The sequence below is a fragment of the Schistocerca cancellata genome, chromosome 9 (genome assembly GCF_023864275.1).
Source record: "Schistocerca cancellata isolate TAMUIC-IGC-003103 chromosome 9, iqSchCanc2.1, whole genome shotgun sequence".
NCBI classification, from domain to species: Eukaryota; Metazoa; Arthropoda; class Insecta; order Orthoptera; family Acrididae; genus Schistocerca; species Schistocerca cancellata.
This window is the reverse complement of record NC_064634.1, coordinates 134,935,532-135,007,620: the sequence shown is the minus strand read 5'-3', so window position 1 is coordinate 135,007,620 and position 72,089 is coordinate 134,935,532. Positions and strand designations below refer to the sequence as shown.

General features: G+C 40.5%; 1 protein-coding gene across 1 annotated transcript; it reads left to right on the top strand.

Moving 5' to 3' along the window:
• Positions 1-20,759: 20,759 nt before the first annotated feature.
• LOC126100638 (uncharacterized) lies at positions 20,760-64,255 on the top strand. Its single transcript, XM_049911267.1, has 4 exons — positions 20,760-21,161; positions 21,250-21,474; positions 63,209-63,311; positions 63,409-64,255. The coding sequence occupies exons 1-4, from the start codon at positions 21,006-21,008 to the stop codon at positions 63,678-63,680; spliced, it is 756 nt and encodes a 251-aa protein (XP_049767224.1). The 5' UTR covers positions 20,760-21,005; the 3' UTR covers positions 63,681-64,255.
• The last annotated feature ends 7,834 nt before the right edge of the window (positions 64,256-72,089 follow it).

Below are 72,089 nucleotides of genomic sequence, written 5' to 3'. Positions count from 1 at the left end.
CTCGGCCACACCGGCCGGCTGCTGCTATCAAAATGCCCAGATTCGTCGGAATGCACAGTTCACATGAATGGATGCAGGTGTTCAGATGGATGCTTAGGTACGTGTCATCTGACAGAGTCGTATCTAAACATATCGGGGACCCCTTTTCACCCCAACTGCAACTCCACCAGGATGAACAGTCCTCTGCTGACATGCAGGGTCCATAATTATTGAGGTTGTCCCCATCCCTTTACATCCCATCCGCTGAATAACATTTTGAAACGAGATTCGTCCGACCAGGCACCGTGGTTCCAGTCATCAACAGTTAAATATCAATATTGATGGGCCCATGCGAGGCGTAAAACTTTGTGCCGTGCGATCCCTGCAGTCATCAAGGGCACACCAGTGGGCTCCGGAATCTCATATTGATGATGTTTCGATGAATGGTTCGCTTGCTGACACTTGTGATAGCTCAGCATTAAAATCTGCAGCAATTTGCGGAAGGGTTGCACTTCTGTCACATTGAAAGATTCTCTTCAGTAATCTGTAGTCCCGTTCTTGCAGGACTTTTTTCCGACCGCAGCGATGTCGGAGATTTGATGTTTTACCGGATTCCTGATATTCACAGTACACTCGCGAAATGGTTGTACGGGAAAATCTCGGAGATGCTGTGTCCCATCGCTCGTCCGCCGACTACACCACGTTCAAATTCACTTAAATCTTGATAACTGCCATTGTAGCAGCAGTAACCGATCTAACAACTGAAAGAGACACTTGTCTTATATAGGCGTTGCCGACCGCAGCGTGTATTCTGCCTCTATACACATCTCTGTTTCTGAATACGCATGTGTATACCTGTTTCTTTGGCGCTTTAGTGTATTATTATTAGCAGGTAGAAAGGACGTGGCTACTACTTTTAGGTCAAAGTATTTCAATTATACTCCATCTGGATCATATTTTTATTGTTCTATTGCCGTCAGATGCATTTATGAGGTAGATTTGAGCTTAAAGGAGTTATTTAAAAGTTCATTGTCTCCTACTTTTCGTGTTTACTATCCATGGTTACTTAAAATCCGCTGCGATCCAAATGGTTCAAATGGCTCTGAGCACTATGGGACTTAACATCTGAGGTCGTCAGTTCCCTAGATCTTAGAACTACTTAAACCTAACTAACCCAAGGACATCACACACATCCATGCCCGAGGCAGGATTCGAACCTGCGACCGTAGCAGTCGCGCGGTTCCGGACTGAAGCGCCTAGGACTTTGGTTTTTAAAAATAGCTTTAGAATCATATTAAAAATTCAAAACTCAGAAACCAATGATGTCCTGGACATCAAAGTTAGGTTATTCTCTACATATTTATGTGAGGTGTATGATTTTAAAATTCAATTGAAATCAGCAAAGTAAAAGAAAAGTTAAGTTTGTGGGTGGTGTCTCCCCTTAAAGACGTTTCATGAAGTGTTTGACGATGTGTTGGGATAATTTTATAGTCTATCTTCCGCACAAATATAGAGTCCCCTGACGTGTTTTTCTGCCTGTATATGAAGGCTTATCTCACGAATTGAGAATTTGATACGGTTTTCAATAAAGAGGGAGGTTAGTGGGCATAGTACACAGGTCTTAGGTCGCCAACTGCAGTGCAAGTCTGACTGGAAGCTACCAGCAACTTCCTAGAAGACCTGCAATGCAGGAGATTTCAGACATTAAGCAGATAAGAAAACATTTTTTGGTATAGAGTTAATGCTTAAGGCGTGTGAAGGGAAATGCGCTAAAAAGGTTCACACAGAAAACGTAGCTCGTGCCATACTGGCGCTGGAGTCAGGTGATCACAAATGCTTACTGCAGTTAGTATATTACATAAAAGTCAATCTGTGGTCCTAGTTTTTATGAAAAAAAACCGTCAAAGAACTTTGATAGTGTAATCTGGGCTCAGTGACTTATGGGACTGTCGACAGACCGTTAAGTCCTGACATTTTTATCGTGGTTCGTCTGCAGTTTCTTGTCGCTGATATCTTTATGATAGAAACCACTATTACTATTGTAGCGGCAATTCATCAGATACCGCATTCCATTACAACAGTTGGCAACAGCATTCAAAACATGAAACCAAGGAAATGAGTGTTGATAACCTAATGTTCTGCAAATGAAATTTCGTTTGGCAGTAAATAGGACACGTGTAGGGCAGCATATACGAAATTTGTCAGTAGCATTTAAACCATACGTGTCATAAAAAGCCAAAAGTGTGTATGGTCCAATATGTAAAAGATATAATATGAATACATGGGCACCTCAACGCTAGATATCGTAGCCAAACAAGCAAATTTTACAGTAGACACACACGAAGGTTCAAAATAATTCCATGAATCACATGATAGACGTAGGAGGTATGTTTATTGCACTATAAGGTTCTAAATACATTAAGGTAATCTTCTCAAGTGAAATAAAACATTTCAGCTACTGCAGATAGTGATAAACAATATGAAGTATGAGGAATACATGTGGCTTATTACTGTATATCACTCAAGTATCAGTGGCAACATCTGGCTCCACTGATTACAATTAAGAGTCATTGCCTTTAAGTATTTCACATTTCCTTCATTTCTGATTGAAAAATAAAATGTAATATATTCGGAACAATGTGTCGCAGTTTTATCTTTTTTCTTTTGTATCAACGTTGAGAACCTATAACCTTTCATATACGGTACATAGCTAGAAATTTCACATACTTTCCAATAATTGTACTTCATTACAGCACGTTTTACGAACTATGACTTATTTGTTACGGTGGTACTACAGTTGTCTTTGCCGGCCGGTGTGACCGAGCGGTTCTAGGCGCTACAGTCTGGAACCGCGCGACCGCTACGTCGCAGATTCGAATCCTGCCTCGGACATGGATGTGTGTGATGTCCTTAGGTTAGGTTTAAGTAGTTCTAAGTTCTAGGGGACTGATGACCTCAGATGTTAAGTCCCATAGTGCTCAGAGCCATTTTTTTTGCAAACTAAATAGCAAAATATGTACGTATTACAGGCCACTGAAGATGCCTTGCAGAGAATAAAGGCGAAACGCGTACCGCACGATAATTGTGTTTCACTCCACTCAGTTGTAGTCAGACGGTCCATAAGGTAAAAATTATCAATATACCGTAATATTAACCGCAACTGAGCAAGACATGACTACAAAAGTTGAAGATGAATATTCAGGTTTTTTATTAACCTAAACAGCTCACACTAGAGTCAACTGAAGCTCATAGGAATTGTTCAGTACGATGGACAGCAGTAACAATGCTTGACCGCATAAACAAATGTACTGAGACCCCAAAAACTCCAAAACTGCCTCTTCTGGAAGAGAGAATGATAAAAGAACAAGCCTAGGTAGGCGACTGGGATACAAATTGTCTTCGATACTTTTTAATATCTGTGTTGCTATCCATACAAAATGTTGCTAGACTGATTTTATTGTTGGTGTATGAATGACGCCAGCGTAGTACATAAGGTTTACCTAAATTAGCAACTGTAAACAAAAGGTGTGCAATAGATTAGTCGGTCGTTGTCAGGGAGTGTTAACTGGTAGACGTCCGGCCGTAGTTACAAAGTTGTTGTGCCACAAATCGCAGAGGAGCGACACCTCTAAATCATGTTTTCAAGACATTCTCCAGAACGTTTTGAAGAGCTGAAAAGTTTGTACAAATTTTGTCCCACACTCCTTGCCTCCTTTACATAAACGCCGCCGCGTGGAAGCCTGCTGCAACTCGACTGAAACCCAAAACGCAGATAGTAGCTAAGAAAAGTACTTTTACACCCATAACTTTAACCAACGAAACTACGCGGTAACACCCGTCGCTGGTGACAAATTTCTTACAGTTGTAAGACGTGTATATTTCTATTGTCTATTGTCAAACCACAATTTATGAAAGATGTTTATAGTTTATTAATAGGATTAAGTAGGAATAATTAATATTTGTCATGTTGGAAATAATTGTGGTAGCAGGGAATGTTTGCACCAAAGTATTGTTGACAAGAGAGACCGCAAATTGATATAATTTTAAAAAGGGCGGGAGAGACCGCGTATAGACACATTTTAAGAAAAGAGCAGGAAAGACCGCGCATTGATACATTTTGTAATGGTAGCAGGGATTGTCTGCACCAGAAACCATTGCTGGCAGGAGAGACCGCACTTTAGCGTTCGTAGGAAGTCAGTAGTAAGCGAGATGTGAAGCGAGTTGGTAGCAGGTCTGAAGCGAGAGGTTGAGAGGAGTAGTGTGCCTGCCAGCCACCAGCTATGATTTACAAGAGATTATAAACGGATGTACAGAGACATCAACTAACTATTATCATAAGAGGAACTAATATTATTGAATTATTTTCTTTGCGAAACTCAAGAATACTGAAGGTATGTTTGTGCAATGCTAGTTGTAAGATTATTGTAAAAAGAAAGTCCCATTTGAACGTTTGGAAAATCATTTCATTACCAACAGTAAATATTTGAAGCGTTTTCAGAATATAATTAATTTTTGCCAGCAATGTTGCATTACTGATTATAATCCATCCCAAAAACCATCAACGTAAAACTTTGCAAAATTTTATTGTTGTCAAGAAAAAGTTTAACTATGAATTACGTAACTTCAGTCAAATTAATTAAAGAATAACGTCAGTTTTGCTATTAAAGAATACCGTCAGCTTTGGTAATAAATACAGCCACTTGTTATGAAAGCCCACCAGCAGCTAATAGAGTATAGTAAAACAGAGTAAGTATATTCATGTCGCAGTTCGATGTAGCAGTCAGATGGCCATCCAGTAACAGTAAGAAAAAGGTAAGGAACAGTTTTGGGTTATTGCAGATAACGACTGAGGGCCACGACGACGACACATTCTATGTTTCGTCGAAATAATAAAAAAATCACTTTTAATAAGTAGCAATTAAATTTGTATGCGAAGATTGAGAAAGTGAATAAATTTCAGAGGGAAGATTTCATTTGTTATTGTTAAGCAAGAGATAGAAATCCTAAGGGAAGGTTACATAGGTTATTGTAAAAGAGAAGGTTATCATTAACAAAAGAGGTATAGAGGAGACAGGAAGGTTTCACAGTCATCAGTCCGACACTATTCAAAAAGCTATTCATAAAGTATATATAACTGCCAAGAGCTACAACTTGATAATCTGTATCTAAAGAATAAGCCATAGCTTCTAAAAGTCATATCCAGTACCAAGAAAAACTGCAATAAACGACCAGAAAGTAGAGAGAATTAATTCGGCAGCTTAGGAAATGCCAGCGTCACAAAGCAGACAGGCTTAGCGAAAAACAGAAAGATTCAGTTACGTTGATGGGACAATAAAAAAGATGAAAAATCTCTCATAAAGTTCTGCAAAACGACGGCAACAACATCTATAAGTTATGGCAGTGAGTCTGACAATAACAGGTGGGTGTGAATGAAGGTACTGGACGAATTAAGCAAAAGGTTTCGAACGCTGGGCAACTTTATGATTTAACTACCGTAAGGCGTTTCGTTGTGTTGATCACAAAATATTACTATAGAAATTGGACCATCATGGAATTCGGAGAATAGCTCGCAGCTGGTTCACCTCTTACTTTAACAACAGACAGCAAGAGATCATTAGCCGCAGTGTTCAGAATGGGAATGAGTTGGGCACAGTCAAAGAGGGAAAGGGGAGGGGGGGGGGGGTACTCCAGGAATCAGTGCTGGAGCCACAAGTTTTCCTTAATTATATAAATGATATACCTTCTAGTATTACAAGTGATTCTAAAAAAATTTTTGTTTGTTGATGACACCAACTTGGTGGTAAAGGTTGTGTGCAACATTGGCACCGTTTGAAATACTGCAGTTCATGATAGAAGTTCATGGCTTGTAGAAAATAAACTAACGCCAACAGTTTTTACAGTTTCTAACACACAGTTCAACAAATCCCGACGTTATAATTTCAGAGAATGGGCATATGATTGGTGAAACTGAACAGTTCAAATTTCGAGGTGTTCTGATAAATAGTAAACCGTCGTGTGTAGTTCAAAGACTTAATGCTGCCGTTTTTACTATTTGAACGGTATATGAAGTGATTGATAGTCCGCCACGAGAAATAGTCTACTTTGCTCATTTCCATTCGCTTATGACGTTTGGTATTATATTTTGGTGTAACTCTCCCAATCCTCAAAGCGTGTTTTCGGGTCAGACGTGGGCAGTTCAGGCAATAAGTGGTGTAAGTTTGCGGACCTCTAGTCGACCCCTGTTCATCAGTCTGGATCTTGTGACATTGACCTCTCAATATACGTATTCTTTACTGTCGTTTCTTGTTAACAGTATCAGCTTATTCCCAAGAATTACCACCTTTGGCTCAGTTAATACTAGGCAGAAATCCAACCTGCATTTGGATCGCAATTCCTTGACTCTTGTGCAAAAAGGTGTGCAGTGTAATGCTGCACCCATTTTCAGTAAGCTACCACTACCAATAGTAGTAGTAATCCACGAGCTTTCAAATCGAAGCTGAGGAGTTTGCTCATGGGTCACTCCAATTCTGTCGAGAAGTTCCTTAAAAAATTGCGTTGTTGACTGCGTTTATATAAACTTACGGCTTAGCTTTTTTTGGGTTCATAAACATTTTATCCGTTATTACTTTTATGTTGTAATTTCATGTACTAACACGTTCCATGACCTTGGAGATTTGCTCATCAATTTGGTCCTACGGAACTAGACGTGTAAAATAAAAAATAACACAGGCCATGGAAATGACGTTTTTAAGAAGAACTGGCTGTAGACTGTCTGATGTGATAAGGAACACAGCAATCACACAAGAACTAGGACTTAAAAGCACAAATGAACAGATCAAGGAGTACATAAATAACTGGAGAGCTCATGTGACAAGAATGAATGAAAATAGAATGCCTAAAATGGTAATGAATAATCGATCTGTAGGGAGAAGACCAGTAGATAGACGAAAAAAAGAGATGCAGACGCCAAACCAAAATCAACCACTGGCAACAGAAGCGCTGAACAAGAAGATATAGCTAATAATGCCTGATACTTGAAGAACTGAATTCCGGAGACAAGGTCCTTAACCTCATTGCTGGCACACGTTGTTCATGACGGGAGCGTAACTGATTCTCTGTCAGCGCTCCCCACACTGTATTCCTGCAAGTCTGCACTTCACAAACAAGTTGACAGGTACCCATTGATTTATTTTCTCCTACATCACTCTCCAAATTCTTTTTCGAGTAGTTCTCTATGGCATGAACATCGTTTGAAAAGCAAACGTTTCTGACCACAGCGCAAATTTCTTTCAATAAGGATGACATCTATTGGAAAATCTGTCTCCATTTCTTTCGGTCTCCATTACTACATTTCGCTGGGCAGAGCATTAAATCCATGCCTGGAAGTTCCTTTAAAGCGCACTGCTCCAGCTTCTACATCCAGCCAGAACTGTAATCTGTATTAAACTCTTCATTTCAAGCTAGAGCCACGAACGTTGATGCGGTTGGCAGACAGTATTTTTTGTTTTCTGTTTTTGCCCTCAACACTCCGTTAAATGCATCTTCTGCCTAACCGCAACGGTCGTAGAGCCATCTCTCATATTCACTCTCGCTTTCTGCTTAGATAACATCAAATCATAAATGAAGGTAGTCTTGGTCGGAACAAATCGTATTGGTGTTGCGGTCTTCATTTCAAAGACTAGTTTGATGCAGCTCTCCACGCTGCACATCTCTCCATCTATGCATAACTATTGCAACCTAAATCCATTTGAACGTGGTTGCTGGGATCAAACATTTGTGTCCCTCTACAATTTTTACCCCCACACTTCCTACCTTTACCAAATTGGCTATTCATTGAAGCCTCACGATATGTCTTGTCTGTGGGTTCCTTCTGTTTCTCCTTTTCCCAAATTCGATTCAGTACCTCCTCATTAGTTACTCGATCTACCCGTCTAATCTTCAGAATTCTTGGGGAGCCCCGCATTTCAAAAGCTTCCATTCTGTTCTTGTCTGAACTGCTTATCGTCCACGTTTATTTTGTTTACAAGGCTACACTCCAGATAAATAACTTCAGAAGAGACTTCCCAATACTTAAATTTATTTTGGAGAAAAATGGCATTGGCTTGGAGATAAAATGATGACTAAAGGGGCCTGAAAACGTTCAGTATGTACTGACAGTAATAGTTTGTCAAACCTTCAATATAGTGGACCGACCTCAGACCATCAACAATACTGACAAAACTCGTCAGTTAACAATGCGGTCTTACAAGTTTAAAATGTCGAATTCTCAACAGAAAGTGAGTGCTGCAGCTGTATGAGCTATGACTTGTAGGCAACAACGGTGAAAAAGAAAGTGGTTGCAACAAAAAAAAGTAGCGACTGGTCACTAGTTAATTTACTAACAGATCTGAACGATGGATCCTGAAGATTTCGTAAATTGTTTTTCGACTCGTCTTGAACTGTACAGCAAGATATTAATCTTGATACGAGATACTGTGTCGACGGGAGATTAGGAGTAACTTTAAGATTTCTTTGGACACACAGGTCTTTCGAATGCTCGAAGTTCGATTCTGTGATACCAGCAAATCACTAAAATTCTATGGAAACCTGTGAAACAATTACATCTGTCTGGCAAGAACATGTTCAAGCACTTAACGTAAAACATTCTTTTTATGTTTCGTATGGTAATAATATGGTGAAACTAACATACATTTCGAAGATTTATTACTAGTAATTACAGATGTATAACGTGTTTTCCGAAGTGGAAGCAGTTTTTCCCAAACTACTACGTAATGCATCAACCTATACTATAGTTTCAGATTAATAAACTAAGCAGTGTCATAGAGAATCCTCTGTTGACCATCCTAAAATGCTACATACGATGTTTACCCTCGTATTGGTGTATTAAGATTGTTTTGTGTCGAAAAAAATCTGAGTTATGATATGCACAAACGCGAATTGAAAACATAAAACAGAGCACTATATCGCTATGTAGCTGCTTCATGAAGTTCTGTCAACATGTGAATGTAGAATATTGTCAGACCATCAGACACATCACGTGTCAGTATGTATTGTCAATATTTTAGGGACATAAACAGTGCTCATCAATAATTTTAGTGTTGCCAATACAACACGTGCCCTCAGACGGTCAATATATGGACGGTTTGACAACTTTATTGAATGTGTTAAGGCCCCTTTGCGTTCTTTTATTTGCATACTTTGTACGTAATCACATAACCATTTTACCAACCAGTGGTAATCTTCAGACAGAGAGAGAGTACAAACAATTACTGTGTTGCCTATAAAATCCACCAAGTAAATATCTGTGTATGATTTCATTTTTATCATTACTTAGATTGAAGATATGACATATTACACAATGACTATATTTTTTAATCATTGCAGCATTAAGATTCACATTGGCTTGTAGACACGGCAACAGCACTGTGATATGCTCATATAATTGTGCCGAAAAAAAAATATAAAAACAGAAGACCTCAAATTTTTATTTGATTTTAATTTTTCAGATTTTTATTTATTTATTTATTTATTTATTTTTTTTTTTTTTGCTGCTGCCAGTCTGTATTTTTACATCCTCTTTTCTTCTGCTATAATAATAATAATAATGTCTGAGAAAGGAAAGAAAGAATAGTAATAATAATAATAATAATAATGTTTGGTGTTTTGCTGCTAAAATAACAAAACTCGTCTGTTACTTTGTGTGTCATTTCCTTATCTAATTTCCTCAGCATATCCTGATTTGATTCGACTACACCCCACTGTCTTAATTTTGTTGATGTTCATCTTACAGCCTGTTTTCAAGACATAGTTTTAGTTCACCTGCTCTACCAAAAGTCCTTGGACGTCTGTGAGAGAATAATAATATTGCTGGAAAACCTTTTTAATTTCTTCTCCCTGAACTTTTATTCTCTTTTTAGAATTTCTCTATAGTTTCCATTATGCTTGTCTAAAATACTAATTGAATAATACTGAGGATATGATAATGTTTCTCACTCCTTTCTCAACTATTGCTTCCCTTCAATGCCCTTCGATTCTTATAATTGCTGTCTAGTTTATGTGCCAGTTGATTGAATTTTCTTATTTTGAGAGTGTTGAAGGAGAGATCTATTTTACTTGTTAAATAACATTCAACAACCTGGATCGCATAAAATATTTCTTTACTTAAGGCAACCGGTTTCGAAAGACTTTGCTGTCATCTTCAGACCTTAAAAATCTTTTTGTTGTGAAATGTGTTCTTCTCACGCCAAGTTTTTATCCACTTGACAACTTGGCGTGAGGTTCAACGTAAAATGAACAAGTTCCACAACAAAAGGTTTTTAAGACCTGAAGATGACAAAAGTCTGTCGAAACTGGTTGTCCTAAATAAAGAAATATTTTATGCGATCTAGGCTGCGAATATTTTTAATATGTACAATTTGTTGTTAACCCTTCGCTCCAGTATCAAAGGGTTTATTCGAGTCAAAACTGTGTAAAACGTTATCTGAATTTAGAAATGTAATAAATGTAAGTATGGCTTTCTCTAGTCTTCTAAAATAAGTCGAAGGGTCAGTAGTACCTAGCGTGTTTCTGCATTTTTTTGGAATCCATCTGATCTTACCCTAGGTCGGCGTCCATCCCAGATAATGCAACAATTACTTGATATGAGCTTCCACTAGTCTTTCCATCCAACCTCTTGCCGTGACAGTTTGACATTGATTTAATAGTTCGGTAACATTCACACCTGTCAGTACCTGCTTATTTTGGAACTGGAATTACTATATCATTCTTTAAATATGAAGGAATTAACCATGCGGTTAACTGCATCAAACTGCATTATTTCTTCTTTCTTTACAAAAGATATAGTAAAGTATAGAGAAAATGCGACTGAAAAAAAGCAGTTATGGTGTGGTTTTTGAGTACACAAGAGGTTTTGGCTGTTCATAGTGAGCAAAACAGCTGATATTCGTTATTTTACGGATTGTGCATTTTCTCTGAATCAGTCATTGATCGTCACCTTCGGTTTTCCGTATTAAAGTACCATATTGGAGACAGAGATAAGCACCACATGAATGACACTTGCATCTTTTCAGTCCATTGTTCTTTTTTCATCTAACGCTGTTTACATCTCTTCCGCGCTTTGTTATCGCTTGTGTCGATTGTCCTTTCCTCGTCAGTCTGCGGAATTTCATCAAATCTAGACGACAGTGATAAAGCAAAACCTGGACTGGAATTTCTCTGCAAGTGATTTTGAACCATTTCTTTTCTTTTGTCTCATTATATCGTTTCCGTTTTATAGTTATTGTTGTTCCGTTCAGTGCTGAAGAAAATCTAACCATTGGCCACATTTTTGCATTTTAGAGCCCGCTGAAGTCAGATAACATCTCGTACACTACAACGTCAACACCGCATTCTCTTTTATTATAGAATGTGGTTAATTCAAGTTTAATTTTAATACTTATTATTTCGCCATTCGTGCCATTAAATAGTAAGTTGGAAATCAAGACGAAATTCTTCTTCGCCTTCGAAACTTTGGAGACCACGGCTCCTTGTTTTGCGGTATGCGAAAACGAATGTGGAGCACTGTTTCTTGGCATTCTGCAGTTGGTCTGGGACGTGGCTCTTACTTTTCTTAAGCATGCCAACGGAAAATAATCTACGACTTTTTTTAGTGAATATGTGACGTGAATTTGATCGACAAGAACTACAGAAGTGTAATAAATAGAGCGGTGGACACATGGATGGTTTCAGCGAGACGTGATTTATTTTTTAAATAATGCCATAAGCTGAAATCCGTGTGTAACAAAATTCTAATGAACAGTCATAAGAAAATTTAATTTACTTTAATTTACTTAACAGTAATGAAACAAAGTTGATCGTGCTACCTCAGTTTCTAGCTGATGCAGTTCGGCTTTCACACTCGCAATAATGCTCCGTTCACAACAGCGATAAAATTGTAAAACATATCCCTAACAGAGAAAGACAGACGGTAGCTTTCCTAGGCGCGTGTTGCTTTCCAGTCCTTTTACAATACAATGTTTTTTTTAATTTGTCAGTTTCTCTCTCTCTCTCTCTCTCTCTCTGTCATAGTAGCGCTAGGCCTTCAGTTTCGAAATCAGAATCTATTCCTGAACCATAAGACATATTACTGCAGTGAATAATTCACACTAAGCGCGATTCATGGCCTCCGAACGGATGACTTCATGGGGGATGTACGATATGGGACGTGCGAATGAATGAAAAATGAATGTGGGCACCGCCAGCAGCGAAGTTAGATACAGGTCGTTAATTTTTCTTTAGCGCAGTATTTTTAGTAATTTTTTTATTGTTAATACAGATGTGTGCAAGGGAAATATGTTGGGACTCTTGTTAATTTTATCGTTCATAATGTGTATTAGTTAACTTAAAAGACAATGTTACTACTAGTTTCAGACTTTTCGCATAAAGTATAGTTATCTGTAATTACACTACTGGCCATTAAAATTGCTACACCAAGAACAAATGCAGATGATAAACATTGGACAAATATATTATAGTAGAACTGATATGTGATTACATTTTCACGCAATTTTGGTGCATAGATCCTGCGAAATCAGTACCCAGAACAACCACGTCTGGCCGTAATAACGGCCTTGATACGCCTGGGCATTGAGTCAACAGAACTTGGATGACGTGTACAGGTACAGCTGCCCATGCAGCTTCAACACGATACCATAGTTCATCAAGAGTAGTGACTGGCGTATTATGACGAGCCAGTTGCTCGGCCACCATTGACCAGAGGTTTTCAGTTGGTGAGGGATCTGGAGAATGTGCTGGCCAGGGCAGCAGTCGAACATTTTCTGTATCCAGAAAGGCCTGTACAGGACCTGCAACATGCAGTCGTGCATTATCCTGCTGAAATGTAGGGTTTCGTAGGGATCGGATGACGGGTAGAGCCATGGGTCGCAACACATCTGAAATGTAACGTCCACAGTTCAAAGTGCCGCCAATGCGTACAAGAGCTGACCGGTACGTGTAACCAATGGCACCCCATACCGTCACGCCGGGTGATACGCCAATATGGCGATGATGAATACACGCTTCCAATGTGCGTTCACCGCGATATCGCCAAACACGGATGCGACCATCACGATGCTGTAAACAGAACCTGGATTCATCCGAAAAAATGACGTTTTGCCATTCGTGCACTCACGTTCGTCGTTGAGTATAACTTCGCAGGTGGTCTTGTCTGTTTTGTAGCGTCAAAGATAACCGCAGCCATGGTCTCCGAGCTGATAGTCCATGCTGCTGCAAACGTCATCGAACTGTTCCTGTAGATGGTTGTTGTCTTGCAAAGGTCCCATCTGTTGACTCAGGGATCGAGACGTGGCTGCACGATCCGTTGCAGCCATGCGGATAAGATGCCTGTCATCTCGACTGCTAGTGATACGAGGCCGTTGGGATCCAGCACGGCGTTCCGTATTACCCTCCTGAACCCACCGATTCCATATTCTGCTAACAGTCATTGGATCTTGACCAACGCGAGCAGCAATGTCGCGATACGATAAACCGCAATCGCGATAGGTTACAATCCGACCAAGTCGGAAACGTGATGGTACGCATTTCTCCTCCTTACACGAGGCATCACAACAATGTTTCACCAGGCAACGCCGGTCAACTGCTGTTTATGTATGAGAAATCGGTTGGAAACTTTCCTCATTTCAGCACGTTGTAGGTGTCGCCACCGGCGCCAACCTTGTGTGAATGCTCTGAAAAGCTAATCATTTGCATACAAAGCATCCTCTTCCCGTCGGTTAAATTTCGCGTCTGTAGCACGTCATCATCATGGTGTAGCAATTTTAATGGCCAGTAATGTAATTGTTGTTGTTGTTGTTGTCTTCAGTCCTGAGACTGGTTTGATGCAGCTCTTACTGCCTGAAAAAAGCTGCACAGATATTCAGTTAGATCTTGGTAAGTGACAGATGGCTAACTCGCATTAAATATTCAATAATGTATAATTGTACTTTTCATAAGCGAAAAAACGTAGCATGCTATGACCGCAATGTTAATGAGTCACAGTTGAAAGCAGTCAACTCATACAAATGCCAGGGTGTAACACTTTGTAGGGATATGAAATGAAACGATCACATATAGAATGCTCTTCGTTGGTAAATGACTAGATAAATGCAATCAGTCTACAACGGAGATTGCTTACAAAATGCTCTTGTGCCCAATCTTTGAATATTGCCCAGGAGTGCGGGGCGTGTAACAAACAGCTCTAAGAACGGCTATCGAATAGATAAAAAAAGCACAGCACAAATTGCCACAAGTTCCTTTGTCCCATGGGAGAGCGTAGCGAAGATGAATTGAGCTAGCGGACCCTCGAAAATAGAAGCAAACTATCCCGTGAAAGCCTACTTACAAAGTTTCTCGAACCATCTTTGAGTGATAAATCTAGGAACGTACTACAAGCCCTTATGTATCGCTTTCGCAGTAATCCCGAAAACAAGGTCAAGCTAAGTACAGCGCACACTCAGGCGTTTAAGGATATTTTTAGAGAGCAAGCCAATGACCTTAGGCTGAAGCGAAAGGTGATATTTGCTGAGCAGATGCTAAGTCTATTTGAGGGCATTACACACTTAACACTACATTCTTTACGTACGTTTCTGCTAAGAATATGTGTGTAAATTCGCTGTAGTATTTTATATGACCCCAATATTGATAATTTCCACACTGGTGAAGCAAGAAGGAATGTTTGGACTCTTGCCTATTTAAGGAAACAGGAAGTGTTCAGCCACATGTGAAACGTCAGCCACGACCAGCAACAAATAATGATGCCCAAATAGGTGTTTTAGCTGCTGTCGCGGCTAATCCGCACATCAGTAGCAGACAAATTGCGCGAGAATCGGGAATCTCAAAAACGTCGGTGTTGAGAATGCTACATCAACATCGATTGCACCCGTACCATATTTCTATGCACCAGGAATTGCATGGTGACGACTTTGAACGTCGTGTACAGTTCTGCCACTGGGCACAAGAGAAATAACGGGACGATGACAGATTTTTTTTTGCGCGTTCTATTTAGCGACGAAGCGTCATTCACCAACAGCGGTAACGTAAACCGGCATAATATGCGCTATTGGGCAACTGAAAATCCACGATGGCTGCGACAAGTGGAACATCAGCGACCTTGGCGGGTTAATGTATGGTGCGGCATTATGGGAGGAAGGACAATTGGTCTCCGTTTTATCGGTGGCATTCTAAATGGTGCAGTCTATGCTGATTTCCTACGTAATGTTCTACCGATGTTACTACAAGATGTTTCACTGCAGGACAAAATGGCGATGTACTTCCAACATGATGGATGTCCGGCACATAGCTCGCGTGCGGTTGAAGGGGTATTGAATAGCATATTTCATGACAGGTGGATTGGTCATTGAAGCACCATACCATGGCCCGCACGTTCCCGGATTTCTTTCTGTGGGGAAAGTTGAAGGATATTTGCTATCGTGATCCACCGACAACGCCTGACAACATGCGTCAGCGCATTGTCAATGCATGTGCGAACATTACGGAAGGCGAACTACTCGCTGTTGAGAGGAATGTCGTTACACTTATTGCCAAATGCATTGAGGTTGACGGACATCATTTTGAGCAATTATTGCATTAATGTGGTATTTACAGGTAATCACGTTGTAAAAGCATGCGTTCTCAGAAATGATAAGTTCACAAAGGTTCATGTATCACATTGGAACAACCGAAATAAAACGTTCAAACGTACCTACGTTCTGTATTTTAATTTAAAAAACCTACCTGTTACCAACTGTTCGTCTAAAATTGTGAGCCGTATGTCTATTACAGCGCCTTCTATCACAAAGCGAAAAAAGTGGTCCACCTAAAACAATTATATTTCTTTACGTACACACACACACACACACACACACATATATATATATATATATATATATATATATATATATATATATATAAAGTGATTAATAATGATTCTACTTAATTTACTAACACTTCCCTCCATAACTTATATAACAATGTAAATAAATAGCGATGGAAATGGTAATGGTCTGTGAGACCAGCCGCGTCCAAATTTCAGGCGCGTGACTGCCAGGTTAACAGCAAAAAAAACATTTCACGTGTATATTTGAGAAATCGGCTTCCTGCGAGGCTCACGTTTTGTCTCCCAGTCCTGCGTTAGAGGTGAACCATATGACGCACGTTGTAGCGGAAAGGGGAGTTCACTGAACAACCTGTAATCCCGAGGCTAGTAAAAACTATTAGAACTGTAAATAGTGGAAAATCCAGGATGAATGTATTATACTGTTATAAGTGTAAATAGAATGTTTCAAACTTTATTTGTTACTATATCACCAGTCGGAAACATCACAATGAAATTATTGGAAATTCCGCAGAAATTGCGTTAATTGTGGTGCTTCGCATACAGTACTATACAGTTGGTCATTCAGATGTTAAAAATCAATGTTTGGTTTCAGTTAATAATGAGAAAAATTGTAGCTGTTAGCTGTCACGAAGCGCGTAGTGACGCAATGCTAGGGTTGCCAGACGTCTCGGTTTTCCTGGACAGTCTGGTTTCGGATTAAAAAAAAATGAGCGTCACGAAAATTGTTTTCGGGACACCAGTTTTGTGATGCCAAGGAAATACTCTCGTACCGTCTATTTCTTCCCAAATGCTGGCGTGGATTTGTGTTTTAACTATTAAGCACAACAATGACTTGTTTCATTGTTGCACCTGCCAGCATCTATCCAGGGCTTTTATTGCGCGTAACGCTTCTTTCTGTTACTAACTCTCGTGCTGGGATTCAATTCAGTCAAGACGTTGCAGCTACTCCTTTCTCTGTCCGAGGCTTATTGTGCTTAGCTCATGTTCGCGTGTGTGGGAAGTGAACTCAAAATGCCAAAGCGAAAGTGTTGCTTTCGAGACAAATGTACAGAAGAATGGTTTTTCATCAAACGAGGATGACATTTTGTTGACGTGGAATATGTAATTCATATGTTTCCATTTACGTGGAGGAGGGGCAAATATAACAGATCATTTAGGCAGCCAAAAGCATAAATCAAACATGTGCTCTGCTAGCACTTAAAAAAATTGACAGCTTTTTTATTTCAAAGTCATGAAAACAGAGCCAGTTCAGTAGCTTCAGCGGAATTAACGATGTGTTATCATACCGTTAAACATCAAATGTCTTTGAAATCTGTAGATGTACTTTTAGGCTAAGCTTCAATCGAAGAGTGTGACGTTGGGCAGAACCAAAACAACAGCAGTTTGAAAGCAGATTTTTACCACACTGTCAAATATGCGACGACTTTTCACTGCTCCGCTATTATTCAATGGCTACAGATGCGAGTAACCACAAGGCTAAAAAAATATTTCCATTAATTGTTCAATATTATACACCTCAGAATGGCATTAATGTGAAATTGCTGAAATTAGTTTCGTTGCCAAATGAAATCGCCTACTGCATCAGAAGAAAATAAAATTGATAAGAGTAAGAGTATTGCAGTGTCAGCGCTAATACTAATTTTGGAGGAGTGCGACGAGCAGATACAATGTATTTGCTAGAATGAAAAGTGAAGTAAACGAAAATCTTTTAGGAGTTGGCTACCCTGCTCAGATGCTACACACTGCTGCCAAGACAGTCGCTCACGGGATGAGTGTTGACGGAGCAATCTTTATAATTAAACTTTTCAATTACTTCTCCATATACACAGTACGAAAGGAGCGTCTAAAAGAGTTTTTTGAGTTTCCGGACATAGAGTATCATGCATTGTTGTCACATACAAAACAAGGTGGTTATCTTTGTTACTGTAGGGAGAGTACTGAAGTTGTATGATGCTCTTAAATCATTCTTCGTCGTAGAATAAAAGGGACCTAAATTTCTGACATCCCTTTTCCAGAATCGAAACGGAAGCGTATCTGCGTGGTTCCTGCATAGCCAGTTGAGCGTGTTTCAGAGACAAATACTTAAACTTGAGAAAGCAGACAGCAGTGTTATAGAAGTAGCTGCGATTTTGGAAATTACTAGCAGAATCATAGAACGTCTTAAAGAAGAAAGTTTTGTTCCACTCAAAGTGGAACAGCGAGGTTGCATTAACTATTGAAAATCAAAAATTTCATGTTGATATAGAACAGTTTTATGAAAAGTGTACAGCTTATTTAGAAAGATGGTTAAGAAATCTCACTGAGTTCTTTGTTTTTTGAAATAGATGTTGCTGGACGCAGAACGTGAGTGGAGCAATGTGACAAGGTTGATTGGTTTGTGGGGGTTGAGGGGACCAGACTACAAAGGCCATCGGTCCGTTTTTCCACGATCATGAAACAGCCACAACGTGACAAGGGCATTAACATTTGTACAAGGTAGAGGGTTGTCAATAGGTTGCAGTTATTGTTTGACCAGTTTTCTTTACTCAAGCAGTTCACTGAGTCAGAAATCAATAATTAACTGGGGTAGCAAATCATGTCAGGAGAAATGGACCTATTTCTTTCGACAGATTGGATGCGAAGAACCGTATTCTCAGTTGCTTAATCTGTGTAAATTCGCCTTCAGTATTCCAGGGCATAATGCAAACGTGGAACTAATTTTTTTCTCATGAATGCGCAATGGACTGAGGAACGAAACAAATTGCAACTACCAACGGTCGAAGCAATAATTAAATGTTTTTAATTATCAAGTGAATAGCTCTAAGTTTTATGAATACATCATGCCGCGGAAAGATCTTTCCTCCAAAGCTCAATATTCAGATAAATATGAGGCGTTGTGTTGTTGTTGTGGTCTTCAGTCCTGAGACTGGTTCGATGCAGCTCTCCATGCTAATCTATCCTCTGCAAGCTCCTTCATCTCCCAGTACCTACTGCAACCTACATCCTTCTGAATCTGCTTAGTGTATTCATCTCTTGGTCTCCCTCTACGATTTTTACCCTCCACGCTACCCTCTAATGCTAAATTTGTGATCCCTTGATGCCTCAGGACATGTCCTACCAACCGATCCCTTCTTCTAGTCAAGTTGTGCCACAAACTTCTCTTCTCCCCAATTCTATTCAATACCTCCTCATTAGTTACGTGATCTACCCACCTAATCTTCAACATTCTTCTGTATCACCACATTTTGAAAGCTTCTATTCTCTTCTTGTCCAAACTATTTATTTTCCATGTTTCACTTCCATACATGGCTACACTCCATACAAATACTTTCAGAAACTACTTCCTGACACTTAAATCTATACTCGATGTTAACAAATTTCTCTTCTTCAGAAACGCTTTCCTTGCCATTGCCAGTCTACATTTTATATCCTCTCTACTTCGACCATCATCAGTTATTTTGCTCCCCAAATAGCAAAACTCCTTTACTACTTTAAGTGTCTCATTTCCTAATCTAATTCCATCCCGACTTAATTCGACTACATTCCATTAACCTTGATTTGCTTTTGTTGATGTTCATATTATATCCTCCTTTCAAGACACTGTCCATTCCATTCAACTGCTCTTCCAAGTCCTTTGCTGTCTCTGACAAAATTACAATGTCATCGGCGAACCTCAAAGTTTTTATTTCTTCTCCCTGGATTTTAATACCTACTCCAAATTTTTCTTTTGTTTCCTTTACTGCTTGCTCAATATACAGATTGAATAACATCGGAGAGAGGCTACAACCCTGTCTCACTCCCTTCCCAACCACTGCTTCCCTTTCATGCCCCTCGACTCTTATAACTGCCATCTGATTTCTGTACAAATTGTAAATAGCCTTTCGCTCCCTGTATTTTACCCCTGCCACCTTTAGAATTTGAAAGAGAGTATTCCAGTCAACATTGTCAAAAGCTTTCTCTAAGTCTACAAATGCTAGAAACGCCGTAAGGTAATGCTAAGTCGTAAGGTCAGTATTGCCTCACGTGTTCCAACATTTCTACGGAATCGAAACTGATCATCCCCGAGGTCGGCTTCTACCAGTTTTTCCATTCGTCTGTAAAGAATTCGTGTTAGTATTTTGCAGCTGTGACTTATTAAACTGATATGAGGCGTAAGACAACAAATTATGTGAACTTTTCACTTCAACATACAGTGTTTCAGTAGATAATTTTGTATCTGGTATTAATGTTTGAAAATAAATTCTTTTGTTACCAGTACTAATATCGTTAAATGTTATTACCATCTGAATGCCCTCTCTAGGGTTTTATTAAATTACAGTATAAAGTGTTCATTTATTTATTTTACTAAATCAATTGAATACAACAGTAATTTGCACAAATATTTCACTTTTTTAACGTTAAGAAAAGTGACCCAAAATGTCCCGGTTTATGATACACAAATAATGGCCGGTGTTAGTTAATTTTAGAGAAACGTCCCGGTTTGCTAGCAACAAATTCTAGCAACCCTACGCAACGCGTCTTAGGTACTGGCTTCAAACCTCAATAAGGCCAGTGCGTTAATGTTTGTTTAATAAGCCACCTGCAGACTAATTCCAGCCGTCAGCTGACATGAATGTTGGTTTCATACAAAAGCATCACGCGGGGTCTATATTATGCATGGCCTTATCCAGGGGCCGAGTCTCCTACGAAGAATAAGACTATCTGCTTCTACTGCCAGTGTCCGTGTGTACATCCCAAGCCTGCACACTGCTGCGTTGCCTTGGACTGTAATACAGCCTCCTCGAAAAGAGTAGATTCCCGCACGTGGATGCCTGCGGCAGCTTCCTCTGCCCTTGTGTACACCCCTGCTCACGCTATATGCTGCGTTGCCTCGCGGGCCAACTTGCCTGCGCAGCAGTCTACCGCGCTTCAGTGTGCGCCGAGACACGCGTACTGCGCCGCGTGCTAGCCTGTGCAAACCGGTTTGTAACGGAAAAGCTGCGCGCGCACGGACGAGAATAGCCCAGCTGGCGCAGGTCGATAAGTGTCGCTTGTGGAACCGTCGGCCTGGTGAAGGCCTTAACTGCACAAACTCAGTTTGCGCGGTGAATCTCTCGCATGTGAAGGTGATAACGTTAGCTAAGTTGGTTCTATTACCATTGTAGTTACAGAAGACTTTTTTTGCGTATGTTTAAAAATGACGGACGTGCGTTGTTATCCTAAGGCATTTATAACAGAATTTATTGAACTGTACAAATCTCTACCTTGCCTTTGGAAGGTAAAATCGAAAGAGTACAACGACCGAAATAAGAAAAACTTGGCATATCGTAAAATGGTTGCCAAATTGAAGGAGGTTAGTAAGTGTTGGAAGTTTTGTTTCGTTGTTGGTGTTTACTGTACTTAATGTGTACTGATAAGGTTTCCCGCATAAACTATTGCAGATGGATCCTAGCGCAGACAGGGATTCAGTAATAAAGAAAATCAACTCACTCCGGAGTTCTTATCGCAAGGAAAAGAGGAAAACAAACGAGTCGATGATGTCTGGCGCAGGCGAGGATGACGTGCACATTCCCAGGCTTTGGTACTACCATCTACTTCAATTCCTAGATGGCGAAGAAACGCAGCATGGAATGACAGTATCAAATTACGAGGAATCAGTGTCACAGGTATGTAATCTAAAGGGTTTTAAGTTATAGTATTTATTCACACGACAATGTAACTTGGCAATTTTTTGTTTTGTTTCTGGGAGCAGAGGAATCGGTGGGAGTCGGTTGATTTCGGGCCGGTACGGATTACAGTATATCCGCCTTTACCAACCTAAGGTAACAACGCAGCGAGCGTCCTGTAGTAGGCAATGTCAATGGAATGTAATATACGGGTACACTAAGTTGAGGCAGCGCTACGGCTGATGGGAAAGACCATAAAGGCATTTTCCATTTACGGTCGCTCTCATCAGCCGCCGCGCCAAGTGTCAATTTTGTTGGCGCGAATAATAGAATCCACTGTGGTGCATGCCGGGCGATGGTGGGGTGAGAGAGGGGTAGGGGTGCGCTCCCCCTCCCTGCTCTGCCCCTCCCTCGTGCCCGCTGCAGTGCACGTGGTAGGCGGCGATCCCGTGCTTACACTCCCAGCAACCCCTGCGAAAAGTGCCAAGTTAAATCGTGGGTATAATACGCTGTTGTGGACATCACACAACTAATTATTTGCAAGTCGCGAACTAAATTATAGAAACGGAGCTATACATATACTACTGAGAAAGCTTTTGATTCGATTTCAACAACTCGTCAGTCAGCCCGCGAGGAAAGAGGTATTAATTATTATAATGAATGTATCTTCGTCATTGTTAGTTGCCTTTAGATTTCATCTGGATAGCGAGTGATATAAAATTGAAATATACCAAACAAGGAAAACCCATTACCGCCAAAATTATTTTGAGCAGGCCTAGCGCGAGTTTCCAGGTAGCTAAACTTCAAAGCTGCAGAAGGAATACATGTGAATGGAACATAGTGAACCATCATCATTTTGCAGATGACTTTGTACTGTTTGCCTAGCTTAGATAAATGAAGAGCTGCTTGTTGAGAATCGCTAGGACAGACAGGAAATTAACACAAAAATCATCAGCAGACTTTTTCTTCACGTGATTTAGAAACTAAAACTGTTGATCTTTTTCAATATCACTTAAATCAAAACACTTTGTTAGTAAACTTGGTGATTGTGACGATTATAACCATCTCCGTCACAGATACTTCTGCGTATTCCAGATGATTTTTTTTTTTTTTTTTTTTTTTAATATCTTGGTATTTCCGTGGCCGAGCGGTTCTAGGCGCTTCAGTCTGGAACCGCGCGACCGCTACGGTCGCAGGTTCGAATCCTGCCTCGGGCATGAATGTGTGTGATGTCCTTAGGTTAGTTAGGTTTAAATAGTTCTAAGTTCTAGAGGACTGATGGCCTCAGATGTTAAGTCCCATAGAGCTCAAAGCCATTTGAACCAGTTTGGTATTTTCGTTCTGCTGCTTATTTCTAGTTGGTACACGAGAGCCAGTTTTAGCAAGGGCTTGTATTCCATTCATTTAATGACCACATGCTCTGTAGTCACCAATTTTAGTATTCGCTGCAAATACTTTCTCGGACTGAGTCGTTTATTGTGCAGTCCAGTCCGGTACATCCGTGAACTGCTTTGAGAAATTTCATTTCAGTCGTGTGGACGCTACATTTGCTCTTGGCTTATTTTATTTTCTTCTTATCTGTTTTGTTGCATAAAAAATTCGAATACGTCATAACTTTACGAAATTTAATTTTTGTTAACTTGTCACTAGTGTTGGCCACAGAGCTCGTGTAATTGTTCTGCACATTCTTGAAACGTTGGCTGGTTTTATTTTCAAGATCTCTACAACCATGTGCAACATTGTGAGATACGTAAAATGAGATATGGTGTAACGTTATTTAAAGATATTGTTGAGCGTATAAACGTTTGCAATAGATTACCATCGCTTTAGTTTTCGTTTCTGAAATCTCAGAATTGTTGCTTGCGCTGAGCTTACTGCCCGAGCAGATAGAACCTCGTATCTTATGTTGAAAACTGCTGTGCTTAGCAAGGATGAGATCTTCAAGTAGCTGGTCTTACATTTTTCGAACAGATCAGATGACAGATACGTCGAACAAAATGAGTTTTGCCGGCCGGAGTGACCGAGCGCTTCTAGGCGCTACAGTCTGGAACTGCGCGACCGCTGGGGTTGCAGGTTCGAATCCTGCCTCGGGCATGGATGTGTGTGATGTCCTTAGGTTAGTTAGGTTTAAGTAGTTCTAAGTTCTAGGGGACTGATGACCTCAGAAGTTAAGTCCCATAATGCTCAGAGCCATTCAAAATGAGTTTTTAACAAAAAGCTGGGGGTGTGCACTGTACCATATTATTGTAAAGTGAGCATCTCCCTCTTTCGTTGTATTCAGTATTGATAGTGTGCCCCCTGAAGTTTCTTCGATATACAAATATCCATTTGACGTGTAGACAGATGAAAACTTTATTTTAGAAATTATGATACAAACATTTAATAGCAATAAAACATTCACCTTTAAGGTTCAGAAGATGTATGCTAAAATGGCAAATGTATTTTCTACAACGTGAAACCGATAATTTCAAAGTAGTTTTTTGGAAAATGGTGGGTTTCGAGTGGGCATTATGCGCGGGTGAACGCGTAAAGGAAGTGAATCACATTGTTTTACTGTCACTCCTCTGATACACGCTGCAGAAATTGAAATCTGGCTGTTTTGCATAAAAGTACATCAACATACGTACTCTGCAAACCACTCTGAAGTGTATGGCAGAGGGTATTTCCCATCGAACCAGGGCCTCTTCCCGTTCCATTCATGTGTGCAGCAAGGAAAGAAGAATTGCTTAAAAGCATCTGTGCCTGTTGTAGCTGATCTAATCTTTCCCTCACGACCCAAGCGGGGAAAATACGTGTAGGGTTATAGTATACTCGTAGTTTCTTCCCTTACGCTTGTTCTTGACACTTTGTGAGCTTTCTCTGTCTTAAAGCACGTGTCATCTTTTTTTTTCTCACATGGACCAGACAAAGCTGTGACCATTCGTGTTACCCTTCTTCGTATACGTTCAGTATCACCTGTTCATTGTAAGTCCTGTTTGGTGCAGGTCCCACACACTTGAGCAATATTCCGGAATGGGCTGCACGATTGTTATGCATGCAGTCACCTTCGTAGATTGGACTGCAGTTCCCTAGCATTCTACCAACGAAAAGATGTCTGCCGCCTGCTTTACCTACGACTGAGGCCATGTGATCGTTCCATTTCATAGCCTTACAAATTTACACCCATGTATTTGTACGAGTTTGTCGATTGGATTGTGAGTCATTGGTATTGTATCTATAAGATACTACGTGATCTCGCTTTGTGAAATGAAAACTTTTTTCATTTCTGAACATTGCAAACAAGTTGCCAATCTCCGCACCACTTTGAAATCTTAACAAGACCACAGGCTATATATTTATGTAGTTTATTATAACTGCATCATCTGCGAAAAATCTGCTAAAACTATTAATATTATCTTGCAAGATCATTAATAGACGCCATGAACGGGAAGGACCCCAACAGATATCACTGGCGGATACCTGAAACTGCATCTTTGGATGCCCTTCTCTCCAAGATAACATGCTGCTTACTCTCTACCGAGAAAACTGTTAAGCTTTCTGGGTCTCGATTCCTCAGCTACCTCAGTATCAGTTCCAGGGGGGAACTGTTTACCCCAGCATTAAAAAAGTAAAGAATATATACTGCGCTGCATGCAGGCAACGACGAATACCTCCGTAGGAGCTAATGTTGCCATATGTCCCTGTTTTCTTCGCATGTCCCGATTTTTGGATGTCTCAGCTAAGTTAACGCAGGAAGTCAAGTAACCCGACTTCAAGGCGCTTTAACAACTCAAGCTTATTTAATTGAAAAATGATAGTTCAGTAACCAAGAAAGCCAAACTACGGTGCGCTGTTAGGTAGCAATCAGTAGATGAACTATTTCTGTACTACGTTGTCACCCATTACCTAAAATTTATACACAGTCTTTATTCATTCTTGCGCAAATTCTCACTTTCAACAGAATTTTGGCTCTACTTCAGCAAGTAACGATATTTTTTCTAATTATTTATTTTATTTATTACACTGCAATCTTTTGCTTCTAAAGTCGACGAACTAAACGGACTTCCCAGTGTATTCTCGGACTGTACTGCTTGAAAACAGACGCATGACTTCCATTGTTGCTTTATTACGGCTACGCCACGGTGGCATTTAAGTGTGAACAAAACTCCCATCAACGGTCTCAATTCATTCAGTCAGTGGAAATACGACTGATAAATAATTTGTTGTTGTTGTGGTCTTCAGTCTAAAGACTGGTTTGATGCAGCTCTCCATGCTACTCAGTTCTGTGCAAACCTCTTCATCTCCGAGTAACTACTGCAACCTACATCCTACTGAATCTGCTTAGTGTATTCATCTCTTGGTCTCCCTCAACGATTTTTACCCTTCACGCTTCCCTCCAATACTAAATTGGTGATCTCTTGATTCCTCAGTATGTGTCCTACCAACCGATCCCTTCTCCTAGTTGGTTGTATCACAAATTTCTCTTCTCGCCGATTCTATTCAGTAGCTCCTCGTTCCTCACGTGATCTACGCACCTAATCTTCAGCATTCTTCCGTAGCACCACATCTCAAAAACTTCTATTCTCTTTTCGTCTAACTGTTCAAGCACACGTTTCACTTCCATACATGGCTACACTCCATGCAAATACTTTCAGAAAGGGCTTCCTGACACTTAAATCTATACTTGATGTTAACAAATTTCTCTTCTTCAGAAACACTTTTCTTGTCATTGCCAGTCTACATTTTATATCCTCCGTGCTTCGACTAGCACGAGTTATTTTGGTGCCCAAATAGCAAAACTCGTCTACTACTTTAAGTGTCTCATTTCCTAATCACGTTCCTTCAGTCTCATCTGAGTTAATTCAGCTATGTTCTGTTATTCTCGTTTTGCTTTTATTGATGTCCATCTTATATCCTCGTTTCAAGATACAGTCCATTCTGTTCAACTGCTCCTCCCAGTCCTTTACTGTCTCTGACAGAATTACGATGTCATCGCCAAACTTCAAAGCTTTTATTTCTTTTCCCTGGTATTCTATTCCGTCTTCAAATTTTTCTTTTGTTTCCGTTATTTCTTGCTCAATATACAGATTGAATAACATCGGGGAAAGGCTACACCCTGTCACACTCCCCTCCCAACTACTGCTTCCCTTTCATACCCCTCGACTCTTATAACTGCCATCTGTTTTCTGCACAAATTGTAAATAGCCTTTCGCTTCCTGCATTTTACTCCTGCGACCTTTAGAATTAAAAAGATAGTATTCCGTCAACGTTGTCAAAAGCTTTCTCTAAATCTACAAATCCAATAAACGTAGGTTTGACTTTCCTTAACCTATCTTCCATGAGAAGTCGTAGGTTCAGTATTGCTTCTCGTTTTCCTACATTTCTCCGAAATCCAAACTGATCTTCCCCGAGTTCGGCTTCTAACAGTTTTTACATACTTCTTTAAACGATTCGTGTTAGTTTGTTGCAGCCATGGCTTATTAAACTGATAGTTCGGTAATTTTCACATCTGTCAACACCTGCTTTCTTTGGGATTGGAATTATTATATTTTCTTGAAATCTGAGGGTACTTCGCCCATATCATACATCTTGCTCACCAGATGGTACAGTTTTGTCAGGGCTGGCTCTTCCAAGGCTGTCAGTAGTTCTAATGGAATGTTGTCTACTCCCAGGGCCTTGTTTCCACTTAGGTCTCTCAGTGCTCTGTCAAACTCTTCACGCAGTATCATATCTCCCATTTCATCTTCATCTACATCCTCTTCCATAATATTGCCATCAAGTACCTCGCCCTTGTATAGACCCTCTATATACTCCTTCCACCTTTATGCTTCCCTTTTTTTCTTGGAACTGGGTTTCCATCTGAGCTCTAGATATTCATACAAGTGGTTCTCTTTTCTCCAGAGGTCTCTTTAAGTTTCCTGTAGGCAGCATTTATCTTACCACAAGTGGTTTATGCTTCTGTATCCTTACATTTGTCCTCTAGCCATTTTGCATTTCCTGTCGATCTCTCTTTATATGTTTGTATTCCATTTCGCCTGCCTCACCTACGGCATTTTTATATTTTCTCCTTTCATCGATTAAATTCAATATCTCTTTTGTTACGCAAGGATTTCTACTAGCCCTCGTCTCTTTACCTGCTTGAGCCTTTTCTGTCTTCACTATTGCATCTCTCAAAGCTACCTGTTCTTCTTCTACTGTATTCCTCTGGTTCTTTCAGTTTATCTCCTTATATTCCTGCGTTTTTGCAGCTTCTTCAGTTTTAATCTACAGTTCATAACCAATAAATTGTGCTCGGAGTCCACATCTGTCCCTGGAAATGTCGTACAATTTTAAATCTGGTTCCCAAATCTTTCTTATCATTACATAGGCCTAATCAATCAGAAACCCTCCGTTGTCTCTAGGTCTTTTCCACGTATACAACCTTCTTTCATGATCCTTAAAACAACTGTTAGCTATGATTAAATTTGGCTCTGTGCAAAATATTCACCTGCAATTTTTCCTTCTCTTCCTTTTCCTACCATCAAATTCCATTCCCTGATCACAAATTAGATTTTTGTCTCTCTTAACTATATCGATAATCTATCTCATCATACATTTCCTCAATCTCCTCCATTCTTCTGATTGGTTTTATACTGCCGGCTCGAATTCCTCTCCTGTGCCGACCTCTTCATCTCTGCGTAGCACTTCCAACCTGCGTCCTCAATTATTTGCTGAATGTATTCTAATCTCTGTCTTCCTCTACAGTTTTTGCCCTCTACAGCTCCCTCTAGTACTATGGATGTCATTCCCTGATGTTTTAACAGATGTCCTCTCACGCTGTCCCTTCTTCTTGTCAATGTTTCCCACATATTCCTTTCCTTTCCGATTCTGCGCAGAACCTCCTCATTCCTTACCTTATCAATCCACCTAATTTTCAACATTCGTCTGTAGCACCACATCTCAAATGCTTCGATGCTCTTCTGTTCCGGGCCGGCCGATGTGGCCGAGCGGTTCCAGGCGCTTAAGTCTGGAACCGCGCGACCGCTACGGTCGCAGGTTCGAATCCTGCCTCGGGCATGGATGTGTGTGATGTCCTTAGGTTAGTTCGGTTTAAGTAGTTCTAAGTTCTAGGGGACTGATGACCTCAGCAGTTAAGTCCCATAGTGCTCAGAGCCATTCTGTTCCGGTTTTCCCACAGTCCATGTTTCACTAGTCCGCCACCGTAGCTGAGTGGACAGTGCGCCGGCTTGTCATGCTGGAGGGCCCGGGTTCGATTCCTGGCTGGGTTGGAGATTTTCTCCGCTCAGGGACTGGGTGTTTGTGTCGACTTCATCTTCACCGACGCGCAAGTCGCCGAAGTGGGGTCACCTCAAAAGACTTGACCTCGCGATCAGGTCTACCCGTTGGGAGGCCCTCGCCACACGATATTTCATTTCACTTCCATAAATTGCTGTGTTCCAAACGTACATTCTCAGAAGTTTATTTCTCAAATTAAGGTCTATGTTTGATACTAGTAGACTTATCTTGGCCAGGAATGCCCTTTTTGCCAGTGCTAGTCTGCTTTTCGTGTCCTTACTCCGCCCGTTAATTGGTTATTTTACTGCCCAAGTAGCAAAATTCCTTAGCTTCATCTACTTTGTGACTGTCAATCCTGATGTTAAGTTTCTCGCTCTTCTTATTTCTGCTACTACTGATTACTTTCGTCTTTCATCGATTTACTCTCAGTCCGTATTTGTACTCATTAGACCATTACATTCAGCAGATCCTGTAATTCTTCTTCACTTTCGCTCAGTATACATCATTAGCGAATTGTATCATTGATATCCTTTCACCTTGAGTTTTAATCTCACTGCAGGACCTTTCTTTTATTTCCATCATTGCTTCTTCGATATACAGATTGAACATTAGGGGTGAAAGACTACATCCCCGTCTTACACCGTTTTTAATCCGAGCACTTCGTTCTTAGTCGTCCACTCTTATTATTCCTCTTGGCTCTTGTACGTATTGTATATATCCATCTCTCCCTATAGCCAACCCTATTTTTCTCAGAATTCCGAACATCTTGCACTATCTTACATTGTCGAACGCTTTTTCCATGTCGACAAATCCTGTGAACGTGTCTTGATTTTTCTTTAGTTTTGCTTCCATTATCAACCACAATGTCAGAATCGCCTTTGCGGAGCTAGATGGCATGTAAACTTATACTACTGTGGTGGGTGTGGGCTTCGTGTCCATCTTGGCTACAATAATGCGTTCATTATTCTGTTCATAGTAGCTTACTGGTGTTCCTATTTAGTTATTCGTTGTTAAACCTACTCCTGCATTACCCGTATTTGATTTTGTACATATAACCCTGTATTCACTTGACCAGAAGTCCTGTTCCTCCTGCCACCGAACTTCACTAATTCCCACTATAACTTAAACCTATCCATTTTTATTTTTAAGTTTTCGGACGCCAATTTTGTTTCTCCTGATGACATCTTTTTGTGTAGTCTCCTCCCGTAGATCCGAATGGGTGACTATTTTACCTCCGGAATAATTGACGCAAGAGAATGCTATCATCATTTAACCATACAGTAGAGCTTCATGCTCTTGGGAAAAATTACGACTGTAGTTTCTCCTTGCTTTCAGCCGTTCGCAGTATCAGCACAGGAAGGCCGATTTCGTTGATGTTACAAGGCAAGATCAGTCAATCATCCAAACTGTTGCCCTTGCAAGTACTGAAAAGGCTGCTGCCTCTCATCAGGAACCACACATTTGTCTGGCCTCAAAACAGATACACCCCCCCACACCCCCCTCCCCCCTCACCCACCCCCGTTGTGGTTGAACCTGTGGTATGACTATATGTATCGCTGAGCGCTGAGGCATGCAAGCCTTCCCACCGAAGGCAAGGCACAGATGTACATGATGTAGGAGATGAGCCTCATGCAGATAATAATTTGTAGATATGTATGTGTTTCGGAACACAGCGAGTATAAACAGTTTGTTAATGAAGCTACATGCTAGTTTATATTACAGGGTGACAACTATTGAACTATATGAAAAAACGTAAATTAGTTAAAAATTACGGCCTGCATACGCTTTATTCAACATGTGAACGTCATTACAGATATTCAGATTTAGGTTATGACATGTACGATATGCCTACCATCATTGGCGATGATGTGGCACAGACGAATAGCGAAGTTCTGCATGATCTGCTGAGGTGTCGGAACATCGATGCTGTTGATGGCCTCCTGAATGGTTGTCTTCAGCTCAGCAATGGTTTTGGGGTTATTGTTGTACATCTTCTCTTTAATATAGCCCCAGAAAAAGGAGTCGCATGTGTTCAGATCCGGAGAATATGACGGCCAATCGAGGCCCATGCCAGTGGCTTCTGGGTACCCCAGAGCCAGAATGCGGTCCTCAAAGTGTTCCTCCAGAACATTAAACGATCTTCTGCTTCGACGGGGTGGGGCTCTTTCTTTCACGAACCACATCTTCTCGAAATTGGGGTCACTTTGGATAACTGGAATGAAATCATCTTCCAAAACCTTCACTTACCGTTCGGTAGTCACCATGCCATCAAGGAATATCGCATCGATTTTCCCTGACTGGACGTTGCACAACACACAGTCATCCGTTGAGGATGAAGAGACTTTTCGATCACGAAATGCGGTTTCTCAGTCCCCAAATGCGCCAATTTTGCTTATTGACGAACCCATCCAAACGAAAGTTTTGGAAATTTGTGTTAAGTTCTGTGAGAACAAATTCTGTGGGAAAATGTTTTTAATTTAAGTTATATGAGATTTATCTTTACAATTTTTTAATTGTTGTTTAAATACACCTGGTTGATTTTATTGCATTACATAAATGCGCTGCTGAATTTTACTTTTTATCACATAATAACATACGTTTTGGGTAATTTTTTGAAGTGTACACAAAAAGAACTGTTGGAGAACCGAATTTGACATTCTGAGGAAGTATAGTATGTCTGCAGTTAGTAAATTTTCGCATGGTTTTAAGCTTGCATGTAAAACTTACCCTCGATATGTACGAGGCTATTGTAAACTCGTCGTAGTTTTCTACTCTTTCTTGATATATAACGCTGACATCATCTTCCATTCACGGACTAAGTGTTTCATCAAACTTAGGATCGTTAAAACCGACACGTACCTTCGAGCTCATCTTATACAACACTGAAGAAAATAGATAGGTAGTTCATGAGGCGCGGTGTAGGAGACCAACACGCATCAGTAGCACGTGTCAGCAATAAAGGAAGAAAGCTGTAATGCAACGGACAGCAAAATATTGTAGGGTTGCCGATTTTTGGAAGGTAATTGGGTGGGGTGTCCGGGTTGGTGATAAAGATCATACGCAAACCATTAATTTTAAGTTCTGTATGATGTATAATCCCAAGTGAAGGATTATACGCTAAAACATGACAATTCTGAGCGAGAAAACGTTGGGAAACAAATCAGCTCTGCATACTATAGGCCAGGGCTTAACAAATGGCCGGTTTTGAGCGCGAGTACTCGCGTCTGCTCAGGCACGTGCTCGCGAGCAGGTGCAAGGTGGAGGAGTAGGGAGGGAGGGGAAATGCGCGCGCACGTTTGAATAGGGCCGCAGCGTGCCTATTGAATTCGCGCCTACTGTGTAACGTTTAAAGTACTACGATCAGCTCTAACAGTCACTTTGCTGTTTAAGAATCATGTCAAGTCGCCGTTCTGTAACCCCAACCATGCTTTCGCAGTTCAACCCCCATTGGGAGGAATTGTATCTGTTTACAGAAAAATATGGTGTTGCAAAATGTTTAGTATGTCACAGAACGCTGAATTCTTTAGGAAATTTAATTTGCAGCGACATTATATGTCGTACCACGCGAAAGACTACGGAAGTGGAAAATGTGATGGACCAGTCGTGCACAGGAAGTTATTAAACTTAAAAGGAAGCTATCCGAAGAAGATCTGGACGACGAAGAAAAATCAACTGAAGCAGCTCTCAGAGTGAGTTACAAAATTGCTTTGCTTTTAGCAAAATCCCTGCGCCCCTTCACTGATGGCGATTTAATAAAAGAATGTTTGGTGGTTGCAGCAGAACATTTGTGTCCATCTCAAGTTGAACAGTTTCGGATTGTGCCATTATCTAACATGACCATTATGCGTTGCATACAGGACATGGCAGACGACGTCCAGAGCCAGCTTGCAAATATCTGTAAAGATTTTATAGCGTATTCTCTAGCTCTGGAGAGTGTTGATATCACTGGAGCAGCGCAGCTTTCCATATTTAATAGAGGTGTCAACAGAGATCTTCAGGTGAGGGAAGAGCTCCTCGATGTAGTAGCTATGAAGAACACTACAACCGGCGGTGATATTTTAAGTAGTGTTGAAGAAAGTGTTGAAAATATAGGATTGTCGTGGAAAAATTTAGTTTCAGTGTCTACAGACGGTCCACCAGCGATGACAGGGAAAAAATCAGGTTTCGTTGCGCTGTTGAAGGAGAAAATGCAAAAAGTGACCGTGCCGAATGAAATAAGGGGCGTTCATTGTGTGATCCACCAGGAAAACTTATGTGCAAAGAGTATCACTCTAAAAATGTGATGAGTGTTGTTGTTCGTACAATCAATTATATAAGGAAGCATGGGCTACAACACAGGCAATTTAAAAGCTTTCTTGAGGATGTAGACAGCCAGTATGGTAGCCTGCCTTATTACAGCGGGTCCGCTGGCTTAGTCGTGGCGAATTATTAAATCGATTTTTTTGCCTATTAGATGAGATAAATATGTTCATGGAAATAAATAACATGTGTGTTCCTGAATTGAAGGAGCCTTCATGGAAATGTGATCTCGCGTTCTTAGCAGATTTAACTAGCCATCTGAATGCTTTGAACATTTCACTACAAAGTAAAGATCTTCTAATTACTCATTTCATAGATCGAATACGAGCTTTTAAAATGAAATTGACACTTTGGGTGAGTCATCTGCAAACAGGAAATCTAGCTCATTTTCCTGAATTATCATCCATGCAAGATGTTCACAAAGACTGTGAACGTTATTCACATAGTTTAGTTGCCCTTAAGGAAGAATTTGATCAACGCTTTCAAGATCTGACAGCACTAGACAGTGATTTTGATCTGTTCTCCTCTCCATATTCAGCGAATATTGAAGAGATTCGTCCTGAGCTGCAACTAGAAATTATTGACCTGCAGTGTGACAGAGAATACAGAGACAAATTTCAGAACAAGAAATCATTTTGGAATTCTACAGACACTTCCCTCAGGATAGATTTCCTCGTTTGCACAAACTGGCGGCTACAATAATATCAATGTTCGGTTCCACGTATGTTTGTGAACAACTGTTCTCTGCAATGAAATGTAACAAGACGCGCCTGAGAAACGCATTGTCTGATTGAAATTTAAACTGCACGCTGCGCCTACAATGCACAAGAACAATTACTCCGAACATAGACGCAATTGTAAAGGGCAAAAAGTACAAGATAACGGAGAATCCCACACTTCAGTGACACCTTTTATTGTGTAACAGTTCACAAATTAATACGAATGTAGATGCATACACTAAGCTAATAAAATTATGTGGCACGTGTACATTCTCCTTTGTTTGTTTCATTTGTCGCAGTAATAATTCGTGAGTGAAATCCCTGCAGGTGACCGCGGATTTACATTGACTGGCGGCAGCTGTTGTGTGCCCCACGTGACTCTCCCCACTCTCCGCTCTGGTCCGGTAGTGGGGGTAGCGTGCTCGCGCTGCTCCGTGCTCGCGCCTTGCTGCTCACAGCTTGCTCCGCGAGCACGTATGTTGTGAAGCCCTGCTGTAGGGGTAGGGATTACGAAGCACGTGCACAACGATCAACCACTCTGACTTTAAGAACGATATACGCACCACCGAGATACCTTGTTGTGCAGTAAAGTTAATTATACTTCTGTGTGACCATTGCAGTTCGGCTTAATACTAACAATGGATTTCGGCTCGGTGCTTCCTGTAGTGCGGGATTTCTCATTACACGTGGTTATACCGGCAGCTAAGCTGTGAACTGTTTAAACAATCATTCTCAGCTCTACGTGCGCTAGTCGGCACGGAGCACTCCTTGTCAAACAGCATCTAAGATAACATTTTGTGTTAAGTTGTGTAATTTATTAAATGTGTGTAATATTAAGTAGTGATGAACAAATGTGTGAAGTTTCTATACCAAACAAAAAGAGGATGAAAAGAGCTGTTTTGCCAAAAAGTGATAATCCTTAGCACAGGCTTGAACAGTATCGCACATCGTGGGAAGGAAATCAAGCATTTCGTTCACGGATAGCAAAGGAGGCCAATAATCGCTATAAGGCAAAATCCAAATAATGTAATGATTGTACAGTAACTGCTGTAATTGCAGTAAAGAAACACAAGTCATCGAAAAAAAACATACTAATGAAGTGAATGGTTTGTTTTTGTTGTGGTCTTCAGTCCAAAGACTGGTTTGATGCAGCTCTCCGTGCTAGTCTATCCTGTGCAAGCCTCTTCGTTTCCGAGTAACTATCGCAACCTACACCCTTCTGAATCTGCTTACTGTATTCATCTCTTGGTCTCCCTCTACGATTTTTGCCCTCCACGCTTTCCTCCCATACTAAACTGGTGATCCCTCGATGCCTTATAACGTGTCCTGCCAACCGATCCAGTACTAATTTGGTGATCCCTTAATGCCCCAAAATGTTTCTTACGAACCGATCCCTTCTACTAGCCCTTAACTCACGAGATGTCTGAGAATTTTCCAAGTCGCTCTCGTAGGTCAGTTATGGCAGAACGTTTTTATACACCTCCTACGCTCTTTTAATCACAAACCCTACAAATTAATATTGTCAGTTGCTTTATCGCCTTGTTTGGTTGTTGCTGACATGTGTTGTTGACATGTGATCGGGTCTCCTAGACCACACCTCGTGAAATACGCACCTGCTTTCGTCAGTTCAGTACAAAATGTGTTAGCAAGAGTCTGACAACTGATTATAGTGCTCAGAGCCATTTGAACCATTATATGCAAGTTTAAACACCGGAAATTAGGTTTATGCAAAAATTTGCTTTCTACAGAGATACCATAATTTTTCAGAACGTAAAACTCAGTTCTGTAACACTTCGTTTTGTGTACTATCGAAAAAGCTTCTCAGAAATATGTGATTTTTGCTTGATATAAAAATACCGTGGGCGTCATTTAGTACAACAAAATCAACTAGAAATATTTAAACAACACTTATATAGTTGTAACCATAAATGTTATATAATATAAATTAAATTTTGAAATGATTTACAGCTTAAATCTTGGATTAAAGATAGAGGTCGCAGAGACCACACCTAATAGTATACGCTACAAAAAGTCACCTCGTGAGCTAGGGGATAGTCAGGTTGTACCATAAATTTCTCTTCTCCCCAATTCTGTTCAGTACCTCCTCACTAGGTGCATGATCTATCCATCTAGTCTTCAGCATTCTTCTGTAGGACCACGATCTCAAAAGCTTCTATTCTCTTCTTATCCAAACTGTTGATCGTCCATGTTTCACTTCCGTACATGGCTACACTCCAAGCAAATACTTTCAGAAATGACTTCCTGACATGTACATCTATACTCGATGTTAACAAATTTCTCTTCTTCAGAAACGCTTTTCTTGTCATTGCCAGTCTACATTTTATATCCTCCCTAAATCGAAGATCATGAGTTTTTTGCGCTTCGCAAATAGCAATACTCATCTACTACTTTAAATGTCTCATTACCTAACCTAATTCCTTCAGCATCACCTGATTTAATTCGACTACATTCCATTATCCTCGTTTAGCTTTTGTTGATGTTCATCTTATATCCTCCTTTCGACACAGTCCATTTCGTTCAAATTCTCATCCAAGTACTTTGCTGTGTGTGGTAACAATCAAAAATCAGTACCAATCAAAAATCATAAGCAACTGCTGCGAAGTTTTTGTCTAAAGACACGAAACAACGTTCTACAAACTAACTACGGAAGCCGAGCTTAAAACTGCTGAATTCCTAGCAGCTCGCGAGGTTCGTTTTAATGCAGTTGACCATTTGACAGCGTTTCCTGATTCTAAGATAGCACAAAGTGTTGTTATGAAAAGAAACAAAAGCAAGACTGTTACCGAAAGTGCTATTGCACCTTCGGATAAAAATGATGTTGTTGTTGTTGTGGTCTTCAATCATGAGACTGGTTTGATGCAGCTCTCCATGCTGCCCTATCCTGTGCAACCTTCTTCATCTCCCAGTACCTACTGCACCCTTCATCCTTCTGAATCTGCTTAGTGTATTCATCTCTTGGTCTCCCTCTACGATTTTTACCCTCCACGCTGCCCTCCAATACTAAATTTGTGACCCCTTGATGCCTCAGAGCATGTCCTACCAACCGATCCCTTCTTCTAGTCAAGTTGTGCCACAAACTCCTCTTCTCCCCAATTCTATTCAATACCTCCTCATTAGTTATGTAATCTACCCATCTCATCTTCAGCATTCTTCTGTAGCACCACATTTCGAAAGCTTCTATTCTCTTGTTTTCCAAACTATTTATCGTCCATGTTTCACTTCCATACATGGCTACACTCCATACAAATACTTTCAGAAACGACTTCCTGACACTTAAATCTATACTCGATGTTAACAAATTTCTCTTCTTCAGAAACGCTTTCCTTGCCATTGCCAGTCTACATGTTATATCCTCCCTAATTCGACCATAATCAGTTATTTTGCTCCCCAAATAGCAAAACTCCTTTACTACTTTAAGTGGCTCATTTTCCCTCAGCATCTCCCGACTTAATTCAACTACATTCCATTATTCTCGTTTTGCTTTTGTTGACGTTCCTTATACCCTCCTTTCAAGACACTGTCCATTCCGTTCAACTGCTCTTCCAAGTCCTTTGCTGCCTCTGACAGAATTACAATGTCATCGGCGAACCTCAAAGTTTTTATTTCTTCTCCATGGATTTTAATACCTACTCCGAATTTTTCTTTTGTTTCCTTTACTGCTTGCTCAATATACAGATTGAATAACATCGGGGAGAGGCTACAACCCCGTCTCACTCCCTTCCCAACCACTGCTTCCCTTCCATGCCCCTCGACTCTTATAACTGCCATCTGGTTTCTGTACAAATTGTAAATCGCCTTTCGCTCCCTGTATTTTACCCTTGCCACCTTCAGAATTTGAAAGAGAGTATTCCAGTCAACATTGTCAAAAGCTTTCTCTAAGTCTACAAATGCTAGAAACGTAGGTTTGCCTTTCCTTAATCTTTCTTCTAAGATAAGTCGTAGGGTCAGTATTGCCTCACGTGTTCCAATATTTCTACGGAATCGAAACTGATCTTCCCCGAGGTCGGCTTCTACCAGTTTTTCCATTCGTCTGTAAAGAATTCGCGTTAGTATTTTGCAGCTGTGACTTATTAAACTGATAGTTCGGTAATTTTCACATCTGCCAACACCTGCTTTTTTGGGATTGGAATTATTATATTCTTCTTGAAGTCTGAGGGAATTTCGCCTGTCTCATACATCTTGCTCACCAGATGGTAGATTTTTGTCAGGACTGGCTCTCCCAAGGCTGTCTTATTTTGTTGAATAGTTTTAATGTTTCTCTGTAACAATGGGACATAGGCCATCATAGGACAAGTTGGTAGAAGGGACGGCAGAGACAGAAACATAAAAATGTATGATATTTTCGATGTTAGTATGATAATTTTGTAGTGAGTTGTATGCCCCATTTGCTGTGCCTTCCAGCGCCTTCCTAACAACATTGGGGAGGCCGTGGCCAGAACTGACCCTGGCGAGCGAGTTCAAAAATTTGTCTGGCAGATCACACATCGTGAGTTACGAGTTCAACGAAATACAACTTAAAAGCCGTAGAGTGGGCTTTCACATTCCTCGATGCTTGGCAATGACTATATTTTGAAACTGCAATCGAAATAAAATATTTTAACAGCCATATGCAGGATGACGTTACTCAGTAATTACACAAAGTAAGTGAGCACAGTCCTCATCACAGTTCTGTATGCATAATTGTTACGTATGACAAGAATGTAATAAATTGATAAAAATATTGTTCAACGATCAGATCATACCAGTTCAGCACCTTCCTTCAGTTAATACTGTAGATCGCAGTGTTTACAGTTTTTTCGAAAGTGATTTTTATGTAACTCATGAAAAAATATGTAAAGAAAATGAATCGTGAAGGCGAGACCTATAAGCAATTGAGATAAAAATTTGCGCGATTGAGTGAATTAAAAGGCAAAGAGGATAATTAGAGAGCCTGTCAGAGACAAATAATTTGATGAAATCTTACGTGGCGATGAGAATGCTGCCTGAGAAAGCTTTAAATACGATTGTTTCAATTTAATAGGAAATATACGATTGTTTCAATTTAATAGGAAATAGAGGCCACAACATTATGAGTCTTTTGGTAAACTTGTTACGGAAACCGTGGCTAGAACGTGCCTCTGAAGTACATTTCCATCATGCTCTCCTCGACTTCCACATCTACATCTATACTCTGCAACTCACTGTGAAGTGCAGGGCAGAGGGTACGTCCCACTGTACCATTTACTGTGGTTTTTTCCCGCCCCTTCCATCTACGGTGCGCCGGAAGAATGATTGTTTACATGGTGCTGTAATTATTCTAATCGTGTCATCACGATGCCAATGGGGCGATATGCAGGGGATTATAGTATATTCCTAGAACCATCGGTTAAATCCGGTTCGTGAAACTTTGTAAGTAGTCTTCCTTCGGATAGTTTACGTCTATCTTCAAGAGTCGTCCAGTTCAGTTTCTTCAGCATCTCTATGACACACTCTCACTGGCCGCACAAACCTGTGTCTATTTGCGCCGCCCTTCTGTGTATACATTCATTATTCTATGTTAGTTCTATGTGGTATGGGTCCCAAAAACTTGAGCAAAATTCTAGAATGGGTCGCACGAGTGATTTTTAAGCCACCTCTTTTATAGACTGATTGCACTTCTCCATTATTCTATCAATAAACCGAAATCTGTCACCTACTTTACCCACGACTGAACCTATGTCATCATTTCATTTCACATCCATACAAAGTGTTACACCCAAGTATTTATATGCGTTGATCAAGTCCAGTTACGACTAATTTATATTATCGTCAAGTGCACCACTTTACATTTATGAACATTTTATGGAAATTGCCAATCTGTGTACAACTTTGAAATTTAGCAAGATCTGATTGAATATTTATGCAGCTTCCTTCAGACGGTACGTCATTAGAGATAGGTGAATCATCTGTAAAACGTCCGATGTTACTGTTAATATTTTCCGCAACGTCAATAATATATAACATCAATAGCAAGGATCTGAACACACTTCCCTGCGACACATTCGAAGTCACTTCCACATCTCTCGATGACACTGCAAGATAACGTTCTACGTCCTCTCTACCAAAAAAATCCTCACTCCAGTCACAAATTTCTGTTGGCGTACCATACGATCGTGCATTTGATAATAAGCATCGATGTGGTACTGAGTCAAATGGTTTTCGGAAAACAAGAAATGCCTTATAAGAAATAAACAAGTTGAGTTTCACGTGATCTATGTTCTCGGAATCCATGCCTGTTGGCATCGAGGAGGCCATTCCGTTCAAGATATCTCACTATGTTTGAGCTCGCAATATACTCTAAGATGGTACAAGAAGTTGATGCCAAGGATATTGCGGTAGTTTTGTGGATCACTTCTACTAACCGTCCTGTAGAATGGTGTGACCTGTGCATTCTTCCCTGAAGACTGCGGAACAGTTTATGATGGATCATGGCAAGCGATGTTGTTGTTGTGGTCTTCAGTCCTGAGACTGGTTTGATGCAGCTCTCCATGCTACTCTATCCTGTGCAAGCTTCTTCATCTCCCAGTACTTCCTGCAACCTACATCCTTCTGAATCTGCTTAGTGTATTCATCTCTTAATCTCCCTCTACGATTTTTACCCTCCACGCTGCCCTCCAATGCTAAATTGGTGATCCCCTGATGCCTCAGAACATGTCCTACCAACCGGTCCCTTCTTCTTGTCAAGTTGTACCACAAACTCCTCTTCTCCCCAATTCTATTCAATACCTCCTCATTAGTTATGTGATCTATCCATCTAATCTTCAGCATTCTTCTGTAGCACCATATTTCGAAAGCTTCTATCCTCTTCTTGTCAAAACTATTTACCGTCCATGTTTCACTTCCATACATGGCTACACTCCATACAAATACTTTCAAAAACGACTTCCTGACACTTAAATCTATACTCGATGTTAACAAATTTCTCTTCTTCAGAAACGCTTTCCTTGCCATTGCCAGTCTACATTTTATATCCTCTCTACTTCGACCATCATCAGTTATTTTGCTCCCCAAATAGCAAAACTCCTTTATTACTTTAAGAGTCTCATTTCCTAACCTAATTCCCTCAGCGTTACCCGACTTAATTCGACCAAATTCCACTATCCTCGTTTTGCTTTTGTTGATGTTAATCTTATATCCTGCTTTAAAGACACTATCCATTCCGTTCAACTGCTCTTCCAAGTCCTTTGCTGTCTCTGACAGAATTACAATGTCATCGGCGAACCTCAACATTTTTATTTCTTCTCCATGGATTTTAATTCCTACTCCGAATTTTTCTTTTGTTTCCTTTACTGCTTGTTCAATATACAGATTGAATAACATTGGGTCTAGGCTACAACCCTGTCTCACTCCCTTCCCAACCACTGCTTCCCTTTCATGCCCCTCGACTCTTATACTACCATCTGGTTTCTGTACAAATTGTAAATAGCCTTTCGCTCCCTGTATTTTACCCCTGCTACCTTCAGAATTTGAAAGAGAGTATTCCAGTCAACATTGTCGAAAGCCTTCTCTAAGTCGACAAATGCTAGAAACGTATGTTTGCCTTTCCTTAATCTTTCTTCTAAGATAAGTCGTACGGTCAGTATTGCCTCTCGTTTTCCTACATTTTGCAGCTATGACTTATTAAACTGATAATTCGGTAATTTTCACATCTGTCAACACCTGCTTTCTTTGGGGTTGGAATTATTATATTCTTCTTGAAGTCTGAGGGTATTTCGCGTGTCTCATACATCTTGCTCACCTGCTCACCAGATGGTAGAGTTTTATCAGGACTGGCTCTCCCAAGGCTGTCAGTAGTTCTAATGGAATGTTGTCTACTCCCGGGGCCTTGTTTCGATTCAGGTCTTTCAGTGCTCTGTCAAACTCTTCACGCGGTATCTTCATCTACATCCTCTTCCATTTCCATAATATTGTGCTCTAGTACATCGCCCTTGTATGAACCCTCTATATACTCCTTCCACCTTTCTGCTTTCCCTTCTTTGCTTAGAACTGTACGGCTGTAGTTTCCCCTTGCTTTCAGCAAGCGATATCATCAGCATATTGCCGTCATGGAGGAGAGATAAGTGTGGAAGTGGAGTCCTGCTATTTTGGCAGAGTCCTGCAGAACGGTTGCTGGAAATGTTCCAGATGCAACTTGGACGCGACAGGCCAGGCGAAAACGCGCAGCCGTTTTACAGTTTGATCATAAATTCTCCAAAATGTCAGGTCAGAACACTGATGAGACTAAAAGTGTTTCTAGTAGGGAAAAAAGCGCCAAGTGTGAACAGGACTCGCGCACTAAGGGTTCTGTACAATCTTTATTATGTAGTAGATTATTCATACATCTCCGCGAACCTCGACGATTTTTGTCTGTTATCGATATCGATGCTGACGCGGCATCGGTCCCGGGAATACCAAGACAGTACTAAAATTTCTCTGTAATAGTTCCTGGGACTAGCCCTAATATTCTATACAAAAAGAAGCGAGCAGGGAGTAGAGAGAGAAGATGTAATAAAATATTTGTTACTTACGTATTAAATCTTGACTAGAACTTATACATTATGTTTCCGTGCAGCAATATTTTTCGATTAGTCTTTTGACGGATGATGATTGCAGTGTAAGTTCTAACGGCAAAAAATACGCTTTATGTGATATAATTGCAAATTAACAATTTTGGATTTTTTCTTTTGCTTGTACTGTGAAACCTTGATTCTTGACCCGTTAGACTGTAGAACGAATTTAATAATTCTAGATCAACGGAACGTATCCTGCAGGTTTTGATGAGTGAGTTTGCGAGAGTCAAAATGTGTGATATAAATGGCCTTATCATGTGACTGCATGGACTTAAGAGCTAACGTTCATTATAACGGCAGGGGACCATTGACCTTAGTGTGTGACATAGATTTCAGCTGGATACGTCAAGCTGTTCCTGAGAAAAAAGGAGTCTTAACAGACGAACAGACATGCAATCGGCTAACGGTTGGCAAAAAAATATTTTTTTTCTTGTGGTATTGCTTATTTCGAGGATTTGCCGACCTAATCTCAATAGCGGCTCTATGACTACGCGATCACTTCGGTCATCTCTTTCGTCTCCCCTCGAATTCTGGTTCTCATTATTACTGCTTTGCCAGTTCGACCTGTTGCCTTCGTTCCTCTGCCAAATCGATCTGTTGTCTTCGTTCCCCTGGCAGTTCGATCGGTTCCCATCGTTTCTCCTATCGCTTCTCTCCTCGTTCCAAGGACCTGCGTTCCCCCAGTTATGCTGACAGGGTGGCCCTCTCATCTCTCCTCGTGCGGTTGCGTTGACTGGTTCTGCTCCTAACGCGACTGGAATCTCGTGGTTGTGCTCCGTTGGTATTCTGTGGTGCCTGTACTTCGGCTTGTCCACATTCGCCTGAATCATTTTGTAATACTGATTTAAGAGAATCTATGTCGTCCTTCAGCGACCAGCAAGAATGATGTGACGAAGATGTGTGGACAGGTTTGTCATCCAAATTCGCATCATATCCGCGGGGCTTAACGGGTTGTAAAGACATTGATTTATAATTGGTTCAGATTAGGCAGGCTGATTATCCTATGTTTTACCGAGTCCTGCGCCGCTTCCGCGAGGAACAAACCATGAAATTCCCACACTGTGGCGCACGTTCCGCGGACCTCATTGGATTAATGCTTCGCGTTGCAGAAATCCACATACGAATTCGATTTTGTAGGTATTTGACCAAGTAGATGGAAGTGGACATTGGAACTGTTCTGTACAGCCATGAAGATGAAGCACGTTTACCGAATTTTTGATAACCTCGACCTTCCGCACTGAAAATGTAATCGAAACTACGCACTTCCTGGCGGGGCGGAAGCTCGTAGGGTTCCGTGATTCACTCCCATCTACTGACGCTATTTCTTCGAACAGCCCTAATACCTCTCTCGTCCGCAGCAGCCGACACTCTCATTGTTTTCTCTACTTGCACATTTTCGTGCGCGCCCAGTATTTCTTTTAGCTGGAGCCATTAATTCCTCCATGCGCTCTGTGAGCATTGCTATCGCGTCTTTACGTTTTTTTAATTTTCGTTCTTGTTTTCGATTTGCAAGACTTTACATGCTTCCTGTTATTAGAGGATGGCCGCAATATTCTTGTCCTTTACGGACTCTGTGCACTCATTTTGAGCCACAGAGACCTCACATTTCGTTCTCAGGGCGTAAAATTCCGCTTCCAAATTGTCACTTTTCAATTTAATGGCCTCACTCATCCTCGTCTGCTCTCTTTCGAGCGCATCGAGTCTTCAGTCTAGTCCTGCTCCCTCCTGTTCAACAGCTGCATCTACGTTAATTTTACACCGAAGAGCCAAAGAAACTAGTACTCTTGCCTAATATCGTGCATGGTCCCCGCGAGCACGCAAAGTGCCGCAACACGACCTGGCGTGCACTCGGCTAATGTCTGAAGTAGTGCTGTAGGGAACTGACACCATGAATCCTGCAGGGCTGCCCATAAATCCGTAAGAGTACGAGGGGATGGAGATCTCTTCTGAACAGCACGTTGCAAGGCATCCCAGATGTGCTCAATAGTGTTCATGTCTGCTGAGTTTGGTGACCTGAGGAAGTGTTTAACCTCTGTTTCTGGAGACACTCTGTAGCCCTGCTGGAATTGCTCAAGTCCTTTGGAATGCACAGTGGACACGAATGGATGCAGGTGATCAGACAGGATGCTTGCGTACGTGTAACCTGTCAGAGTCGTATCTAGACGCAGCAGGGGTCCCATATCACTCCAACTGTACACGCCCCACACCATTACAGAGCCTCCACGAGCTTGATCAATCCACTTCTGGCATGCAGGGTCCATGGATTCGTAAGATTATCTCCATACCCGAACACTTCAATCCGCTCGATACAGTTTGAAAGCAGACTCGTCCGACCAGGCAACATATTTCCAGTCAATAGTCCAATGTCGGCGTCGACTGGCCCAGGCGAGGCGTAAAGCTTTGTGTCGTGCAGTCATCAAGGATACACGAGGGGGGGGGGGGGGGTCTTCGGCTCCGAAAGCGCATATCGATGATGTTTCGTTGAATGTTTCGCACACTGACACTTGTTGATTGCCGAGCATTGAAATCTGCAGCAATTTGCGGAAGGGTTGCACTTCTGTCACGTTGAACGATTCTATTCAGTCGTCGTTGGTCTCGTGAGCTCACTCTAACACCACGTTCTAACTCACTTACATATTGATAAACTGCCGTTGCAGCCGTCGCCGTATTCTGCCTGTTTACATTTGTCTGAGTTGAATACGCATGCCTATACCAGTTTCGTTGGCGCTTCAACGTAATTACGTCGGTTAAATTTTGAAGTCTTGCTTCATTTCCTTCGAGTATCGAAACTAATTGTGCGTTACCGGTTTTTATTACTTTTTGCCCTTGCCCTGTTCTCTGATTCCGCTTGTCTTGCTGTTCTCCTCTCTTCTAATTCTGCTTGTCTTGCCTTTGAGTCGTATTTTGTCATCATACGGACAGCCTGTAAGAAATAAAGGTTCAGAGTCTCAGTTACTGTCGAGGTTTGTCGATTTCTTACTGGTGTGCACCCATCGACACTCGCCCGTGGAGCGGGTGTAATTCGGCTCGAATTATCCCCTCCCGTGGAAGGTGTATGCAGAGCATATTTAAAATTTAGCGAGCTTGTCGTCTCACTAGGGACATTTGTCCCCGTTTGCGCCTGTTTCGTTATCATTTATCGGGTATTTTATTCCGCTATCTGCGCTTCCGATACTGAAGATGTTGAAATCTCTTTCATCATCGTACTCTCTGAAACTCTGACTGTTGTTGCTGTTTGCGCCTCAGTTTCGTTATCTTATATCGGATATTGTGTTCCACTAAGAGCGCTTCCGTCATTGTTGGTCTCTTTCGTCATCATACTTTCTGAAATAGCTTCCTCCGTACACGTCATGTCCATTATTGATCCACTGATCTCATTGTTATTCCTTCTTGCACCGCTTTTGAATCGACTACGGGTATCCATATCTCAGGCTTTTAGACGAGCGAGAGAAAAAGGTACACGACTTCTAACGTATTTCAGACAAAAACAAATCTCCTTTCTCTGTCCAATTATAAGCACACAAAAACTTAACTGTTCACACGCAACAACTACCGTCAGAATATCAATGTACAGAAGCCCGTTGCTCAACACGATACGGAAATCATGTTCAGCCAGGACGATTTGGATTTGTACAGAAATTTTCTCTCGATCTAACGATATAACTACTCCACTAGAAAATTCCAACGGTAATAGAGGTACTAGGCTATCGGGTAACGAATAGGAATATTACTTCTCTGAACACAGGCTCGCTGAGTGTAACGTACTTGTTTAATTATGTAATTAGCTTGGCTGATGGAAAATTATTCTGTTACATAGCATGATACATTATCATGCGAATTTCAGTTGGGACTTTATAAGAGAACATATCTCGGGTCGCCGCCTGAATTGGTCAACTACTTATTAACCCTGAACACATGCTTCAACAAAAAAACAGTTCGTGAATAGGCCTGAGTTCAGGACAAATTAATGTAATCTTGATGAACCTTGATAATTCTTGATTAATTCTGCACGAGAATCAGCTTGGGAAATGCTCTTAGAAACACAAATATTCATACATGTATGAGCTGAGATGGCTTGGAAGACTCTCGATAGGAAATTGGATAAATAGCGGGCGAGTTAAAGAACATTAGGATTACGTTTTACTACACATTTATTGCAATGTTAAATATTTAAAACAGAAATGCACGAACAAACTTATATTTAACAGAAAAATCTTAACCTACCGTGGAGTGTTGGTACTGAATATTGCTGGTAAAATGAACTGAAATCGATACGAGAATAACACGATCGTTTGAAATCAGGAGTGCCTTGGGAGAGATGGGTTACCCATGCTCACATTGGCCAACCATTTATCACAGAGAAAGAAGTTGTTCTATGTTTTAGTAAAGAGAATAAGATCTAAATTCTGTTAGAGAGAGAGACTAGCTTCGGTGGTCGGATACTTTAACAGAAAATCATTCCCAAATTTATAAAGAAATCACGCAGGATTGCAATGAAGAACAATGAATGGAAACTATGTCGTGTAAACAGTTCTTCCAAAAGATAGGAGACACCGAATTTCACTAGTAACCACATGGCTACCCACAGCAGAGAAAAAGCGATAAAATATATAAAAATCAATAATCAAACAATAAAGCTCGAGAATTTATTTGAGCAGGGAAACTGGTTCATTTGCATGCATAGATTAGTAAAGCACGCTCACGAACAAAGCACATGGTATCGGTTACCAACCGTGCACAAAGACAACTTACTCAGATCTGCACAAAACACACTGGCCTTTTATTAATATAACTACGGATTGTTAAAGCTATATGCACTACTCGTAATCAGGTACACGATTTATTCAGGAATCTAGTCACAACAATACAGTCACGTAGCCTCATGCCCCAGAATCCCAAAGTTATAGAGCACATGAAAACACTGCTATAAATTCCAAAAATCACGACATTATTCTCAATCCCTTTCTACGCAAGGTATCCCGAGTTATTCTATAACAGCTGAACCTACTAAGAATTGAATTAGACCATGGATGCTTGAGGGGTTGGACAAGCATAGGATGATGAGAAGTATCTGAGAGACGCCTGGCTCAAAACAAGTTCTATAGGTTGGTATTAAAGAAATATTGTATCGGTTTGACCGGTTTTTGACGCAGAATGAATAAGAAGGTATTTATTATGATGTTGTGAATATATCTCAGTATAATATGAAAATGATATTATAAATTTTGTTAGAATTTTCCAGAGTTAAATAACTCACTGTCAATTTTACTGGTTCACACCAGAATATTTGCTCATTAAATGAGTACTCTTCACAAATAGTGTCACTATCTTCTTCGCATGTATAGTATTTGGAAAAGGATTGACCGCTCTTCTGTGTTATAAACGTGGGCACGTGAAGCATCTTCCTTTTGTTGATCTTACAGATGCCGCAGTCATTGTTCGTTGGCTCCCGATTTCATAAAGTACCGCGGCTTGGAGAATTACATATAGGGCCGTGGCTTGTTGATTCTCCTCTCCATATGAGAAAAGTTCTTTTCTTATCAGATCTGCCTTCCGTGTGGCTGGGACTTTGCTGTAAAAATAAGCACAAAATATTTATAGCTATTAGATCCGATAGAGGTTGTAGATCAGACTTTTAGTAGATCACGTTTTACGTTGGAACCCATGTCCGGAAACGTCATACAACGACGCTACAGAGCGTCAAAGTTACAGACGCTGGTACCTTTACATGTGTGTATACAGGGCGGTCCATTGATCGTCACTGGGCCAAATATCTCACGAAATAAGCGTCAAACGAAAAAACTACAAAGAACGAAACTTGTCGAGCTTGAAGGGGGAAACCAGATGGCGCTATGGTTGGCCCGCTAGATGGCGCTGCCATACGTCAAACGGAACTGCGATATTTTTTTTAATAGCAACCCCCATTTTTTATTACATATTCGTGTAGTACCTTAAGAAATATGAATGTTTTAGTCGGACCACTGTTTTCGCTTTGTGATACATGGCGCTGTAATAGTCACAAACATATGGCTCACAATTTTAGACGAACAGTTGGTAACAGGTAGGTTTTTTAAATTAAAATACAGAACGTAGGTACGTTTGAACATTTTATTTAGGTTGTTCCAATGTGATACATGTACCTTTGTGAACTTTTCATTTCTGAGAACGCATGCTGTTACAACGTGATTACCTGTAAATACCACATTAATGCAATAAATGCTCAAAATGATGTCCGTCAACCTGATTGCATTTGGGAATATGTGTAACGACATTCCTTTCAACAGCGAGTAGTTCGCCTTCCGTAATGTTCGCACATGCATTGACAATGCGCTGACGCATGTTGTCAGGCGTTGTCGGTGAATCACGATAGCAAATATCCTTCAACTTTCTCCACAGAAAGAAATCGGGGGACGTCAGATCCGGTAAACGTGTGGGCCATGGTATGGTGCTTCGACGACCAATCCACCTGTCATGAAATATGCTATTCAATACCGCTTCAACCGCACGCGAGCTATGTGCCGGACATCCACCATGTTTGAAGTACATCGCCATTCTGTCATGCAGTGAAACATCTCGTAGTGACATCGGTAGAAACATTACGTAGTAAATCAGCATACATTGCACCATTCAGATTGCCATCGATAAAATGGGGGCCAATTATCCTTCCTCCCATAATGCCGCACCATACAGTAACCCGCCAAGGTCGCTTATGTTCCACTTGTCGCAGCCATCGTGGATTTTTCCGTTGGCCAATAGTGCATATTATGCCGGTTTACGTTACCGCTGTTGGCGAATAACGCTTCGTCGCTAAATAAAACTAGTGCAAAAAATCTGTCATCGTCCCGTAATTTCTCATGTGCCCTGTGGCAGAACTGTACACGATGTTCAAAGTCGTCGCCATGCAATTCCTGGTGCATAGAAATGTGGTACGGGTGCAATCGACGTTTTTGAGATTCCCGATTCTCGCGCAATTTCTCTGCTACTGATGTACCGATTAGCCGCGACAGCAGCTAAAACACCTACTTGGGCATCATCATTTGTTGCAGGTCGTGGTTGACGTTTCACATGTGGCTGAACACTTCCTGTTTCCTTAAATAACGTAACCATCCGGTGAACGGTCTCGACACTTGGATGATTCGTCCAGGATACCGAGCAGCATACATAGCACACGCCCGTTGGGCATTTTGATCACAATAGCCATACGTCAACACGATATCGACCTTTTCCGCAGTTGGTAAACGGTCCATTTTAACACGGATAATGTATCACGAAGCAAATCCCGTCCGGACTGGCGGAATGTTACGTGATACCACGTACTTATACGTTTGTAAGTATTACAGCGCCATCTATCACAAAGCGAAAAAAGTGGCCCAACTAAAACATTCATATTCCTTTACGTACTACATGAATATATAATAAAAATGGGGTTCCTATTAAAAAAAAACGCAGTTGACATCCGTTTGAGCTATGGCAGCGCCATCTAGCGGGCCAGCCATAGCGCCATCTGGTTTCCCCCTTCAAGTTAGTCGAGTTTCGTTCTTTGTAGTGTTTTCGTTTGATGCTTATTTCATGAGATATTTGGCCCGGTCACTATCAACGGACCACCCTGTATACAAGGCGCTTCCGTGATGATGTTACAAACTTTCTAGGATGATGGAGACGGATAAATGTATTAATTTCAGCTAGGGGTCCTGGTTTCGAATTGAATGTGTAAAAAGTTATACACGAAACTCATTCTGATATCTCTGACTGTGGAATACATGTGCTGGTACTATTGTTGCTAAGAACATAGGGTAGGCAACTTTCAGAGATAGTAGTATGGACCAAAACAAGTAAAAATGTCCAGACACAGGTGCTCGAAAATGCATACCTGAGGAGCTATGAGCATTTTTTCATCTTCGCTATTGCAAAACACATCTCGTCATAGATCTTGGGGAATGCATTTTAGAGCCCATGTTTGCTAGACATTTTTTCTCGTTGCGGTTCGTACTACTTGGTCTGAAAGTTGCCTACCCTACATTCTTAGCAACAACAGTACTGGTGTATGTATTTCACTGTAAGAGGCATCACAACGGTTTTTGCTTGTAACAGTTTGTTTCGTTCGTTTCTGGCACAGGGATTTCTACCTCAAATTGATACATTCATCCTTCTTCATCATCCTTCAAAAGCTTGTAACATCATCACGAAATCACCCCGTGTACACACACATTTTCAGATGCCGGCGCTTATAGCTCTGAAGCTCTGTAGCATCGTTGGATGACGTTTCCAGAGGTGGGTTCCTGTGTAAAACTTGATCTACTAAGTCGACATGAAATGTGAAACACGCTGTTTAGGCTATGACGATTGCTTTTCTACAGCAAATTGAGCTAGCTAATGTTAAAATGATTTGGATATGACATACAATTCAGATATGGTAATTTAATATTGAAATATCACTATAGCTGCATGTCTGCCAGGTGTAGCTCTCATGCGCTCGGTTTTAATGTATAGGAGCACCGACACCCAAGTGGTGTTGACCAGAAATGTAAAAGTGGATACCAGCCCTGATAGTTAATGAAACGACTATAGAGATGCTTCATATAAATTGCCGTATCTTTTAACTGCGTTGACTTAGAAGCCCAGGAAACATACACCTTAATATGCGACACAAATTTCAACTTCATACGTCTACCCGTTCCTGAGTTAAAAAGAGTTCTTGAAAGTCGGACGGACAACGGAGCAACTCTGATAAGGCAGTGGTCGCCATACTGCGGCTCTGTGACCCGAATCAAATATTCCGGAAGCCCGCGCTTCTCATTCTTTTTTTCTAATTAAGTCCACCTAGCAACTAACAGCCGAATCCAAAGATGTCAACTATCGTGAAGAATTTCTTAAGACTGAAGTTTTCCTGCTCAGTAACAAACAAAAATACAGAGCCACTAATACTTTAAGATGTTCCTAATTTTAAATGAAGTTGGTGAATTCGGCTGTGAGCCAAGTAAAGTTGGCCGATTACCCATGAGTGGAGGGATATGATCTGTGGCGAATGTGAGGTTAGAGGATGTGAGTAGGGGAGTGAATTATTGTTTGTTTTTCAGTGCTGACAATTCACAGGCATGCCCGACTCATCTGATCAGCTACTATGATACTTTTCGCACAGAAGTGACATGGATTTGTCAATACATTATGGAGACGGTCATCTTCTAAGGCGGTACATACACTATATGTTCAAAAGCATCCGGACACCCTCAAAAACATACGTTTTACATATGAGGTGCATTGTTCTGCCACCTACTGCCAGGTACTCCGTATCAGCGACCTCAGTAGTTATTAAACATCGCGAAAGAGCAGAATGGGGCGCTCTGCGGAACTCACGGACTTCGAATGTGGTCAGGTGATTGGGTGTAACTTGTGTCATACGCCCGCACGCGAAATTTCCACACTCCTAAACATCCCTAGGTCCACTGTTTCCGATGTGAAGTGGAAAAGTGAAGGGACGCGTACAGCACAAAAAAGTACAGGCCGAGCTCGTGTGTTGACTGACAGAGACCACCGACAGTTGAAGAGGGTCGCAATGTGTAATAGGCAGACATCTATCCAGACCATCACACAGGAATTCCAAACTGCATCACGATCCAATGCACGAACTATGACAGTTAGGCGGGACGTGAGAAAACTTGGATATAATGGTCGAGCGACTGCTCGTAAGCCACACTTCACGCCGGTAAGTGCCAAATAACGCCTCGGTTGGTGTAAGGAGCGTAAACATTGGACTATTGAACAGTGGAAAAACGTTGTATGGAGTGACGAATCACGGTACACAATGTGGCTATCCGATGGCAGGATGTGGGTATGGCAATTGCCCAGAGAACGTCATCTGCCAGCGTGTCTAGTGCCAACAATAAAATTCGGAGGCGGTGGTGTTATGGTGTGGTCATTTCTTTTTTTTTTTTTTAAATGGCTCTAAGCACTATGGGACTTAACATCTGAGGTGATCAGTCCCCTAGACTTAGAACTACTTGAACCTAACTAACCTAAGGACATTACACACATCCATGCCCGAAGTAGATTTCGAACCTGCGACTGTAGCAGCAGCGCCGTTCCGGTCTGAAGCGCCTAGAACCGTGTTTTTCATGAAGGAGCCTTGCACTCCTTGTTGTTTTGCGTGGCACTATCACAGCACAGGCCTACATTGATGTTTTAAGCACCTTCTTGCTTCCCACTGTTGAAGAGAAATTCGAGGATGGCGATTGCATCTTTCAACACGATCGAGCACCTGTTCATAATGTACGGCCCGTGGCAGAGTAGTTACACGACAATAGCATTCCTGTAATGTACTGGCCTGAACAGAGCCCTGACCTGAATCCTATAGAGCACCTTTGGGATGTTTTGGAACGCCCATTTCGTGCCAGCCCTTACCGACCGACATCGATACCTCTCCTCAGTGCAGCACTCCGTGAAGAATGGGCTGCCATTCCCCTAGAAACCTTCCAGCACCTGATTGAACGTATACCTGCGAGAGTGAAAGCTGTCATCAAGGCTAAGGGTGGTCTAACACCATATTGAATTCCAGCATTACCAGTGGACGGCGCCACGTACTTGTAAGTCATTTTCAGCCGGATGTCCGGATAATTCTGATCACATAGTGTATTTGTAGCCAGGAATATGAAATTAAATTAAGGCTGCCGTAGTACGAAGCAATCAGTAGAAGAAAAATGACATTCAAAATATTTAGTGAACATCTGTCATCGTGTCTCATATTGTGTAATTCATTCAAATATAAGTACATTACTGCTATAGATCAGTTAATCATCTGCTCCCATAGACAGCAGCACTTCGTCAAGGAATTAGGCGTTGCGGAGGATAGCAGCAACATGAAACGGAGAATAGGCGACACGAAGTGCTTCGAATCGTGCCGACTTTTAAACTATCAGTACTTGGCCAATGGCCAACTTTTCGCGCCTTTGCTATAGCTCGGCTGATGGGGGCTCATTAACGTACTAATTTATGTTGTTGTTGTTGTTGTTGTAGTCTTCAGTCCTGAGACTGGTTTGATGCAGCTCTCCATGCTACTCTATCCTGTGCAAGCTTCTTCATCTCCCGGTACCTACTGCAACCTACATCCTTCTGAATCTGCTTAGTGTATTCATCTCTTGGTCTCCCCGTACGGTTTTTACCCTCCACGCTGCCCTCCAATACTAAATTGGTGATCCCTTGATGCCTCAGAACATGTCCTACCAACCGATTCCTTCTTCTGGTCAAGTTGTGCCACAAACTTCTCTTCTCCCCAATCCTATTCAATACTTGCTCATTAGTTATGTGATCTACCCATCTAATCTTCAGCATTCTTCTGTAGCACCACATTTAGAAAGCTTCTATTCTCTTCTTGTCCAAACTATTTACCGTCCATGTTTCACTTCCATACATGGCTACACTCCATACAAATACTTCCATAAATGACTTCCTGACACTTAAATCTATACTCGATGTTAACAAATTTCTCTTCTTCAGAAACGCTTTCCTTGCCATTGCCACTCTACATTTTATATCCTCTCTACTTCGACCATCATCAGTTATTTTGCTCCCCAAATAGCAAAACTCCTTTACTACTTTAAGTGTCTCATTTCCTAATCTAATACCCTCAACATCACCCGACTTAATTCGACTACATTCCATTATCCTCGTTTTGCCTTTGTTGATGTTCATCTCATATCCTCCCTTCAAGACACCATCCATTCCGTTCAACTGCTCTTCCAAGTCCTTTGCTGTCTCTGACAGAATTACAATGTCATCGGCGAACCTCAAAGTTTTTATTTCTTCTCCATGGATTTTAATACCTACGCCGAATTTTTCTTTTGCTTCCTTTACTGCTTGCTCAATATACAGATTGAATAACATCGGGGAGAGGCTACAACCCTGTCTTACTGCCTTCCCAACCACTGCTTCCCTTTCATGTCCCTCAACTCTTATAACTGCCATCTGGTTTCTGGACAAATTGTAAATAGCCTTTCGCTCCCTGTGTTTTACCCCTGCCAGCTTCAGAATTTGAAAGAGAGTATTCCAGTCAACATTGTCAAAAGCTTTCTCTAAGTCTACAACTGCTAGAAACGTAGGTTTGCCTTTCCTTAATCTTTCTTCTACGATAAGTCGTAAGGTCAGTATTGCCTCACGTGTTCCAGTATTTCTACGAAATCCAAACTGATCTTCCCCGAGGTCGGCTTCTACTAGTTTTTCCATTCGTCTGTAAAGAATTCGTGTTAGTATTTTGCAGCTGTGGCTTATTAAACTGATTGTTCGGTAATTTTCACATCTGTCAACTCCTGCTTTAGGTTACCAATTAAAAGTAAGATCGCTGTATATGCCGCCAGTACTGGCTGTTGAGCAGAACACTCTGACGATCACTGGCGTGGACGATACACGTATTAGCAATAAGTGTCATATTATTATTAAAAAGGTTCCTTCAACACATTTTAAGTTCCGTCTATAACACACTCTACAGTTTGTAGTGCGGTTACTGCAAATGACTAGACTGTCTTTGACAGATGGGGATCCGTTGCAAACTATTATCTGACTGTCTACAGTTTTAATTCTTATCTGACGTGGAAGTCGATTACACAAACTTATGTTGTTAATGTACTCACATAATGTACTCTGAGACATTAACTGCTACAGAGATTGTATAAGCATATGGAAGGCGCAAGTCTAGATTGTCCATATTATTTTGTCAATATACACGTCTTAGTTCTACCTAAGATGATATCAGAGTCATCAGTTCATTATGACAAACGCTCATGTTAGGGTAACGTTATCACATTTTTCCATACAGTTGTCAGAGCTGGACTGTTATGTTTGCTTGGGATTGACATCTCAGATGTCTTGTGGGCATGGGGCTTGGTACACTGATAAATACATATCGCTGGTTTGGTACATTAATAAATACATACCGCTAGCTTCATACATTAATAATAAACACATAGCGCTGAATATGCATTTTTGTTGCCCAGAGTAGCACATTGCACACAAAAAAAAGAAGGAAATTTTGTTCCTTGTGGTTGCTGGATCAACTCTCACACTCTACCCCATGGTTGTGGGGTATCCTCGTCACAGTATATCAAATAGTGTTCAATCAGATTTACAAAGTAGCTATTCTGATCATATTGCTATGCTAAAACGCATTCCACTCTTTGTCCTACACTTTCAACATTGCAGCAGTCAGCAATCGCGATAATCTAGTACATAAGAAACTATCAGCCTCGATTGCGGTAATGAAACCTACTTTTACCTAGGTTTCAGCCCAAATAATTGAACCTCCTCCAGAAGATATACCTGAATCTATAATTTGTCTAAGAAGGCATGGTCTAGTACTTACGTACAGCATTTTTAAAATGTGACTACGCCTACTCAGGCTGTTTTAGTTTTATTTCTAGACCATGGCCTGTTAGACATATTATTAATTCAGGTATATCTTCTGTAGGAGGCTCAATTATTTGGGCTGAAACCTAGGTAAAAGTTGGTTTCATTACCGCAGTCGATGTTGATAGTTTCTTATATATTAGTTCGTCCTACACATATACAAAGACAGACTGACGTGGAATCTAATGGAATCCAACCCAGCATCTTCCGGAGAATTAAAGTGATAATGGCTGACATGTGGGAAGTACACACATTCCAGCTGATCAGGGCCGATAGTGGGTTATAAAACTATACTCTGTATGTCTATAGTTTTAATTATTTTGTGTCGAGATCGATTACACAAACTACCAAACAGCACCACTGATAGTTGTATTGTAGACTATATCTTGGCAGAATTCTATGGTGTTCATCTGGATGACTGGATCATTTTGCATAGTAGATGGTAATGTTGTGGAATGAGTCATTTTACATTCACATCGCAAGATAATTTGTCGTACGGCTACATTCTGAAGACTTACGTTTTTTTACGAAAAGAAAAAAAATACAGATGTGAGTTAGTAATCCCTATCCACCACCTTTTACACGTTACACTAATATAATAGAAGGAGTTGTCAACGACAAACTTTCTCAGTTTCTTACCAAATTTTACTTTGCCGTCTGTCAGACATCTTATATCACTGGCTAAGTGATCAAAAAGGGCTCGTAAAATTACTCTTTAAAAGTCATTTTGTTTGGAACGAGAAACAACCGTCGCTCTTCATCGACACTGGGCATCGCGTGAAAGACACGATGAGCAGTGTTTGTTTGGGATGACTCCAGTTACTCATTACAAGAACGAAATTCAAAATATCTGCCGAAACACCAGAAAAAATGCACCAGATGACTCTTAGGAGAGACACCTTGTTTATGTAGTTCTGCAGATTGTCCGCTGGCGAGTAACAGAAGCTTATAAGTTGATCATGTGATCATGATGTGTCATTTCCGGTCATGACTCCAAAAAATGAGAATACATATTGACTCTAAGGGTAAAAAATCACGTAACATGATTAGTTGGTATATGTTGTTTTCGATTTGTGTTAGACGCTGCTCTAACTTTACCAACTGATAACATTATACCTGGAAGTGCGTCAAAGCCCCATCACGATCGATCTTATGTACAATTATTTATCGCTTACATACCATGTCTCAGGAAATGATTAGGATTTTGGTGTTGTATTGCATAAAAACATTGGGTTACGAGGTTTGTTAGTGTGCCTGAGACCATTACCAGGTTGGATTAATAGACACAGTATATAATTAGCAAGCAAGCTACCTTAAACATATGTTCCGCAAAAAATTTGCCAGCAGAGTTTCACGAGAGCTTTGAGGCCAGTCCATGGTTTACATATATGTATGGCCGAACAACTATCAGACAGAAACGCTCGCTAATTCCGTGCACGTCAAAGATTTGTTTACACTTTTTTAAACAATCTTCGCTTCTGTGCACGTGTGTACACGCACCGCTTGGGTTTCCCTACAGCACTGTGGACGTCTGTATGCGTCCTGCGCCGCCAACTTCTCATTGCTGCGGATGAGTTACTTCCATATCTCGATGAATAAAAAAGTTTCGAGTATTTATTATACAACATATGTGCCTCGTTCCTTGTTATCATTTGTAAAAAACCTTGTTTTGATATCTTGAATCGTTGATAAGATATGACAATTGTTATGACCACATGCCTCGCATTACGACAAGGACGTGAATGGGTATATTAGACACGACAGTCTGTCGGGTGTAAAACCCAATAGCTCGAGAACGACATGAGGTATCATTCTACTCTTAATTTTAAATGAAGTTTCCATATCTTCTCTACATTTCATACACCGCAATGTATGAGCTAAAATCAACCATACAAATAATTCATGCAGTGCATTTCTACCTCCGCAAACTGTTTAAAATTACATGCAATGTTTTACTTAATTTGATGGTGTGCGGTAAGTATGACAGATAACGAAAAGAAATTCAGTTCTTTATCGAGTCAAGATATCAAACTGTAAGATGTGAAAAAATAAAAATTTTTCACGCAATAGTTTTCGAAAAATCGGATGATAAGTGTTTCGTATTAGCCGGACGCCGTCTTCCAGGAGAGGCACCAGAATTTCACGAGCAGTACAGTCATAACAAAGGCCCCCATCAGCACTGAATGCAGAGAGCACATTTGTAGCAGCGAAAAGGTTAATGCCGGCTCGAACTCTAGGTTGCTGTATGCTTATAAGTTGATCACGTGATCATGACGCCTCTCCCTAAATTTTTAGAACACACACACTCTGCAAACGACCATATACTTTCTGGTCGAGGACATTTAGTGTCGCTCGCAAAAATAGATCAGAACAGTTTTGCTGAAGAAATGTGGAGTCGCACCAAGGTTTACATACGAATATTTTCAAACGACTATCGGACTGAATCGTGGAACAGGCAGATATACATATATTGCAGATTCTTCTTGTTTTTAATGTCTCTGTTAATACAGGGTGGACGGGAAGTAATTAGGCATTGAAATTGACATACAACTTTTATCCTCGCAGAGCTATTTATTTGAAGTTAATACAGTATGTACACTGTTATATGAAGGGCTTATTTCAATAGTGGTACAAGTCCATTACCTCCACTTTTCTGCCTATAATACTTCTGAAATTAATGATCCAAACAAACAGAAAGATAGGTTCATCTCTAGCAAGAAGCCATATGCTTGAATATCTCTCGTATCTCAACTGCAGATTTTTCAGCGCTCATTTAACTTTAGGACTCTGTATCTCAAAATGAACATAAATGGACTTGTACCACTATTGAAATAAGCCCTTCATATGGGAATATGACTCCATACGTTAAAAGTCCATTAAAGTTCGATGTAGGAACCTCTTGGTCGACCAGTCTCGAAAAACGATCTGGAATGAAATGCAGGTTTCTGGAGGAAGTTGTGTTGGATGTTGATGAGAACTTCCCGAACCCGTGCTTCCAATTCGTTCACTGTGCGAGCTTTCGTCTGGTACATCTCCTCTTTTGCTCAGCCCCATAAAAAACGTCACAGCGTTTCCAATCTGGGCATCTTTCAGGCCATTCATGAGGTCCATGTCTCTGTAGCCAATGTCCTGGAATCTTCACAATCAACCAGTTCCACACGAAGTTTGGATTGTGAAGCGATGCACCGTCTTGCATGAGGATAATTTCGTCGACATTTTCGCCAAACTTAATCCTGAAGCATTTGAAGGTAGCGATCCCTGTTTATTGAGTCACGGAGAAGATGTGCGCCGATGATATTTGTAGCCGTTATTCCACACCACATGGTCACTTTTGGATGAGAATGCATCTTCTTCACCGTAACTCCGGGCTCTTGTGCCGCCCAGTAATGGCAGTTGTGCCGATTGACGAAACCTTCCACATGGAATACGGCCTCATGATTTGAGGATGTTGTAAAACATTTGAGGCCGACCTTCGTGCCAGCCATCTGGTGTCAGGTGCTGCATGTAATGGGATTTCCATGCTCGGAAGTTTAAAGAATCATTTCTCAAAATTTGAAAATGATATCCTTTTAGAGTTGGTCGGCTGTGATGCGAAAATTTTATATTGCCAAAAGAAGGTAGGTGTAGTGTTCAGAAGATTCTGGACTTGTAGATGGCTGGAACAGAGGATAAAGCTGTACAAAGATCTGACGTGTATACTAGTGCAAGTTACTCGTTCACTCAGTTGAATCTTCATCCCATTTCCGGTATTAAATTAGTTGAATCTTCATCCCATTTTCGGGTTTAAATTGGATATAGTTAAAGTATAGTGACTAATACAATTTTGCACATGAATAATACTCGTATATGTGATATTGACTACCACAACTTTGAAGAAACGTGCTTCATCATATAATTTCTGGATCGAGATTAGTTTCGTAATTTATTTAGAATGGAAGACTGTTTTTCGAAGCTCCTCATCATCACTGAAAAAGATATTTACCAACAAAATAAAAACGTGAGGTGGTTCTTAAACCTAAGAGATTCGGATATACATTTTAAACGAAGTGTCATAACAAAAACTTCTAATCTGTAAATTGTTTATTTTCTAACATAGATTCACAGCTACGTTAAGATTTCTATGCACTGGCGTAACATTCCTGAGAATGGCCTTTGCAACAAGAATTGTAGCAAATACATTACTTATAATAAATAATATCGACTATTTCGTGTAATGCTTCTGTTAAATAAAGAAGAAAGACTCAAAATCTTTTAGAAAGCAGAAGGTGAAACAAAAATGAAAGAAGATGGATGCAAACCTGCTGGTTCTCTCTTCCCAGCACTCGACGCTTTCAGTTACAGTATGGTTTCAACAAACCAGTTACATCTGCATTTTGTTACACATTGTGTAAAGACCGTATCTTCAAATGTCGCTGTTCGATATTTAACTATGACAAATTGTATCAAAATTATATTAGATACACCATTTGCATATGCCCGTAATGTCATTAGATGTCTGTTCATTGGTGAGATGGGGTTATTACGATAAGCAGGAAATTCTAAGCTCTCGCTGATTTGGTCTAATAATCACCACATTGTTTCTCCTGAACAACAAAATCTTTATTTACTATTAAAAACAGTCTTGATTACGATTTATTTCTCAAAGTGACCGGTTTCGACCACTACTGTGGTCATCTTCAGACCATTGAGTAGGAACCTCTTTCTGTTGGAGAATCACTAGTGATTCTCCAACAGAAAGAGGTTCCTGCTCAATGGTCTGAAGATGTGATTCTCCAATAGAAAGAGGTTCCTACTCAATGGTCTGAAGATGACCACACTAGTGATTCTCCAACAGAAAGAGGTTCCTACTCAATGGTCTGAAAATGACCACAGTAGTGGTCGAAACCGGTCACCTTGAGAAATAAATCGTGATCAAGACTGTTTTTAATAGTAAATATTTATAAGACATTGATCACTGCTGTTCCCGTAATGCATTAAAAAGTAACAAAATCTTTATTCAAATGTCCTGTCCCCATAATCTTCAAAATGATTTCCCCTTTTCACAAGTCCACCAATATAGTTTCTGCGACAACTTATATGATCAAGATTAAATTTTTCAACTTCAGTGCCATCTAAAACATCAAAACGCATCGCCAGCTTGGTGCAGTATGGGTTTTCTTTATTCTGACCATGATCAGTTGAAGATAAACGATCCTCTGACCTCAGTCACTTGTAATTGTGATTAGCTCCCTTGTGTAATTTTAACTGTGGCAGGTGCAGTCGAATTTTGCGTTGACCAGGATTAAATGTTGACTTAGCCATGCTTAACTTTTGATCGACATTGGTGCAGTCAGGTCTAAGAGTGTTTAGTGGCTTCTACTAGCTATCGAAGTTTAAAGATAAAATTTTTTATACTTCAAGTACTGTCTTCCTCTATCGAATTACTTAATACATACATACAAAAATAAACATAAAAATGTGCCATTGGCGAAAAGAGCATTTGTGAAATAACAGAAATCAACTAATTTAAAAACTATGCAAATTGTAAATGTTTGTTTCTTTCTCGTTCTTCTTTATATGAAGACAAGCGTCTTAAGATTACAGAATAATAATAAATTCGGATGGGAAGAGCATACTGCAGAACTACTGAATTCCCAAATCTGAATGTTATGTTGTCAGACATTCAGAGTATAAAACTAGAAAATATATCATAGTTCAAAGACTTTTATCCTGTGATATTGCGCTGTATCCTATTTTGGGACATCATGTCAAGCGTGTAATATAGATAACATATGGAGTGAATTAAGAAGTCCGACAGAAGACTATCCAATGGCTTGTAATAATTAATAATTGATGAGTTTTAGTTATTTTGCTCATTTATCCTATGGATTATGTTGAATATGATAATGATTTGATCTCGTAATTTGTAATACATTGCACTAGAAAATAAAAATTAGTTACTGAAGGTGCCCGTGGGCAAATTAATTGTTGTATACCGACAATAAGTCAGTCATGATGGATGCAAAGCATGCATCTTGATGCTCAATAAAATATAGACTTTATACATATGGATTTGAAGTAATTTACTGTTGTTCAGAATGGCATGTCATATTCAGCAACACACATTTTCTGTAACTTACTAGAAGTTGTAAAAGTTTATCCACTAATAAAGTACAGATTACAAGGAGTGTGGAATATTTATGGGTGACAAACTGATAATGAAATAAATCAGTGAATTTTTAAAATAACTAAGTAACATATACATTATTAATATTAGGGATAATCTGAGTTCAGTATATTTGATTTTTGTACATCTTAAGTACAGTAATCTGATACTGAAGTATTTTAATTCTTCTGTGAAATATGTATTCTATATTTCGTTATTCTTAATGTTCCTCATTCAGAAGGTCTCATCATTTTGGATTTATGTGATTAAAAAAGTATCTACTCTTCATTACTGTTCTTGCAATTACAGATTTTTTGAAAATACAAGCATCATATAAATTAATCAAAGAAGAGATAATGAACAATTGGAACCTGAGGGTTCTCAATTTAGAGAACAAAACAACACCAAAAATTTTTCCAGTATTAATTTTGATTTCTTATGACTATATTAAAGCAGCTTCCTATTTATCAATTGCAATCCATTAACCGTTCAGCCTTATCAGTTCCCCAAAGGCTGACTCTGGAACTTTTTCATGCAAAATATATATAATGTAATGTCTTGCATTAAGCCTCATAAAACCCAAGCACCTTCAAATTCATTGTGCTGTTATATTTGCTATTATTATGGATCAGTTCCTCAATATAAACGAATTAAAAGTATTAATAATGATTTCTGAAGTTTTTCTGGTGTAAGAAGTATTTCAAACTTTCAGGATCAACTCGATGATGCCTACATCTAGCCATATATTTCAGTTGACCATCTGAAGATGGGTGAATGGTTGTCAAACCATAATGGTGTGGTGAATTATCTACACAATACGCCTCCAATCCAAAAACTTCAAATAAAATTAGTGCCATCTAATTGTGATAGTTCAATGCAAAACTTCATCAAAAGCTTTCATCCAAGATAGGCTTTGTGCTGTACTGCCTGTATATTACACCAGAGATGTGCCTAACTAGATGCAGAGATTGTGCTCAGGATGGCTAGAAGTCAAAATACATAGTAATACCACATACCAGTCTCCAAGAGCATTATTATAAATATTTGGGAACAGTCATGTCTCTGCGAGTGCTACACTGTTAATTATTTGTTTATGAAGGGATTTCCTCTTTGTCACATAGAAAAATTGACTGCTGCTACGTGCATGTGGTCCAAGTTCCCAACTGTATTTGTAGGAAGATGTCGATGTGCAGTAACATCTTTTCCATTGGTGGATGATTTGAGTAACTATTTTACACACTTCCAGAATTCTGAACTGCTTTTATGATGTCCACTGCGTCGAACCTGCAACAGGTAGTGAATTTAATTTATGATGAACTGGTCTGTGCTTGTTTCAGGAATTTATAACTGAGCAAAGTGTTGAAAGTGTCCAAGAAACCGTTAGCGAAGATGATGTCATTGAGGAAGGAAACACTGTGTTTATAGGAAATGAGAACAGAGGTAAGATGTTTTAATTGGGTTATGTTTTGAGTGAAAGTGACTACTAAAGTAAGAAAACGGATAAGGTTGACAATATATTTCGTTTTTCTCTAAACAGATCATTGGTACACATCACGAGTTAGCACTTCTGACTATGTACCACAAGCGAAGAAAAGAAAATATGAAACAGAGGAATGTAAAGAGAGAAACGATGCTGCATATACCACACAGTATGAAAGGTATGTTGGGGAGGCAGACGAATGCGACCTGTATGGGCAACTGATTGCAACAAAGTTAAAAAAGATGGACGAAAGGAGTAGAGATATTGCAATGAACAGAATCGACAATCTTCTCTTTGAAATGAAGATGAAGTTAAACGATCAATCTTAATAGTGACACAGAGCTGCATTCATCCAAATATCAGATTTCCCACTACATCTGTCCACTCACATCAGGGAAGTTCATCTCCACTATGTTATGTAGTATTATTTTCAACTTACGAAATAGAAGATTTACTACTATAGGTCATTAAATTATGCGACCGCCCCCGCCCCCTCTATCTGAACTTCTAATTCCCAATCGCCTTTAGGTGACTGGTGACTACTTTCTATCAGATAATTTCAGAGGATGGCTAAAGTGTGAAATCGATCATGCATAAAATATGAGTTTTTAATGAAACTAAGTGAAAAATTCATTTAGTAATGCATTATGTTATCTTTTTTGAAAGTGTTTTTGAAAATGTAACAGCCACTAGAAATCTCAAATTGCATATCCTTTCGCCATATTGGCTAAAATGATTATTCTTATGCACTTACATTTTGCACACTGCTTTTAGTTCCTGAATTTCATAAATTATATGAAAAATAGTTGTTTTATAGATGAAAAAGACTGAAAATGTTGTTATATGTATGTTGGTTATTATCTGTACATTGATATAGACTGTAATGTATTAAAGTTGCAATAAAATGATCTCAAACTTTTTATCACGTGTCATTTAAAGATATAGATTATTATCATGTTAGTACATTTAGTTGGAGCTTTATATACATGCACCAGTGGCCTTACCACAGTGGTAACACCAGTTCCCATCAGATCACTAAAGTTAAATGCTGTCAGGCTTGGATGGGTCTGCTGAATGCTGCTGGGAAGTGGGGTCACCCAGCCCTTGTGAGGCCAATTGAGGAGCTACTTGATTGAGAAGTAACAACACTGGTCACGAAAACTGACAATGTCTGTGAGAGAGCAGTGTGGTGAACACACATCCCTCTGTATCAACACCTGGTGATACCTAAGAGCTGAGGATGACACGGCGGCCGGTCGTACTGTTGAGCTTTCGTAGCTCTACAGACGGTGCTTGTTTTTGGTTTTCATGTATGTGTGCTTAAGCAAATCCTGTATTGCAGTGTAAATGTATGAAGCTAATTACACTAATAAAAAACAATCAATGTTCAAACAGCGATTTCGCATTGTTTCTGGACAGAATTAATTTTGTTCTGCAAATAACAAGGGACTTAACCTGTTAAACCGTTTCAGAGTATGGCCAAAATTATCAGGAAATGGAACCAAAAGTGCCTAGAAAGTGAAGTTCATTGGCAACAGAATTTTGCTATCACATATAATTCCTTAGCTTTCACGTTTGTTGTAATTTTGGGAGACAAGCTCCAAATGATAACTAACCCTTTACAATTTAGAAGGAACTGTGTTTGTAGGGTATCACAGCCGGAGTCGGTTTCCAAAAATCATACTTCATGTTCCACAGTTACTTTAGTAGATGCCCTTTTCAAGTTCATCTCCATCTTTCGCTTCTTGTCAGATCTTTCTTTACGTTGCCATTGGGAGCAACAGTTGCACAAAAATACGAAAATGTATGTCATCTTGACGATGAAAACACTACATGAGCAGTACAGGTGGAATATACCTCTATAGCTTTTGAAGCATTATCTTACAGAAATTACATTTTTTTGTTACAAAACTGTAATAGCACTGTGACCAAACGTTTCAGGAGCAAAAAAGTGTCTTCATCAGGGAATGTCGTTTTCATTAGTGGCTGAACAGCTGATTCACTGTATTGGAGATAAAAATACACATAGAAGTACGAACTGTAGACAGAAATACCTTCACACAGTAGCACAAGCTAGAAACTTAGTTTAGGCATTTGGAAACATTAGTGAAATATTTGTATGAATTAACAACTGTACCTTGAAAATCGCTGTAGGGTGCATGCAAGAGCCGTCAAAAATGGTTTTCATAATGGATGTCAGTAACAAAAAATTTTTAATTTGTATTTCTAATCAGTGTGGAAATCTGAGATTTATGTTGGTCATCAGGTCCACAACTCGAGGACGTTGAAGATTCTGAGGTGACAAAACGTTAATCATATCAAAAACGAGAAGCCAGTACCAGTTCCAATAGAAGGTTTGTTAACAAGAATTATGGCTCTGCTGCGCCCACTGGCGGCTTCGTCGCAGGCAGTGTGTTAAGCAGACATGAAAGTATATAAGTAGCTGAAGTGGCTGCTTCAGCAGAGAATGCTGCTATAATATACATACATAGAATTGTGTAGCAAATTACTTGGAGCACTATCTATCTGCGATCTTTAACAGCAGACCTCTCCAACCCACAGTCGTCGGAGGACTTCCAACTCAAGTGTGATGAAACATGTCCATCGATGGAAAACCTGATTCGGCACCCTCCTCTAGACAAACAAAGATGTATGTGAAGTAGCCCATTTTTCTGCCACATCCTGGACGTAAATCGAGACTTCAGTTTCGTATAAGTACGAAACGACTGTTACTATACTTTTCATGTTCATTCTATCGTACATGCATGCAAGTGGATCATCGGGGAGAGGGCAAGTCTTAGGATGTTTTAGTAGGTTGGTGCGTAAGAAGCGCAGATATTCTCGTAGAAAATCAAACAGCACATGGGTATGTCAGCAACATGACGGAAACCTGGTGTAACCACGAAAAATGATGACAGATACGTAAAAACTGGCAGAAATAGTATGAAATATGTAAAATCGCCAAAAACCTAGTAAAATTACAGAAATTGACTGAGAATGCATAAAATTAGAGACAAATACCACGAAGAGACAAAGACCATGAACAGAGTACCGAGCAAAATCAATGAAATTCTGTGTTCTGGAGGAGTGGAGTTGTCTGATGCTGCATATACACACCTTAATAGTGGAGAGGATACATGAACAAAACATCCTAACATAGGACCATGACTTTTGTGTGCAAGAGGCAAGTTACCAGCGGTGGTGGTAAACTGCGGTGAAATTGTTACATCTCCTCTGGCTACGGATCGTCGTTGTTAGATGTCACTGTTTCTTCATATGCATTTTCGGCTGTCGACGATCGCTTTATAGGGCTGTTGTGAGCATTATTTCCAAACGGTAATCGGGCACAGACTTCATTAACAGCATGTGCCATACACCTCTGGAACCCTATGCAGTGCGGTCGCAGGTTCGAATCCTGCCTCGGGCATGGATATGTGTGATGTCCTTAGGTTAGTTAGGTTTAAGTAGTTCTAAGTTCTAGGGGACTGATGACCACAGCAGTTGAGTCCCGTAGTGCTCAGAGCCATTTGAACCACTTTGATGGGGAAGGAAGTCGGCCATGCCCTTTCAAAGGAACCATTCCAGCATTTTCCTGGAGCGATTTAGGGAAATCACGGAAAACCTAAATCAGGATGGCCGGACGCGGGATTGAACCGTCGTCCTCTGAAATGCGGGTCCAGTGTGCTAACCACTGTGCCACCTCGGTTGGTAGTTTCCTTACGTTATGACTGTTTTTCTTTTAAAATCATCCTATCTGTGTGTAGTGGGAGCAGCAGCAACATGATTTACACTATGTGATGTCCAACTTTCAGTCAGAGCCAGTGGATCGAAACATGTTAACGTCAATTTAGAACCTGACACAGAATGGCTCTGAGCACTATGGGACTTGATTGCTAAGGTCATCAGTCCCCTGGAACTTAGAACTACTTAAACCTAACTAACCTAAGGACATCACACACATCCATGCCCGAGGCAGGATTTGAACCTGCGACCGAAGCGGTCTCGCGGTTCCAGACGAACCTGACACAGACCTCGAAGTTATGGTGGAAAATAACAAAATATATGGCAGTGTACAAAGGTGTAATAATACACCGCTTGGACGTGTTACAGCAGTAAGAACGATATATGAGCCAACAAAACAGAGACTATCTCTTGCGGCTGATAGTCTGTGGGATATAGTCCTGCTACAGTACAGGCCATGAAATTTTACACTGGTCTGTGTAAGCGACTTTGATCAGTAGCCACCTGCTCCAATGAATCTATACCTGTATATTTAATAGGATCATCAGATATGCTCATCGCCAGCACACAGACATAATTTGTTTTTGATATATTGGAAAAGACAGATCTTATCAAGTTCTCTATCAGATGAAGTCAGCGGAGCTGTTATTGTTCATAGTTTTTCTCTGTTGTATGGTACAAAATAACGATGATAGAGAGAATTTTTAGGTGACAGATGTGATGGCACCCTGAGGGACACAGATCTCCTTCGGACTGTAGTGTCTGCAAGTAGTTTGCTGACACATGGCCATGCAGTAGCAAAATCCTTTTTCTTCTTTCTGTTCCCAGTGTCTTTTGTACTACCTCGTGTTAAAGGAGAGAGCTTCATTTTAGCACCGGCCTTACAGATCGTTCAGAGTTGGCAGAGCTATGAAAAAATGTCCCCATTTCCACCAGTGGTTAAAAGAGACGGTCCTGTCGCATTAGCTCAGCTCAACCTGTTTCTCCACAGAGTGCAGAAGGTGGTAGATATAGCGCTATCCGTCTTGTGTTCAGTTCCGAATTAAATTGGGATGATCACATGGAGGAAGCTGCAGGGAGGGTGGGGTAGAGACTGAAGAAGAGTTACAAGATTCACAGGGACTGTCTAAAGCCACACTGGAGTTTAGCAATAGTAGATGGGTTCTAAAGAGGTGACACGTTTCGAGATACGAGTGTGGCACGAATAAGATTCACCAGTGGCTGTAATGATTAAAAGACTTTTCCATAGGATCAGAAGCTAGTATGTGGTTGAAGGGAGAGACTTGATTCCAAACCTCAGACAGCATTTCTACGAGAAAGCGTAACGCTCTTAGTGACTCTTGTGTGTGCCTGTAGAACCAAGACTGCTTTTTAAGCAGGGTGATGGTAACATAGTCGTTGTGATCATGTTTTTAATAGCGTGGTGCTTATGTGAAATGTATGTTGCTGGCGATAAAATCCTTCTGTGGCCATCTTTAAATGTCAGTTCCTCGAAAAGAACGTCATCCCTGTGGGGATTCCCATTTGAACTATCTGGTGAATCTCATCCGACCGAAAAAGAAAAATTATTTGCCATGAAAGTGACACTCACGATCAATTCAATTAATTAGCCTATCAATTTAATATCAGTGACATTTCGCCTGGCGGGGGAGGCGATGGCTAGGACACCAAGGATATGATTCTTGACCTTTTTCTTTCGTCACAGCAATATGTTTTAACGATATTTGAATCTCTCAACTACACAGGAAGAGACGACCGTCGAAGTAAAATCAGATCTTTTACCGAATTTATAAAGTGATACGTAGAATAGGCCTTACATTTACAGCTCCTCTGTGCTGTTACCTTAGAGACTTTGTATGTTACAAGACATTTGATTACCTTAAGAGAGAGACCGAAAGTGAGGATACGTCCAGAGACAGTGGTAGTTTTAGCACTACATAATGAGCCAAAAATGAGTTTAATATTCTAGTCCTGTGATGCGTGACGTGACAGATAAGAATTTTTTTTTTCCTAACTGATGAGAAAATATGTAGAGGAAATGTAGCCTATACCATACTGTTACATAATTTTCACAAGTACTGGTACTTCAGCGATGTGAAAAAGCATGTATGCCTCGATTTTTTCTGTCGTCGAAAATGACTTTTATAAAAGGGGGAAATCTACATTTCACGTGACAAATTCGAGCTGTATGATCAACAACTTTGTTGCCTTGGATTGGGTAAAGTGGATTTTTTAAACTGCGGGGTCTGATGGAGCGGAATTGATTAGAACCACTACATACATACAAGCTGCAGCTGCTTGTTTTGCAATGCACTGTGACCGGCTGCAGCGGGGTCACTAGGAGACGGCAACCGGAAGTAACGGATTAGCTCAGCCTGTGAGGTGTACAAAGAGTGTGCCGACCTCCCGAAGTAACCAGTGTGCTGGGTGAACGCCACAGAAGCAGACAAGCGTGTGTTGCATGAGAGGAGATGTTTGCACTGGACGTATTGATAACATCGGAGTTCCTACCACTCCAATCATACACGGATGCCCGCCATGGCCGGGGATGGTGTACTCTGGCATACACATGCACTCACGACTTCTGCTACAATCGCAGCGGCAGTTTTTGTTGACGTCTGAATGTTGACGCTGGTGGCGTATGAGATGATTGACGAACTGCAATGGACCTCGGGACATGAGCGCACGGGATGTTAGAGTGTTTCAGCAATCTCCGACATCTAGCCATGACAACTACTGCTACAGACTGTATCGTCGTTTTAACTGTGTCATGTTCAGTGCTTCTCAGTACGTCGCAGTGGACTCTTCTTGAGTGGTATTTGCTGTTGTCTCTATTGTATCACATAGTAGGACCTTCCTCCTCCCCTTCCTTCCGAATGTAGCATACAGAAGCTTTTAAAAACTGAGTCGCGGAGTCAAATTCCCGATTGATCAATTTATTGTTTCCAATAGTTATATCGTGTGGACGCATGCATTCGATACAGGCAGGCGTCTCGCGATCGTTAGTTTGTGTGATCGGTAGGATTTTTTGTCACGAGATATGTTTTGTGGAACGTTGTGGTGGAGGATGGTATTTGTGCTATAAAACGTTGGTGCTTACAAGACGTCGGATATATTTAGCACTGCGATCTATTTGTGGTCCAAATTTCATTACTTGCTTTGAATAATGTTTATGTGTGACACTCAAACGTCGAAGAAATGTTTTCAAAAATGGCTCTGAGCACTATGGGACTTAACAGCTATGGTCATCAGTCCCCTAGAACTTAGAACTACTTAAACCTAACTAACCTAAGGACAGCACACAACACCCAGCCATCACGCGGCAGAGAAAATCCCTGACCCCGCCGGGAATCGAACCCGGGAACCCGGGCGTGGGAAGCGAGAACGCTACCGCACGACCACGAGATGCGGGCGAAGAAATGTTTTATTAAGAAGCAGCATCCTAAGGCGCAGGTAAGTGTTCTAAGCAATCTATAAGACTCCTGTAAATTGTTAAACAATTAACCTGATATGGTAGTGCAAATGGCTTATTTCACTCTATTTTGATATAGAAATGGCGTCAGCTCTCCCTTTGTTTCCAACATTAGCCAATAGGAACACTGTATTCTTAGAATAGATGTAAACCCCTGTCTGCACGTTTCGGGATGTTTGTTCACACAGAAACAGCGAGTGGCCTCTTGAGAAAGACAGAGACAGGAAGCAAGTCTGGAATTTCCCGATCAACAGAATGCTTTGTTTGGGGTCCGCGAGATCAGAGGACGCCAGTATGCGGTCGGTGGAATTTAGTAATGTGATCTGTAATCAGGACATTGTGGATGGGGTTGTGTCCTTCGTGCTGGTGCCCTGACGATAGATACACGCACGGGAGACCCCAAACGGTGGCACTTAATTCCATTCTTGATCTGTAGACCCCTTGTACAGGGTTTAACTTTCGGTTCAATATGTTTCTCAATCTGTACAAAATAGTTTTCTGCTGCGATTCTAGTAATTCGTCTATCTGCAGAAAGTGGTGTTGGGTTTCGAAATATGTCATGCACTTTTACATATGTAATTATTCTGATTTTCCCATTTGTGCTTAAACAGCAGTGTGCTTCGGAAAGTAGGGAAAGTAAAAAATAAGAACCGTAAAATACCTGACTCCAGGATAAACTAAGCCTGCTCAGCTTTTCCATGAGCGATCAGAATAAAATAGCGCCACAGTTGTTTAAATATTCCATACTGCAATCGACTCCCTGACATAAACATTATTCCATACACTGCAGTCAATTTCCTGACAAATTCTCTTAACTAAATAAATAAACTATACGCCAAATGCACCTTGTATCAAATAAATTATTTAAATACACGATATTCCAAACATTGTCTAAATTGTTTAAACAATATTCCATTCACTGCAATCGATTTCCCGCCAAATGGGCAATCAACTCTTTCTCCCGCCAATTTCCAGGTGGGGGTGGTGAGGGGAAGGACTGGAGATTTCGCAGAGGGGGAGGGGAAAATTAATTGATCGATTTGATTAATCAGTCAATCAAATTGACATCAAATGCATGCTTGTATCAGGGAGGGGAGTTCCCAGAGGGATGGGGGAAGAGGGTGGGCAAGTGTATAGTTGGGGGTTTCTTGGAAAAACCAATTAATCGGACAATAAGCTCTGTCAATCAAAAGGACACATTATACCTGGGGGGGGGGGTGTCATAATCCACTTAGCAGAACTATAGGTTGAGGAACTGTCAATCAAAAGAGAACAATAGGTTTCCCCCTGAATGTAAGCACCTCGCACCAACAAATTGTGCTGGAATCGCCTTTGTCTTATTGCTGAAATACCTGCAGTAATCCATAAATTATTTCATTACTCGCTTCGAAACAGATAAATGAATTAAATAGATAGCACAATACAGCAGTAACTATGTAAGGGCTACTATAGTGCCATACACAGTATTATTATTATTATTATTATTATTACTGTTAGTGGTTGTGGTCAGACACAAATCATGAAC

Bases quoted from the DNA above. Each gene is read 5' to 3' on its own strand.
- LOC126100638 (XM_049911267.1), top strand. From the start codon at position 21,006: ATGACGGACGTGCGTTGTTATCCTAAGGCATTTATAACAGAATTTATT. The intron at 21,162-21,249 runs GTTAGTAAGTGT...AAACTATTGCAG, and splicing joins TGGTTGCCAAATTGAAGGAG to ATGGATCCTAGCGCAGACAG. The intron at 63,312-63,408 runs GTAAGATGTTTT...TTCTCTAAACAG, and splicing joins TATAGGAAATGAGAACAGAG to ATCATTGGTACACATCACGA.